This window comes from Oreochromis aureus, linkage group 7, assembly GCF_013358895.1.
Source record: "Oreochromis aureus strain Israel breed Guangdong linkage group 7, ZZ_aureus, whole genome shotgun sequence".
Lineage (NCBI taxonomy): Eukaryota > Metazoa > Chordata > Actinopteri > Cichliformes > Cichlidae > Oreochromis > Oreochromis aureus.
Genome location: NC_052948.1, coordinates 49,486,942 through 49,559,030, shown reverse-complemented (window position 1 = coordinate 49,559,030; position 72,089 = coordinate 49,486,942). Strand labels below are relative to the sequence as shown.

The 72,089-nt window shown below is 40.8% G+C and overlaps 1 long non-coding RNA gene across 2 annotated transcripts; it reads left to right on the top strand.

Moving 5' to 3' along the window:
• Positions 1-39,163: 39,163 nt before the first annotated feature.
• LOC120440959 lies at positions 39,164-55,452 on the top strand. 2 transcript variants are annotated; one of them, XR_005613667.1, is made up of 4 exons: positions 39,164-39,186; positions 39,764-39,885; positions 40,112-40,258; positions 55,372-55,452. It is a non-coding gene; the product is annotated as an uncharacterized LOC120440959 (long non-coding RNA). The 2 variants fall into 2 exon arrangements; XR_005613666.1 differs by lacking the exon at positions 55,372-55,452 and adding an exon at positions 41,084-41,456.
• Positions 55,453-72,089: the final 16,637 nt, after the last annotated feature.

Here is a 72,089-nt window from a genome sequence, read left to right as displayed (position 1 = left end):
ATTTAGGTTTTCCACCACTTCTTCAGACAAAGTTGGGGAAAGGCTTGAGCCGTTTGGGTTTTCGGTTCTTTGGTAATTGTTAAAAGAAAGCAAAAGTGACAGACACAGGAAACTATTAAGTGCATTCCTGCATTGAAGGTGATCGCTTCGTTGACCCATCAACCACCCTGACCTCCTCCCGCTGTGGACTCTAAGAGCAACATCACAAACTTTCTCATTTTCTTCTAATGAAAAAGCATTCACCATATCATGAGCCTGTATGACTTTTTGAAGTACTTGTCTTAATTATTACCGATGTTTTACCGGTTTACCGATGTAGCACATGGCACACTAATAGCTGGAACATTGTGCATTCACTGCTAATGACGGCTTGTCTATAACCAGTCAGTAACCCATAGCTAACACTCTAACGTGGCTGTTGTGATAATTAACATGTGTAAATGTTGTTTATAGCTGACATTTTTGTCAGAATTGAGACAGTGTCAGCGACATTGTGTGTTTCTTTTTTTATGATTGAAAGCCAGTGGACACTGAACAGGATGTCGGGCACCGTAACCTTTTACTGCAGTGGTGTTTTGTTTCCATCACTCAATCAGTGGTGGTCTTTGTTTATTTCTGTCCTTCCTCGGGGGTAAATAAGACCCCGCTCTGCCAGAGAGGAGTCTGGGTAATGAGGCTTGCGTCTTTGGAAGCTCTACATCTAACAGGTCATTGGGTCAGCAGTGGAGATCCAAGGGAAATGGATATGAGGCTGGAGGAAACTATTTATGCTATATTTCTATATGTATTTATGGACTTTCCCACTATGTCCTGCACTGCTACCCACAACCTTTGTCATATTAATCAATGCATCGAAAAAACAAAACATTACAAATCAAGAGGCTCAAAAGAGTTAAGACACAACAAGTAAAAAAAAAAAAAAACAGCCAAACCGATCATGAAAAAAATTAAAATACATGAAAAAAGTAAAGCAAAGGAAAAGTTTTTGCTCGATATTTCCTAAATGCAAGGATCATTTAGAAGTATATAAAAGAGGATGAAAAGACCACCTTTTCTCTCAGGAAAAAGTCTGAGTAAACAATAATAATAAAATTATATTTAAGATATTTTGGTAAACAATTTCTCAAAGTTGTTGTTGCCTAAAACGAGAACAATTCAATTAAGAAGAAAAATAGAAACGGCAACAAAAAAGAGGAAAAATTAGAGGAAAAGCAAGCATAATCAATCCCTCAGTCAAAACAGGATGTAAACAACTCTTCATCTTACTGCAGCTTTACTCTCCAAGCAGCTCATCTAATGTTCTCATTTCAGCAGAAACTTTCATGAAAAACTTTGCTGAATTTCCCAACTTTGATGGCTTTGGTTTCCGTTTCAGTGAATTTTAATGTGGCTTATTTTGCTGCTTGCTTATTGGACCTTCTTAGCATATTGCAAACACCACACCAAATGGTACCATATACAATATATCAATCACTCCATGTAGTTACTGCACTGCAGAATATATTTTTTTCCTCTGTACATCACTCAGGGCCTCCCAGTGCTGTTTGGGTTCTGGGTTGGAAGACCAGCTAATTACCAGTGGATTAAATTAGTGTGTAATGTGAAATGTGTCACTCGCAGGGAGAAATGCAGTGAAACTTACCACCCAAACTCCGGAGCTCCTCTCGCCTTTAAAGAGCATCGACAAGTCTTTCAAGTCAGTGTGTGGAGCCTGTGATTTTACTGAGTTGGTGTGCTTTAACACAGCAAAGTGTTTAGTCATTAAAGAGTCAGATATTTCACACACAAATTATTGCTCCTCCATGCCTGCTGCATGGCTAAGCATATGATCATTAGCTTGCATGTTAACCCAATAAGCTTTAAAATATCACAGCTGAACATCCATTAAGTCTACCAGAATTCCTTTTAAGCCCATTAAAACCAGTAAGGCCCTGTTTGGTGATTTTTGGACATATGAAACATCTGACTGATCAGATCATTTAGTTGGAAGCTGTGTTTTCACTAACTGGTAACCACGCATCAAACCTCTGACCATTTTTTTTTTTTTTTTTGGAACTTGTTGCCTTTTCTTTTCCTGCATCAAAAGCCCTTCATGTGAGCTACAGCTCATCAGGACCCAGTGCCATTGGATGGAAACTCTGTTAATTACCGTCAGATCCAGCGCCCCACAGTAGCTGCACGCTGCGGGGGTTCAATGTATGCCTTCACTGCAACCTAAGGTTTTCAGGATTTAAAAGCATTTCTTCCCTCACTCCCTGATGTTTCCCTTATTAGACCGAGACAAAGAACATTGATTCTCGTGCAATTATTTTTTCCGCTCCACCACAACTGGATGATTTCCTTCATGCTTTTAAGCCTGTCTGCTTGGGTCACAGTTTACCAGACTATGTGCTGTAATTTACCTGTGCTTGAACGAGCATGTGTGCAGCGCTTCTCCTACTGTTCTTCTCATGAGCATGGACTCTTTTTTTTCATTCACCTTTCTGTTCTGTCTCTGTGTACGTGTAGCATGTGCTTGCATGTACAGTACTGCATGCATGTATTTATCTTTTTCCCACAGCATGCAGATGTGGGGTGATGGTGTTTGTTGGTGTACCTTTCCTGTCCACTTAGTATGGGAATAAAGCAGACGGTGGGTGGAGGTCTGGCCATAAGATTAGCCCTCCTCGACTGCAGCAAAGGCAGGGCCGGCCTCTCCTCTGCTGCTCCCCACGTAGCCATTAATGTAAACACGATCAATATGTTTGTTGTGAGACCTGCACAGCTAAAAGGAGAGAGTGAAACCACAGAACCATGAGGTCGGAGTCTTCCCTCATTCTCACCATCTTTCTGTAAGCCATCATATCTAAATGTCCTTGTTCTCTTGACTGCACTTGAATGTACTGTGTGTGTCTGAAGTTATTCTCCTCATGCACTTTCAAGCATTCGTCTCAGTTGCAAGGAGAAGCTACAGCTGAATTTTGAAATATAATAAAATAATAATAAGCCTTGCTAATTTTAGCCTTGCTAGTTTTAGCTGGCTAAAAGTAGTTTTAGCCAGAGCCCTCGAGTAAGTCAGAGTCCTGTCAGGGTTTGGACTTTGCTGGAACCTGCCAGCGGGCAGTTGGATTGTGTGCTGATAACATACAGACTTCTTTTTTAACATCTTACCTTTTAAAAATGCATCTCAAACTTCTTTACTGCTAAATCTCTATGGCACAGCTATATTGCTAACTTTCTGAATGTTTGTGAGGCTCCATTGCTGTAGAGTGAATGGCAATGATGTGACTCTTGCATTCAAAGGCTCTGGTTTTAACTTGCAAAAAGTAGCAAAGAGAACTTTGAAATTCTTTTGGAAACTAATAAGTCAGTAACAGAAGTTCAGTCTTCACATTTACCCTAGAGTTACAGTGATGTATGGAATAGTGAAGTAGTTCATGCAAAAGGTTTTCAAAAAGTTAAAAAGTAAAGCTGTCCACTTAAACACTTGTGCTGCTTTGTGTGGTAGAACAAACACACCATTATCGTTTTTCCTCTAAAATCTCCGTGAATCAACAGAATGATGATGCCAAGCGGTCGGTGAACTGTTTGGTGGCAGCTATATACTTTGGCCTTGAGAGGTCAAATGAACTGCAACTTCAGAAAGAGCAAACATGTATCTATGAATTATGCACCTAAAACACGCATTACCTTGTATCTTTTTCCCTCTTACAACACCAGTGAATCCTCTGCTGTCTCTTCGACAGCTCTACAGTCATGTTATTGGCTCAACTTCCTTTGTGTTTTATCCACAGAAACAACAACAGACAAGACGGACTTTTTGCAAAGGTTCTCAATCCAAATGTTGGAGCAAAGCATTGTATACTCTACCACATTTTGTATTGGCTGCAAGTGGTTTCATATTCCAACCGTCCTGGCAACACTACTGAGAACAGGAATATGTTGCTCTCCTTCTTCGTTATTCAGCTTTGTTAGTGTTTAGTCTCCACACTGACTCCATGTAATCCGTAACTCCAAGAGCTGAAAAATTTAATCGCACATTCAATACCAAACCTGTGGAATACTAGTGTTACAGATGTGCCGATGTTTTGTGCAGTCACAGTGTGGTCCGTACCAGTTTTGATGTCATATTTATGATGTTCTTCATCCTTCTGTCTGGCTTACTTACAGACACTCTCTAACAGACTTGGTTCTCCCATTAACATTTAATGTGATATTTTAGGACTTCTGGGAAAACAAACAAACAAGCAAACAAAAATTTCACATTGGTCTAGAGACTTATACATAACATGAGATTTAACTGGTTGGGTCATTTTATCTCGCTCAGTTATGCTATTAGTGTGAAGTCTGTGATCGAGCCAAGATCTGTAGGTAGCAGCAGGCTGGCTGTTTCACAGCCACATCACACCATTCTGAAGCGTACAGCCAATTGCAACGTTTGTAGTCACTTCAAAGTATATTGACTTTTTTGTGTGTGTGCAAAGCTCAGGACAAGACTCTACCATGGAGTAAACCTGTCAGAAGTCTGAGAATACACACACACACACACACACACACACACACACACACACACACACACACACACACACACTCGTGCATGTACTTTTCTGCCTTACAGCTTGTGAGTGTTTGCAGGAACAGAACTGAAAGCACAGACAGTGACCTGAATGCTCAGACTTATAAAATCAATCCATCAAGCACAGTTGCATATACACACGACTGTTATGCAGGATTTCACTGTGCAAAACTCAAATTCAAGCACACCTTCATCAATAATATAGTATTCCATATCAGTGTGGGAATTGTTAAAATGGGAGTCTGTTTGACTGATAGGCATCTTCACCTATATCACTCAGGTTGCATTCTTTTTTTCATCTTTTTTGCCCCAGTCTGTCTTTATACTGTTTTACTATCTCCAAAATCCTGAATAGATGGCTGCAGGTTGTTGTTCAACCTCCAGGATTTAGATAACTCCCTTCAGAAACCTGTAAGTGATTTTAATGATGTTATCCTCACCATTTTACAGCTCGTCTGTACATCTGTTCAAATCTCCACTGTATTTCTGACATGTTATAGCATTTCTTTATTCTTTCAGGATGTGAAAAACTATTTTAAGTGCAGTTATATAAATATCCTTTAAACGTTTCCTAGTTTATGAAATATTTTATTGTATTAATTATGTGCTATTATTTATTACAGGTTTAGTTATTTAACCTTCCACCGTTGAGTTTGGTCGTCAACGGAGACTGCAGTTGATATTTCATAAGCATTTAAATTTTGTGTCACTCTGTGCTCTGTGTTCAAGTTCACAGTTTGTTTGTTCTTTTTTTTTTTTAATCCGGGGAAGGTTTTTGAAGGTTAGGAGCCTCTGCAATGTTAGGTTTGGTATTAGTCAGGAAGTTTCTGTATGAGTCTTAATATTCTCTCTCCTTTCAGTGTCAAAAAAAGCAAAAGGATTTTCTGATAAATCTATTCTGGTTTTGTTGACTTTTGACAGCTTTTGAGCATAGTCATTGTTTTTTGAAGAGCACGCTGGTAGGTTGAAGCAATTTGCTTTTAAAAATAGAAACTTTCTGACTGAACTGTACCAAAGTAAAATCATTTAGTCATCATGATTCTGGCTTTACTGGTTGTTTTTTTCTGTCTCTGCTGTTCCTCACCTGTCCACCACTTGTCATTCACATCCATAATCAGTTCATCTGCTTTTTTTCCCCAAACATTAACCTTTTTTTTCAATGTTTATCTTTAATCATACCTGGAAAGACTTTGTGTTTGCACATCTAAAATGATAGCTACTTTTTGAATGATGTGTTGTCTCATCTGCTGTCACTAGAAAAAAAACTACAGACTCAATACAGTAGTATAGAACCAAGTATGGATGAATACTGCAGCTCACAGGCTGTTGTACTAAAGATATAGAAAATATAGATAAAGATTGCTCTGTTGTAGGGTCCACCTCTTGAACCTAAACTGAAGACACAGTATGATATAATAAAGACATTTTCAGATCAATTTTAACTGTCTATGAGCAAGCATTTGGCGAGAGTGGAAAGGAAAAACTCCCTTTAAACAGGAAGTTTATATACATGCGTGCATTCATGGTTTTTTGTGTTTAATAGAAAATGTCCTACTTTTCAGCATCTTAGACCATCAGATCTTCTTCATGTTAGACATTTTGGGTTTGTACATCTGGGTTTAAAATAGAATTATCAACATATTGTTATTTTTATCATTAGTATTATTATTATTGCTTTTTTAAAGAGTAGTAAAGAAGAAAATGACAGACCTTTTCCAGACATTTTAAGGTATCAGTCATAAGTAAAAAATGCATGTAGCTGTTCAGGTATAGTTCAGGTATCCTGATCTTGGTTCGTTGACTATGAAACTGAGTCACCACAACCACAGTCCAACTTAATATTACTTATTATCTATTATTATCAGATGATGCTGGACTTGGTGGCTTCATCTATCCACTGATATAAAAGAATGGATACTCAATAGCGACATTATTTATATAAACAAAGGGTCAGTAAGCATTATTAAAAGCTTTACATGATTTAATTTAAAATAAGTCAGTATAGTAATTATTCGTGAATAATAGCAGAGTGCTGAAGCTGAATTCTTAAATGGATTACAGCTATTGTTAATATAAGATTGGCGTGTGGTTTCTCTGCTTTGTCAGAATCTCCGTGGTGAAAACACCTTGTTGATTAACTTTGTAGTCAGAAAACTTGTGTGGGAGACAAACGATAGGCAAACATGAATTATTTGAAAGTTAACTTTAGCTAACACTTAAATCTCAGGAGAATTTTTGAATGCACCTACGGGGAGAATTTTTAAAGGGCTGTGTGGGTGTGTAAATTGTTCACATCCACACAGTTCTTTGCAGATTGTGCTTTATTGACGTCTCTGTAACTAATTTGCCAAATTCTTCTGTAACTCTTAACTCTCTTTACCAGCCTAAATTAATGTTCTTTAGTGATCTCGTATAATCCTGGGTATCAATGAGCAGGACTCTATTCAGTCACTCTAAGTGAGAATAATTCTCATATTTCAAAGGATGATCAATTATAATGATTTAATGATGGGCTACCTTTTGACTGACGTGTTGCTAAGACGGGTGTTTGAAGTGGCATTATTCTATAGTTCTAACTAAATTATTACCACCTTATCACTACTGCAGTTACAGTTACTCTAAAAGTTATGCCCGGTGGCTCAACATTTGGTATCTAGCTAATGTGAACTAATTAGTACACGTTGGCAATACTTAGCCTTCCAAACAGCAGCTTTAGTGACCCATCCAAATCAGGAATACATTAAAATTTATTTTTATTTATTTATTTTTTTTGTTTTGTTTTGTTTTTATTCTAGTATTGGTGCAAGGAAGAATTCTCCACATGATATTTGGAATACAAAGGGATTTCTGGCAGGGACTTTGCTGTTTTGAGTTTACAAGTTCAGCTGCCTTTGGTGTTTTTCTTTTAAGATATTACCAGATAGAATTACATCGGGGATCGGCTCTGAGCCCCTTCGTGTTAGCAGTGGTGATAGACAGGCTGACAGACGAGGTCAGGCAGGAGTCTCTGTGGACTATGTTGTTTGCAGATGACACTGTGATCTGTAGTGAGAATAGGGAGCAGGTAGATGAGAGTCTGGAGAGACTGAGGTATGCTCTGGAGAGAAGAGGAATAAAAGTCATGAGAAGCAAGACTGAATACATGTGAGACAGGTTGTCTCACTCCCACAAGGTGATGGTAGATGAGTTTAAATACCTGGGGTCAACAGACAATTCACAAAAAAATTACAAATGAGAACATCAGAGGTACAGCTCGGGCTGATTGTTTTGAAGACAACATTAGAGCAAGGCTGAGGAGTGCAGATGAGACATAGTGGATATATTGGACAAAAGATTTTGAAAGAAGGAAAAAAGGAGAAGACCATAGAGAAGATTCATGGATGTAGGGGAGAAGGGCATGCAGAGAGTTGCCATGACAGAATCGGATCCTAGGCATAGCATCCTCTTCTGTGGCGAACCCTAAAAGAAAGGAACAGCCACAGGAAGAAGAAAAAGATGATCAAATAGACATCACAGGCCTGTGCTGCCTTTCTTTGGTGCATTTGGTGTTAGCCCTGATGCAACAGCGCCTTTCCCTCTGATCTCTGTGTCAGTCTTGGACCGAAAACTATGAATAGTTTGTTGAAGTTTATGCATTATGTTCTTTTGCAGAGAACAATACTGTTCTGTGTCTTACTCTGCATGATTGCATGCGGAACTTGAGTTGCCGACCTATAAAAAAATCATGCACTATGACGTCATGGAGCATTACCAAGTGGAAATAATGCAACTGACACATATTGAAGGACTTAACGTGTTATACTGATCTTTGGTAAGTTTTCACAGTGACTTTAAGAGGCTTATCTTTTCTTTAGTTTCCTCATTTAAGTGTAGAACCAGTGAGCTCATTGCATGAGGAGGCATCCATCCATCCAGCGACCTCTCAGAATTTGCAAGAATTGCTACTCCTCCTATAGCATTGATCAGACTTTAGTCAAACTTAGACACTGATATCATAATGGTTCATCATCCAATTTTAGGTGAAGGTCAAGGTTATATCCGTTATTTTACAGGCACTTACCTATGAATTGTGACAAATCACAAGCCAATGAGCTACCATTATGTCTCTGACATTCTGATTGCTCAAAGGGCTGCATGAACAACTATGCCTTAAGTTTGTTCAGAACTGCTAGCAAAGCAGTAGAGTGTGCCACTGCATGTGAACATACTTATCCATGAATCATAGACATAATATTTCATAGATATGGAGTTAAGAGCTATTAATCCACATAATTACACAAGAAAGATGGAGAACGGCTCCACTGTTGCTCCAGTTTTGGACAGAGACATGCTTATAGCTCTAGTTTTTGTTTGCGTCCTTGAAACATCACTCTTGTTTTAGCCGTTTTCAGTGTGTTCAGTATTCAGTGTAATATTTGTTGGCTAAAAACTGTTTTTGTTTGGTTTAAAAAACAATCTAAGTTCATTATCATCAAAAAGTATAGAATATTGTTTTAGTTTAAGGTTTCCATGTCTGGCTTGTCACAACATTCTCATATTTATTCACTTTACACAAGTTGTAAAATCCACATAATATTTTAATACTATCAGATATAGTTAATTCAAATTCTTAACCTTTTTTTTTCAGATGGCTCAATGTTCTTGAGCTGCAGGTCCTCTTCTTGGGTACCCATATCTTTTTAATCTAACCATAAGCCCATTTTCCTCAAATGTACCATGTTTAAAGCTTTGTTTTTATGTGAAAACATTAAAAATGTGTCTGAAAACAGATGAAGATACAATTAATGTTACCGCTCACTGGAACATCTCCAGTTATTCTAATAACTTCCACCTGTTCTTCTCCTTCTGAGCCATGTGAAAATATATTCTGCCTGTAGATTTCTGGAGTTTCTCACACTGTACCTTCTAAATGTTGAGTGGCTTATTCGTGATCGTTCTCCTCAGGATCCTGTGGGAATTGTGCTCTAACAATAGAAGCTCAGAGGGATCCGATGGAGCAGTGGCACGGTCCGATCTTTGTTATGTGACATGTGGGCCCCAGAACATTTGTTCTCCTTCATCCCTCGATATGTGTGGGATGAACAGATCCTTCCCAGGAGAGTCCAAACTGTTTGCTTGCTTCAGCTCTCTCCACATATCTGCTTCATTCTTATTGCCATCTTTTTCTCTTTCTTGCCAGCATTCTTATTGTTTTATATCTGGTTGATCTCTATAATCTTTTGTCTATTTCTATTTTGTTTGAGTTTGCTTTTTTCCCCCTGTTACCCGACTCTCTTTTCACTTCCTGTGATTACAGTAATGTTTGCCAGTAATGCGAGCCGTCTATGTACAGAAACACACGCACGCACAAAATAGACATACACAGAAGTTGCTGCTTTTATGAAGGAGTGTTGAAATCTGTTGAAATCTTCCTTTTTGATCCAGACTGAAATATTAAACTGTTGAATGAATCGATTTTATACACACATTCATTGTCTCAGATAGATGAATCCCTGATTGTGATGGTCCCCTGGCTGTTCCTGTTCATTGTAGTCATTTATGTCATCACTTTGACTAGATTCATTTAAGGTCCCTAGAATATAAACTACCACTGACAGATCAAAGTTGCTACTTGATAAGGTGAAATACCTTGATATCTTCTGGATCCACCCAGCTTTTTGTGCAAATATTCATGGTTCCCAGATGATATATCAAAATTGCTTTCATGATTCACTAACTTAATTTATCCCCATCATCAGTTTGGACTGGTTTTTATATAGTGCTTTTCTACTCTCACTGAGCACTCAAAGTGCTCAGTGAGATACAACTTGTGCATTCACCCATTAACTTTATCTAAGGTTTTTAGTGCTTCTATCTAGCATTCATTCGCATTCACACTCTGATGGATGCATCGGAGGGCAACATAGGGTCAGTATCTTGCCCAAGGATATTTGGCATGTAGACTGGAGAAGCTCGAACCACCAACCTTCCGGTGAGTAGGTGACCCGCTCTACCACCTGAGCTACAGCCACCCAGTTTAGAGTTAAGATTTTAGTAAATAATAGCATCAAACTAATGGCATTATCCAGCAGCTTTAATTTATAAGTAGTCCTGATGAGCTACCCATGAGTTTATGTATAAGATGAACTGACTGCCTAATTACAAAACCAGTTGATTTGAATGAGGTGCTTATATGATAAATGTGCCAATAAAATCATTCTTGAGGTTTATTTTCACAAATGGGGTGATCACATCTCAAATATTACTATTTCCCCCAGGTTATATGTTACACTGATAAGAAGTTGGGAAGAATACATTTTCCTAAGTCCCTAAGAGATACCTACTTAGACCTCATCTTTGGGATTGTTTACTACAGGTTTAAATCCTCAAGTTTGAGAATTTGGAAGTTTATTTCTTCTATAAAAAGGAGAATTTTCATATGACTTTACAGAGATTGCTTTTGGAGCAAGCTTCAAGTGACCATTAAAGGAACTTCGGTTATAGACAGTTGTGCACTGGTTTCCTGTTTCACCCACCAATCCTGCTGTTTCTTGGGATTTACAAAATGTCTCCCTCCATGGATTAAACATTCAGTCATTTTGCTTAGAGTATGATGCAAAAGTCTTGGGTCACCCATCAATTATTTATATTTTGCTGTCAAGTTCTGCAGGCTTTCTGAAGGTCTTTCGATGTTCTTCTTTGGACATTAGCTGCTTTTTCATTTATTTTCAATCCAGTCTTTGTATTGATTCTTGTTAAAACAACAACAACAACAACAAAAAAACATTTCCACAGCATTTTTTAGTTTGTTTGTTTGTTAATCCACTTAACACTGCCCTACAGTATGAATCATTAAAGTATGAAAACCACAAAAGATCAGTAAAAGATCAGTTACTGTTTTCTCTACAGATAGCAAACAGCAAACATTTTATCTCCAAGCACTTTGTTACTTGTCACAAAAACCAAAATTTCTTCGTAAAAATCCAAAGATAACGCAGTTTGACAGAAAAAATAAACATTTTTACGTCAATGATTTAGAGAACTATTAGATGAAAACTTGGCAATTCTCAGCATGGTGTGCAGTGCATCCTTAAAAACACTGTGAAACCTGGAAAAGTGGAGGACAACAGAAGAAGTGGCAGAACTACGTTCCCTGAAAGCTTTATAAGAAATAGTCTCAGTGGAAAGGGTGTCTGTTCAGGAAGGCTGAAGTATGCCAAATTACAAGAACTGGCCTGAAAATCAGTGACTCTTGTGGATGATGAATCCAAATTTGAAACTGGGTTGAAATCATCATTAGTTTGTATGCGGAGAGGTCAGAAGGCAGGTACCATGTCTACAGCCATCTGTAAAACACGGCCGAGGCTCTGTCATGGTTTGGGGCTGCATTACAGCAAAGAATCTTGTGATAATTGGTGGATTTATGAATAATTCCTAAATGCAACACCATCTGGAAATCATTTGTTTGGCAGAAAAACACAGAATGAAACACTATCAGTCATTGATTGGCCTCCCCAGAGCCCAAACCTCAACATTATAGAAGGAGTGTGAGATTGTCTTAATATAGATTGAAACAAAAGGCAACAAAAATCCAAAGAAGAGCTTTGAATGTTCTTCATGAAGCCTGGAGAACTGCTCCCAAAGACTACTTCAAGAAACTGGCAAGAAAACTTGCCTAAGAGAGTTCAGGCTCTGTTGAAGAAGAGAGGTTGACTTTCAAGCTTGAAATGATAAAACTTGTTGTATTGCCAGGTGTGACCACCGGGAAAAAGCTAGCATTGCTATACTGTAAACTTTTGTTAGTTAACATACGTTTGATTTATCCTCTTTTTAAATCATTCAAACCCAGTGCATAATTACTTACCATCCATACCACAATCCCAGCAGCAATGCAAAACTAAAGCTGTCCCCAGTCAAAGGTTCCAAGTCCACGTCTTGTCCCCAGTTGCCGTCTAAAACAGAAACACACATACACACTCCTCAGCCCTAAGCCAGCAACTTTCCTGTGTGCAAGAGGTTTCTCTCCAGAGTCACTAGATCACTGTCGGATTAGCCCCCGATTTCCCTGCAGGCTACTGGGGTGCCCCAAGTGTGTCTGTATTTTTCATTGTGTGTGCGTGTGCGAGAGCAGGCATGCTTGCAAGTGAAATGGCAGGGAACATGGTGATTAACACTGGATGTGTGGTTGCTCCCGGTGCTGGCACGGTTGTGGGGAAGTGCTGAGCCGTGTAAGCACCTGCTTTACCCCCCCCCCCCCCCACGTCACACAACATAATAAAGACATCAAGTGCACCATTGCACTCCCCTACACATCCGCCCCTCCCCCTTCTCTCTCTCACACAGTCCCATACTACATATAAAAAAATATACGCAGGCAAATTTAGTGCCACATATCTATGTGTAGATATATGTATGGCTGCTGTGTATTTTGGCCTAATCGCTTTCAACATAGAAAACCACACTAAACTCATGCCTCCACCATCTTTCCAAGCGTGACCTCCACAAGTTGGCCAGTTAATCCTGGAACGGAACTGTTGTACCACCTTTAAATGCTCCATCACTCAGATCTGTGGTCAGCTTTGTTCCGGCTCTGTCTTCCACTGGTCCTTGGACTCAGCCACCAGACTTCAGATCACAGTGTCCGAGTCTTTGGCTTGTCTTGTAGAGTCTGGCAGTGTGTTTTAAGAAATAAGAGCAAACAAACAAAACAGGCTGAGAGGAAAGCACAGAAATCCTGTAGGGATGCCTCATACCAAGTATAAAGAAAGAGGTGGAGGAAGAAGAAGGGAGAGCTAGGGGAGAGGAGAGCAGGGGGTGCAGCTGCAGCGTATTCAGTGCCAGTGTTGGTCCTAACCAGCAGCTTGTCTTTATTTTTGCAGAATGTACAACATGGTAATAATTATACTCTCAGATCATTTCCTGTCATGTTTGTTTATTCCCATTATACATACAGTATTGCCATCTTAGCTAAAGGGCCCTTTGTCTCTTTCTTATAGCTGGGACAGAGAGGAGGACTCTGGTTCCAGGTGGGGCTTACTTCAGGGTATCAAGGAAGGAGACTATGGGGAATTTGACTGTCTTGGATAATTAGCTTTTTATGTAGTTTCCCTTCAGCTGGGCAGGAGGCCGTTCTGTCTAGAGCAAAAACCAAAGCAAAGAGGGGCTCTGAACCAGAGGTCTGTGTAGCATACCCATACTTTGCCTAGGAAGGTATCTGTAAAGCCTCAAGTTGTTAACCCCTCCCCATCCCCAAAATATAGTATGACATACGTTTAACCACATGCTGCTACATACTATCAGCAAAGCAGACATTACTGATACACAGTTGTTGTTAACACAAAAGTCACAATGTTTTCTGACCTTAAAAAATGCTTTATCCAACTAAAGTCATCATTTTCTTAACCGCTCCTCAAATTCACTGTCTATCCAAGCCGATCCCAAAAGGCAACTCAGTGGTCTTTTACTATACTAGACCAAATCTTAGCCAAAGCTTTAAAAAAATTGAAAAACTGGTAATTATTCATTTATTTGAAATAATGATTGTAGCTGTTTTGGAAAGTAAATTCTGCAGAAAGTGTCACCAAATAAAAAAAACAAAAACAAAACTCTCATGTGTGTCGTTCTAGGACTTTCATGGACAAACAAATTATTTTTGGTTTGTATAATTCATTGGACTTGCAAAATGTGCTGAGGAGATTGAATCATATCTGTGTCTTTTTTATCAGCTCTCTCTGGGAAAGATAAATATCTTTGTCACACTGTTGTGTATGGATCACAGTTCCTCTGTTTGAAGTCTGATGCTTCCTTTGCTGCTGCATTTCCTCGTAATGGCTGATGACAGGGGTGTGTTTCAAAGCCGACGTGGTGCTGCAGCAACTGTTTCTTTCTTCTTCTTCTTTTCTTTTTCTTTTTTTTCACTTTTGGCTCGGCCAGACTGTGAACAGTTTAAACTGGTGTAGAGTTTCACAGAGCCACACAAAGGATGGTGAGGACTACACGAGCACAGCTTCCACCTATCACCCACCGCCCCTGATGCTGTTTCAATAATGATACAAAGCATAATGTGGGACACAGCGCTCACTGGTTCCCAGCTACGCCTTCTAGCAGGTGTCTTGATGCTCAGTGCACTGTAGATTAGTAATGTCGTTTGACTTTAAATTGATCATCTCACTGATTATGCAATATAAACATTTTTAAAAGGCTACAGTTTTACCTTTTTTGTATCCATGCTTATGTTTTTGATCTTAAATTGAATACCTTCAGGATTCATTTTGAAATTCAGGTCATATAGTAATTTATAAATGCTATTCCCCCCATTCAGTCAGCTTGAGTTTGGGCCTCATTGTCTTGCAAGGCCAGTAATACTGTAGTAGCATCTGGTGCCCAACATTCAAGGTATAAAGGTTTTTTAAGGTTTATACCTGTGGTACAAACAGTAGTATAGACTACATATTATTAAATCTATCAATCTATCTGCCTGTCTTTCTATCAATCATATCAAGCACCATCATCATCAGTCCTTTTTTTAATGTGAGACTGGATTGCCACAGGTGCGCAAAATGAAGCACCTAGGCATGCAGACTGCTTCTACAAACATTTGTGAAAGAATGGGTTCCTCTCAGGAGCTCAGTGAATTCCAGCGTGATAGGATGCCAGCTGTCCAGCAAAACCAATCGTAAGATTTTCTCACTACCAAATATTCCACTGTCAGCTGTTAGTGGTATTATATCAAAGTGGTAGAAATTGGGAACAACAGCAACTCAGTGACAAAGTAGTAAGCCACGTAAAATCACAGTGGGGCATATTGAGCAAAGCTCGCCAACTTTCTGCAGAGACCTTCAGATTAGCACAAGAACAGTGCGTAGAGAGCTTCATGGGATGGGTTTCCATGGCAGAGCAGCCACATCCAAGCCTTACATTACCAAGCACAATGCAAAGTGTTGGATGTATTGGTTTAAAGCATACTACCGCTGGACTCTAGAGCAGTAGAGACTTGTTCTCAGAAGTGACAAACCACAGTTCTCCATCTGGTAATCTGATGGATGAGTCTGGGTTTGGCACTTGCCAAGAAAATGGTACTTGTCTGACAGTACTGTGCCAAGTGTTTGGTGGTGCTGGGATTATTGTGTGGGGTTGTTTTTCAGGAGTTGGACTCGGCCCCTTGGTTCCAGTGAAAGGAAATCTTAATGCTTAAGCATACCAAGATATTTTGGAAAATTTCACGCTCCCAGCGTTGTGGAAGCACTTTGATGATGGCCTTTTCCTCTTGCAATATGACTCCACACTAGTGCATGAAAGAAGGTCCATAAAGACATGGATGAGCGAGTTTGGGGTGGAAGAACTTGACTGGTCCTGACCTCAACCCGACAGAACATCTCCAGGATAAATTAGAGCAGAGACTGCAAGCTAGGCTTTCTCATTCAACATCAGTGTCCGACCTCACAAACGCACTCTTCCCATAAAAGCTGAAGCAGTTACAGCTACAAAGGGTGGGCTGACATTATGTTAAACTGTATGGTTTAAGAATGTCACTATAGTTCATATTCGTGTGAAGGCAGATGAGTGAATACTTTTGGCAATATATTCTTATCTGTCTATCTATCTACGTGAGCATGCAGAAAAACAAATAAATGGTGAACTGCAGGTTATGTGACATGCTGAGCAGTGCTCTATGCAGAAGCGCTGACTGTGACAGGGTCGGGCGGTAATGCCGGGGCACTGGAGGTCTCTCAAGTGTCGCCCAAAGCTATGGCCACAAAATTTGATATAGCTGCAGTGGTGATTATGAAGAAAAAGACAAAGGCAAACTTTCAATTATGCTTCCCTGGGTACTTCTCAAAGGATTGTGTCTCTGGGTAACATTTCTTTGGAGAGCTTTCAAGACCTTCAAGAGTATGTTTATCAGGTTAATTCTACGAGGAACTAGCAGCTCATTTTTTTGATCAACCCTATCCTTTGTGTAGCCCCCTCTTCTTTAATCAAACGCAAGACATTTCTCCACCTCAGATCTTCCTTCGTGACATTTCTTCAAGGGGTTAATTTGCTAGCAGCCATCAGCAGGCTTGTCAGTCTGTAGTCAAATGATCTCCTCTCGCATAGGAACTACGCTTAAAATTCACTCCATCTCCCCCGTCAATCACCGGTGGCTGCATCAGATCAGAGTTTTGTCTGAGGCGAGGCTGAGCTTGCTGGAGATCAGTGGTGTCAGAAAATTCCCCTGGCCTCCCTCCATCCCCAGAAGGTCACTTTGCCGCAGGCTCTATTTTCTTTCTTTGGCTCGAAGGGTAGCAGGAAAGCTAATGTACCCAACTAATGAGGGCGAGGCAGAGAGGGGGGAAGCAGCCTGCAGATTAGCTTCAGGTTTTGACTTAATATGTTAATCTATTGTCTAAAGTTGAACTCTGTTTTTTATTTAACAGTTTATGAGCAGTCCACCCATAATCTTCTCCTGAACGTGCCGCGCCACTGTCACAGTTTGTCGCTTTTTGAGGATTTTTTGTTTCTGGGTCGGCTTTTTTTTCTCCCTGAAAGCTGATCAAAAGTTGTTTATTTGCCTTTGTATGTTGCAGCATCACTGCTGTGCAGATTTCCTCTTCATGTCTGCGTGTGAGCGCGCTCACTCATATGTTTGTTTTACGCATTTGCCTGCGCATGCACGCTTGTTTCTCTCTGTCACCACTGGCTTTAATCATCTGTGGAGCGAGGCCACGGGCTGAAGTCAGTGGTGACCCACCCACGCTCATCCTCTGTGTGTGCGAGCGTGTGTGTGTATTTGTGCGTTTTTGTGGGTGTGTACATGTTTCTTTCCTCCTTGTGCTGCAGTCCTGCTCAACTGCTAATGACCCAGCAAAGCACCTTAATGACAAGGAACACATACTCCCTGCTGTTCTGTGAGCCACAGCTAATAAGTTGGTCAGTCAAACACTGAAAGTAGTGTAACCCCTAACACACACACACACAGACAAAAAAAAAAAATCAATGAGAAAACAGCAAAGCATGAGCTCCAATGAGCCAGTAAGATTTTACAGCTTTGGCACTGACCAAAAAAACCACAAAAAACCCCCAAAACAAACAAACAAAAAATCTCCCATCACTCAGATCTGCTTAGGTCTTTGATGGGCGAGAGAACGATGGAGCACTGTAAGACGCGAGTGAATAGTAAAATCAGAATTTGTTTATTTATCTTTTACTGCTAATCCCTCATTAAAACCAGTCAGAGGCAGCAGGAGCTCTTTGATAAGAAGCAGCACAGTGTTTGCTTTACTTCTCTAAGCGCTGTCATCTGGTAAGGCCCACTGTGTGAGTTGGCTGCCGACACCAGGAGATTGTGTTGATTTATCTTATTTAAAATGTAGCATTTTCATAACTCCTTCATTATATCTTTTTTTTTTCGCGTGCGGCTGTTTACTCAGTTGTAATCTGTTAAATCAGAGCGCTCGTCGCCGCTCGGGCTTTGTCTCGAGCAAAGACTTCGTTATGAAACGGCACCCTGTCCGCTTCCATCTCTTACATGAAACACGGATCACATAATTGCTCCGATGCTTGGCATGCGCATGTATACGCGTAGGATTGCAAAAGCATGTGTGAGTGTGTGTGTGTGTGCGTGCAGCCCACACTCTAACTCTACATGTGTGTAGCGAGGGCTGAGACGAGGCTGCATTTCATAGGTCATTTCCCTCCGCTCCCCCCCTCAGAGCACACAACCCCGACTGCGTCCGTCTAAAGCCGAGATTGAGTTCAGCTCATTTTTCAACTCTGCCTCATGTCCAGGTTTTAATAAAGCCAGTCGAAGGGTTGGGAGAATTAAGGGGCTGTTGGGTGGAGGGGGAAGAGGAGGAGGAGGAGGAGGAGGAGGAGGTGTGAAAGGCACTAATTCCAGCATTGCTTGGTGCTGGTTTGGGATCTCATTAGTGCCGTGTTGTACTGTCACACATACACCTCCACTTGCTCAATCATAGCAAGCAAAGACGTGTTTAAATCCAAAATGAGTTTCGGGCTACAAAAACCCTCATGTCCACATATCCAGAGGAGTCTGATTTATGGAGGTCCCAACTAGGAAATACCACAGACCTCCATCTCAGAGCCAACATTTGTTATGCTTGTTTCTTTTCTGGTTTGTTGTTATTCCATTATTCTGGACTTCATTGCCTTTCTCTGTCTCTGTGCTGCTTCTTCTCCCTCTGCTCCTTTTAGGGTTGATCGTAATTGCTCCCCTTCCCTGCCTGGCAAGTTACTATCTTGCAGCAAATGAGTGAGTAAAAGCAGAAAAAAATAGAATTGCAAGCAATTATAATAGGGTCCAAGCAGCCCCACGCAATTTAGACCCAAGACAAGTACCCCAGGGTATGATAGGGAGGTTGCAGGTAGTTTGACTAGACATCGTTTGCAAAAAAAATAAAATACAAGTGAAAAAGGCATGGCCTACATCAGCAAAAGGTACTCCATTTGAGGTGAATATAAAGCATGTAATTATGGGGTTTATCGTTCAAGTAGCTCATTCTGATTCAGTCTTGTCAATTATTGTCGCAATGTCAAAGCTGCTGGCACGTCTCGGTAACACGCAAGGTGTCCTTCAGCGCCTGTTACGGCTTCAGAGAGACTGGGTCACTCTCAGCTTGTTTTCGTTGCTGTGGTGAAGGGGCAGATTATAATCCGACCCCACACAAGCACCTTTTATTGCCTGAACCTAAAGAGTTCAAAAACCTTGTGTAAACGTTCTGGAATAAGAAAAATTTCCTTGAATTTCTGGTCAGTTGAAAGACCATTTAATCGCAAGAACAAACTATCAGATGTTCAAAAACATCCAATAAAAGCAGCCGATGCTGCTAATCGATATCAGTGGTTCCCAAGATGCAAGGCTGAACCACGTGATGGGTTGTGAGATCAGTCCTCTTACAAAGAAGAACTTTTTTAAATGTAAAAATGACCTTTCGTTTTTTTTACTTTCCAAGTAAAGTCTCTTTTTAACCATTCAGGCCTCTAAATATCCCTCAAATCAGTTCTGTTGGTTGTTTTTTTTACTAGGTCATTACTCATTGTAATCATTATTAACATCGAGGCCTAAGACCAGAGTAACTGCATCTCTGTTTATGTTTTTTCATTATGAATGACAAATAGAGAATCCTTGAAGAAAGTTTATAACCTGTGATGATATGTCAATATCTCTTTTAAAAAAAAAAGCTCTCTAAGAAAATAATTGATGATACACATAATCAAAAGTGCTCCATTAGGCTACTTTTTCCCTCAGAATATATAACAAATTACAAATTTTTTATGATCCAAACTGATTAGAAAGGCAGTTTCTTTCTAATACTTGGAGTGCTACAAATAAAATTACATTAACCTCCAGTTTTGCTGCCTGTGCAGAAAAAGGTACTAAAGACAGCGATCTCAAAATCTGGGAAAAATATTTTTCTAAAATTGTGAACCTGATGAGCTTACTGAACTACAGTAGCAGCATTCAGTAGTCATTTTGAAAGACTACTACTTACCACTGGAAATGCTTACGCATCACATACAGTGTCTTAAAAACAGAAAGCTGTAAGATGCTCTTGAAATTCAACTTCAAGCTCGTCAGTTTGATTTTTAACAAGACAGGGTGGGCTTTTCCTCTCTCACTCCAAACACGATCAGCAGTTCACGCCATGAAAGAGCCTCTTATTTGGCACTCCCTACTGTAACACCGTGTACCTTACAGTATCTCATTTCCCTGTACACCGGTATCCTCCGCACTCTCATTAAGGGGCCTGACTATCCACTAAATCCACCAGGGTTTGATCATTAGGACGTACGGGAGGAATCAATCCGGCAAGTGAATTCACATCACATACACCTCTCGCTCTCATCAAATGACCTTGACTGCTGCCGCCGCTTGGTTTTAAAGGAGAGGCTAAGTATGACGGCAAGATGTGTGATGTGGAGATGAAGTGTGCTGTTGCACTTTAGTGGGTTAGAGGAGCTAAATTCGGGCAAGCTAATGAATATGCCACGCTGACTAATTTAAAGTTCAGCTCCTAAGTAAAGGTAATGAGAGCCTCTGCACTAACAACAGCATCTCGCTAAGAGGCCAGGGTTGCTGATTTGAGGTCGGACATCTGCAGTGTGCTCGAGTGGACACCTGCAGTGTGCTCGAGTGGACACGAGGGTGGTGCGGGTTGCCTCGGAGCTTGTTAGCTCGCTCGCTAAGGCCCTGATGACGATTACCTCATTAGGGTGATGTCGCCCTAATCCCCCGTGCCAGCTACTAGAATTCAGCGGCCTCGCCAGTACAAACATGCTATCTCCTCACTAGACACACACACATAACACACTGTCACAGTGCGAACTCAGTAGGACAGTTAACATCTGTGTCCGAGCCTACTGTGCTACTCTTGTTACTCCATTCATGTGTACCAGATGTAGGTAAAACAACGTGTGAGCAAGGTTTTTTTTTTTTCTTTTAGTGGTTTGGGTTAAGATGTGATAGCCAGCAGTTCTGAGAATGCAGGTGGTTCGGAGGTAGAGATGAATGTGCTCCAGACTGGGGGCAAATGTCGCCGTTACACAACTGAAGAGTAATAACCACGTTGAGGGCCAACTTGTTTTTTTCTTTTTTCCCTCCTCTGCTGCGCTGTACAGGAGACTGGGCACAGTTTCAAAGCCTACTCTTTTCTCACTCTGACTCAGTCGGAAGAAAAAAGTGTCCTTCTCCTACATTCATGCTAGAAATTTATCATTCTGGTGTCTGAGTGTAGAGTATAAACAAGAGGCCATTGTCTCGTCTTCAGTACGCTGTACCTACCTGCATATCACGGTCACGGTAGGCCACACGTCCCTGCATGTAGCGTTCAGGTGCAGATGAGAACTTTGACTCTCTCTGAGGCTTACTATGTATCGTCCCCCGGTGAGGCAGTTTTTGCGCACGGTACTCAAAGTTCTTGCTTATCTAGGCATGTACTGTTTCTTAAGTATTCACCTTGTAATTTATGTATCCACACATTTTTCTTTTTGAGTACATGGTCCTGGTTCTAGATTCGAGGAACGTGCATGCTGCAGCAAGATGTCGGATTCGTTTTAACTAGGCTCATTAGCTGCAGAAGGCGGCACCAGTTAATTAAAATAATTCCCTGTTATCGCGGCTGCTTTGGTCAGCCAAACGATACTGGGGGACTGCTATGCAGCACAGGCTGCTCCTGCTCAGTGTACGGCGCTTCTCGACCACAGCTAGCACCTAATTAGCGCTGGAGGAGGAATATTTTACTGCGAATTAACATGCCGCGCTTTGGCCTGTGCTCTAATTGACGAAGCTCATCTGAGGGCCGGAGGAAGACTGCGGTTGTACGGAGGCTTAACTTAAGCGCAGCAGAGAAACACGCATAGAATGTTTAACCATTTCACAATTAGTGAGAATCAAAAAAGCTGCTTGTTTAGTGGCTGATCTGAGTCCATTTTTATGGGCGTTGCGTACTCACTCAGAGTAGGGCCTTCCTGTGTTCCTCCCTGACCCCCATTGCACTCACTCCAGCATGAAAGCAGGTGGGGGATGTGACCCGGGTCAAGAGGGCAAAACTGGCAAATATCCTATAATCCGTGTTCAGATCAAAACTCAAAAGGTCCACGCTAATGAAAGTATTTGGCCGAGCCATAATCCAGAGTAATAGGAAGGGATCCAACAAACATTCCTCTAATCAAGTCACCCTGTTGAATAACATTAAAACCCAAACAACCTTCAAAATACATATTTAAAACCCTGGAGTAAGCTTTAGCACGTGGCTATGCCGACAGGCAGCATTTTAAAAAGAAAATTTAATCACACTAATATTTGATTGGAGTTTCTTGCTGGGCAGTGGGATATTTACAGGCACTTGGTATGACTGCGTAAACACCACTAAAGGACAGGTTTATATCTTTTCAGTTTCTTCCCATACAGTGCCCCCTCCCAGCATCTGCAGTATATTAATATATGTCTGATACATCGTTGGCTTAAGTTATTTGTTTTCTCAGGGTGGCTCTGAAAAAGTTTCTTTCTGATGCAATTCTAGCGTAAAAAATGTATAACAAAATCGACACAACCCATGTTCTGTGAAAACTTCTTAACCCTTTAAGACCTACCATAGAACCAAGTCCGCCAGAGCTTATATTATATTTTTACATGCTGTAGTGCCAATTTTGGGAGCATTTCAAGTTGCTATACATCAATACAACCATTATAGCCCAAATTTTAATAATATGTATGCATTAAGTGCATAGTAATTACTTAAATTGCAAAAAAGTGCAATAAACTACAAAAAAATTGAAAATCGTTTTTGTCTTTTTAACATATATTTCTAGTTAGAGAAATTTAAGAGGCTTATCCCTCAAAACTGTAAATACAAAAAAGTTGCACAAACTAGTTTCCCACCACAGGAAATTTATTTGAAGTGTCTTCATAGTTTTACTTTTGAAATACACCAATTTTTATATACTGCAGGAAAAACGAAAATAAATATTATAGTGCAAATTTGCAAAAAAGCAGCATATGTATCAAAATAAACTATTTCCAGCAGTGCAATATGAGTTCTAAGCATCCCAGAAACGACACAGAAAGTCATAAAGTCAAAGATAACTTTTAAAAACACCAGTATAGGCTCTGAGGCCCTGATAGCAAAAAAAAACTACATCTCCGCGAAAATGACGTCACTTCCGGTTTCGGGCAGGTAATGGCGGACATGCGAAAGTTCGTGCTGAGGTCTATTCCAACCTAGGAAGTGTTATGAACAGCTGATCGGATCGGCAAAACGTGTTTCTGGAATATTATGTTTTTGTTGCTGCAAGCGCTTTTTATGCAGTTTTTGCAAAGCTATATGTGGAAGGAAACTGTGACCTAGGACAAGCTGATGGCATAAGATGTAAGTACAACTCCTCCGGTTTCATATGTAAAAAAAATTATTGCTCTAGCTTATGTGGTTGCAGAGCTACCGGGATTTAAAAATAGTTACGCAAAACGGAGCGTACCCGCTCCGACCGGGCTGCTGCTGATGCTGAGGGCTTCCCATCATGCACCGAGTGTTTCTTCTTCACTCACCTCTTCTCACGCTCTGTGTGTTTACACATCACTCTGCATTTAATAATAAAAAACAAAACTGGAGCTCACAACAGAAATTTCAGTGGGACTTTTCCCCCACCTGCCAAAATCACACCTTAACCCTTTATCACACCACTAGTGAATACTGTTACAGTACGGTTGATGGGAAAAAATGTCAACCTGTTCTGTCTTTCCAAGGAGTTTATCATACAAAAGGTTCCTGTGCTTGGTAATAGTAAATAGAGAAAGGGAATATAGAAATGGAGATAATTTAAGTTGACATAAATGGACAGGCTGGCTTCCTGTCCAAAGGGTACTCCGCCTTTCATCCTATGACCCATTGGTTAAAAAACTTGATAGATGGATTGTGCAAATTGTACATCAAATGTTTGCCGATCGTTAAGTGTTTTTAGCATCCTCTTCAAAGTTTGCCATATTATAGGTCGCTTTTTAAAAAAAACAAAAAACAGAAAGCTTTCTCATATTACACTGACTTCAAAAGTGAAAGCAAAATTTGGTAAAAATCAAAGCTGCACAAAGCTGAAGACCATCTCTAATATCACTCATGGACAACCTGGGTAGAGCTGCAGGAAATCATGGCCCCAAATCCTCTTGTTAATAGGTTTATACAGCTGAAGGTAAAATGCTTTATCAGAATGAGTTACTATTAACAGGTCATAGTTTTTTATCATTTGCTTCATGTAAGCATTGAAAACAAGGTATTTTTGTGCTACTCTGTAACTATAATGAATCCTGTTTGGCAGATCTTTGGTTATTACACTGACTGAGTTATTTATTTAGTTTATTTACAGACACAGGGCTCAGCACTGATCAGTAAAATGAGGAGTTTTACTGATGAGGGTTTGACCTTTGATGTGGTGATGGGGCTACTGCTGAGACTAATATTGTTTTTCTGCATTTTTTATTAAAATAACTATGAAAAATACATATGTACATGTCATGAATATGTGAAGAAGTATATTTAGTTGTTTAAAGACAGAGTTTGACTTAATTCATTTACTAAAATATAAATTTTTTTGGTTTGCTGCCTCGGGCCAACTTTATGCTTTTATTACACTTTTCCTTGGGCAATAATGGTAAAGCCATGCTTGGTCCTTGGGGCTGCTTGCTTTAGGTTTTTAGGTGCTTACCTGGTTCAAAACACTTGATTCAAATGATCACCGTGACATCAGGCAGAATCAACATTTAACACTGAGTAAGTCATTCGATTTGTTGGAGCAGGGACCAGGATCACGAGGCGAACCAACAACTGACACGAAGTTGTACCCTTATGGCACATTGTTGCCCTGAGGCAGCAAACCAATTTCTGGTTAAGGGGGAAGGTGGGGTCACAATTGTTTTCCCCCCAAGCTCTCAAAAAGTAAAGTGATTTTTTTTTTTTTTAAAGAAAAAGAAAGTTCACGCTACAGTGCAGGGGTGTCAAACTCATTTTTAAATAATGGGACATAAACAGTGGAAATGAAAGTATTTAATAAATGCATAAATATGAAAAATTACAGAAAAAGTTCTGGTAGTTCAATGCCCAGACTGTCCTGTACATATAAAGTATATAAAGTTTTTTTGTTTTTTGTTTTTTCATTTAAACATTTAATCATTAGTAAAGCCTAATTTATCACATTTGATATTTTGAGGTTCAATAAAGATTCCATTTTTTAAAAATTATAATTTCTGGCAATTATTTCATGGTTCAGGCTTTAAAGGGGTTTTACCTGTTAATGTGTTAGTTGATAAGTCTGATGTAATATGATGGTGATTGGGTGAAGGTCTTTGTCAGTAGGAAAAGCTATGAAACTTCAAATCCTATACACTCCTTCACATTTTCTAAAGCGGTAAACTGGGCCAGATTTGAGTCTTTGCAGGGCCAATTCTGGCCCCCCGGCTTTATGTTTGACACCCCTGTAATAGATGGTTAATTTATAGCACATTTCAGTACCTGTGTATCACATACAGATGAGAAAACTCCTAACATGTCTCCATGATCCCTGTGATGACATCTGTAATATATCCGAGTTAACTGCTGTGACTAATACTTTGCTCTTCTGAAAACAAAAGATGTCTCTCTTGCTCACCCTCTGCTCTCCCTTTTGTTTCCTTGTTGCAGAGCTGTAACAACATTGTCACATTTTAACATATTGGTTGTGAGGAGAGTGGGTGGGAGCGCTGACTCTTCTTAAGAACTTTGTTTTTTTCTACCCATTTGTACGGTGATGTTTCTTCTCAGCGTGCTAATCTAGCAGTCAACAGTGGTAAAGCTTGAGCCGTGTATTTCACAGACCCGGGGATCTTTTGATCAGACCAGCGCTGCCTGCTGAGCCCCCCCTTCGCAACCCTACCGAGACTGGTTTGCAGCTGCACGCAGTGTGTGCACAGGCCGCTGCCTCAGTAGATGCTCGCACACAAGGTTTCTCACTGTGTGCTTCTCACACACTCGCAAACCTGTGTATTGATATTTCTCACGCACACAAAAAGGAAAACTTCCATATTCTGATTATAAAATATGCCCGGCACGTGCTAAACATACCGCAGTTTAGCTTTACTGTGCTCTCTTTGTAGGGTTGACACACAGCTGTGAACACATACACACACATGCGCATACACACACATTAGGGCCCACTCACTGACACATGAAAGCAGACACAGAGACGAGCAGCCTCCGTGGGCCTCAGAGAGCTCTAATGGCCTTGTAGAGTGCAGTCAGGGAGAGTGAGGGTGAAGAGCAGAGCAAGGTGAAGACACACACATCCACTTCCAGATTACACACACATGCACGTGAACATCTGTGTGCTTAGATGCACTGCACACAAGCGCGGTGGAAAAAGTACAGCGATGAGAGAAAGCGCACAACTAACAAACATGCCACTACAAGCAGAATCGGCGCATCACATACTCTCTTTCTCTCACACACACACACATGCGCACACACACTGCATTGCTACAGTGAATCAGCCCTGTCCTGATGAAGCTGCTGTTTCTAAAAGGAGCAGAACATGAATTATGCAGGTTCGCCTTCACATGAGGGGGTTTTTCTCCTTCTCCGCCGCATTCCTCTAAGCCAGCTGTTTTCTGTTTCTCCTCCACTCTCTCTTTCACTGTTTTTAACTCGTCCTCTCATCTGAAATGCTTCTATCTTCTTCCCCCCCCCCACTTTATATCATGTCTCCTGAAGAAAACTGTAAGTCTCCCCCTCTCTTCTCCTGCGTGCTGCCCCACCACCGCTAACATCACCCCAGCCCCCTCCCTCCCTCCTCGGGCTCCCCACGCTTCTCCTGTTCTGCTCTCTGCTGCACCCACTAACCCTTTTTCCATCTCTTTATCTTTGTCTTGATGTTACACACACGCACACAGACACACACTTCTCTCACTCTTTCTCTGTGTTTGTGCTCACTTTTCCCAGTGGATGGAGTGCTGAGCAGAGGAATGGGGAAGAAAAAAAAAGGGGGCCGGTGCTGCTCCAGTGGTATTGGATTCACATAAGTGTGTGAAATAAGAGATGCGGAAGTATTGCTGTTTGTCATCTGCCCCCGCTACTCAAGTTTCCCCCATTAAAGAAGCCTATGACAAATGTCCAGAATAAGCCGTAACAATAAAACTGTGATTTGTGAGGGAGATGGTAGGATAGGATAGATTTTGTGTGTGTTGGTTAAGCCTCTTGGAACATTGAAAAATACATAAAAAATTCACTGTCATTAAAACTACTTTGTGTGAAGAAACTTTTCACGATCATTTGCTGGGATTTTTAGACTAGCTGCAATACTTTTTTCTCCCACTTTGTGTTTAAGACATAAGAAAACATCATCTGCAATAACAATAATGGACATAACCAAAAATAATGAGTGACTTTAAAAAAATCCAATAATTTTTATGCTTTATTTTTGCTTTTGCAGCCTTTAATGGAGATAGTTTCCAAGTCGACTGTAGTTAAGTATTCCGCAGGCTTGAAAAGCTGGCATTTAGGGAGAGTGTTGATGAATATGAAGGATCAAGGGGGGAAAAAATAGTGGTTATGATGACGTGGGAGCTGTAGTTTTTCACACTGACAAATTAATCATTGCTTATCTTGTTAAATTTTACAACTTGCTGTTATGGTTTACCAAAATAAGAATTCAAATGCGGAATTCAGGACCAAAAGGGACTTAACAGAAAGCATACGGAGTAATAAAGAGAGGGCAAACTTTATAGGGAAGTATTCAATCAAAACAAGTCCCGGAAAGGTAGGGATGAGGAACATGGAACAGACAGAATGGAAAGGAAAGGAAAGGAAAGGAAAGTGTTTCCTCTCTTCCAAACCTGTGACTGAAGATAACTCACATATAAACAGTGTTGGGAAGGTTACTTTTAAAATGTATTCCACTACAGAATACTGAATACATGCCCTAAAATGTATTCTGTAACGTATTCCGTTACGTTACTCAATGAGAGTAACGTATTCTGAATACTTTGGAATACTTAATATATTATCATGCTGTTTACAACTACATGAATGTCCTATTGCTGTAATTTATTACTGTTACTGAAGGTACGTAGTACGAAACGTAGTAAAGGGACCTCTGGCTAATACGTCCGGTTCCCTGTCGGGCTGGTAGCCGAAAACTAGCTTTACTTTGTTGTCTGGGTCAACTTTGCTTGCGGGAGACAGAGAGAGGCGTTGAAAGGCTGCTCCAACGGAACTTATTTTTTCCGGAGGAAAACACGAACACAGTGTACAGTTGAGTCTTAATAGCTTACTTACAAATGGGCTCCTCAGGCACTCTTCTTGGCTGCAGTGGTTATTATTATATTTACATGCTTCCAGCTCCCGTTTTTGCTCCGTGACAGCTCGGACTTTTCCTTTCTCTCCCTCCCTCGCTCACAGAGACACATAATGGGTATGGCAGTCCATTCTCCCTGCAGCACGGACTACACTGCCCATCAGGCTACATGCTTTAGAGCTATGCCTGTAGCATTCTGCCTTTTAGCTTAGCACAACAACAACAACAAAAAAGCGCTCTCTCACCCAGGAAACACGCAGAGAGAGAGAGCGCGTCACCCTGTAACCATGGCAACCGTAACGCTGCCGCCTGGAACAACAGAATGTAGCTGTCAAACAAACCCAAACAATCCTGACCCGCGACAATGTGAAACAGGAAAGTACCGCCGTGTATTCCATTTATTTCAACAAAGTAACTGTATTCTGAATACCACCTTTTTAAACGGTAACTGTAACGGAATACAGTTACTCATATTTTGTATTCTGAATACGTAACGGCGGTACATGTATTCCGTTACTCCCCAACACTGCATATAAATAGTCTATTTTTTATATTTTCATCTGTGAATTATTAACAACGTGGTGCTCTATTGCGTTACACTACATTGGGTCAACATAATCCACAGTGCCACACTAAAAGGACAAAACTATCGGGTCTTCTGAACTATACATACAGATGTTTTTATGACATCCTCTTTAAATGCACAGGCATGAGTATGGAGTTGGTCCCCTCTTTGCAGCTATGACAGTTTCCACTCTTCTCGGAAGGCTTTCTACAAGATTTTAAAGTGTGTCTGTGGGATTTTTTTGCCCATTCATGCAGAACAACACTTGTGAGGTCAGACACTGATGTTGGATGGGAGGTGCCTGACTCGCAGTCACCTTTCTAGTTCATCCCAAAGGTTTTGGATGGGGGTTGAGGTCAGGGCTCTGTGTTGGCCATTCAAGTTCTTCTGTTCCAGCTCGGCTAACTCTGGCTTTATGGACCTTGCATTGTGCGCTGGGATAGAAAAGTGCCCTGCTAAACTGTTCTCACAAAGTTAGAGCTGTCCAAAGTGGGAGGAACTATGGTGCCCAGGACAAAGCCCAGAAAAATGTTATCCCACCTGCACCGATGTGCCCTGTTCCCTACAGGTGACAGTCATTGCCACTGCTGCAGAGCGGCATTGTGTAAACTACTCTGTCCAATGCACTTGGTGATATAAAGCTTACATAAAGCTGTGTGTCCATGGAAACCCATGCCACGACGCTCTTGGCGCACAGCTTTTGCACTGATGTTAATCCCAGAAGAGGTTTGGAGTTCTGCTGTCACTGAGTCAGCAGAGTGCTGGCGACTTGTATGCACTATGTGCCTCAGCCCTTGATGACCACGCTCGGTAATTCGCTTTGCTGCTTTGTTGCTGAGCTGCTGTGGTTCCTAAATGCTTCCACTTTGCATTAATACTAGTTGATCTGGGGGGGGAACACTTCTCTCCATATAAGGAAACATGTCACCAGAGGAACACTGTGGTAGTCCTTGTTATCTTTGCTGGCTTTTGTTCTGTGTTGCACTTCCAGCCTACCTGTGTCTCATTCCCTAATCAGCCCTCTGTGTGTATTTAGTCTTTCTTTTTGTCTCTGTCAGATAATCTGTTTAACAGCCTCTATTTCCTCTGCTCCTGTTATTCCTAGTTTTCCCAGTGCTCCTCATTGTTTTTGGGACTCTTTACATTTCTGGGCTAATCCTGCAATCCTATTAAGTGTGTTTTGCCTGCATTAGGGTCCTCATTTTTTGAACTGCTAACCATACCTATAAGGCGATATTTATATCACTACTTTTTAGACCACACTGGGTGTCTATGGAGGTAACATCTGTGAGTAGTGGAAATTAATTGTACTACTCTTATTCCTTAATTGCTGTAAGCAGTACAAAACAATGCCCCTTAACTTGACTGTAAAGAGTTAGAAATCTCAGAAGCTGCTATCCAGAGACAAACAAGGTCACCTCCCTCTCCTGTAGTGTGGTGGGAAGTCACCTGCAGGCCAGTAACCAAGGCCATTTTCATCTCTCTCTTAAAGCGTCTGCTTTGTCCTTGCGGGATCGATCCAGAGTGGCATTGTTCGCTGTGCCACTGTCAGCCGGGAATCCAGACGTTCCTAACAGCAGAACATTTCCCCAGCTTCTGTTTAGGGTCCCTCTCCAGGACGCATGTGATCCGGCCCAACTGCCACATCTTCAGCAACAGCAGCACACACGACGGCAGCAGCGAAGTCCCATTGGGTGACGGTGTGGGGATTCACGCAGCCAGGGTTTATGACCTCGTTTGTTCCTCTGGGATGACAGAAGGCTCGTGCACTGGGGAGCTTTTTCATCACCGCTTGCAGCGAATAAGTTTACCCCTTTCGTTCTTCAAGGGCAATATTTGAGTTTAGCTAAGATTGTCATTCTGCCTGTGTCGCTCGCGTTGTTGTTTTTACAACACGGAGGTCTTTTGTACGCAGAATGACAACGATGTTGAACAGAGAGCATCGTGATGATCTGATTTTTGTGCAGCTTTCTTAAGCAGGGAGGGGGTTAAAAGGACAAAGAGATGAAAGACAAGTTAGAGACTGTGAAGATCTCTGCATTGTTAACCACACAGCGCTGTAGACGTGCTGCCTTACATTGATTCCCAAAATCTTACCAGACCCACTGGTGCCCCAAGAATGCTCAAGCTCATACATTTCTCTAATGTGTTTACACACAGGTTTGCAAAGTTATGTGCAAGGGTGTAGTGTGGGGTCTGTTTAGCTTTAAGTTTTCAATGTCACCGACATGGCTCTGTTTAAACCTGGCTTATGCTGCATACTTAACCTGCTCTGGAGAAGGTTATGATCAGATCTTTGGATTACAGTGGACGGTATACAGCACCGGCGTTAAGCCTTCCTTGATGATATTGTGTTTGAGTGATACAGATTCTTGGCTGCAGTAAGAAGTGTCCACATTAGCAGTGCTATAAAATGAAGCTGTACACGTAAACAAGATGAATAATGTCTGCCAGCGTTCTTTCTCAAACACACCCTTTTGTTAGAATTAGAAATCCTGGCTTAACAATAAAAGTTGATGTTGAACCTTCTTCACAGGACACCCCCTCTAATTTACTGCTATAACCCTGTTTCACTCATCTTTTCCTCTCATTCTCACCCTCTGCTCTCCTCCCGGAGCAAAGCTTGTTGCGCAATGGACCGTAATTTTTTTTTTTCCAGCTCGTGTTTGGACATCTTTTTGTGTTTAATCGTGGGAGATTGAAAGGATTAAGCAGGAGATTACGTATGGCGGGATTACACTGACCCCGATATCATGTGGCCTCTGGGACGGGATGAGGGGGAAGGAGTGCAGAAAGGGAATCAGAGCAGCCATGGGACCTGTTGGGTTGGATGAAGGTGGATGAAAGATAAGAACAAGAGAGAGAGATGGGAGGGGAAAAAACGAGAGGTTGAGATTTGGAACATAATGACTGAGAGATGTGTGAGGAATGGAAAAGATGGTGGGTTGACGGAGGGAAAGACTTGTAAGGGTTGGGTTCATGTGAAAGGAAAGGGAGGAAGGCAATACTGCTTTTTGGAGGGGTTTGACACATGGAGACGGTTAAAGGATAATTTTGGATTATGCTTTTACTTATATCTTTGGAGTTCTGGTCATTAATACTGTCGGGAATATTTTAACCAGTACAAATGCAGACATCTGTGAAGTATGAACAGTATCTCTGCAGGGCATGTTCAAAGGTAAAACCCCAGCAGTAGAGAGAGATCCCTGAATAGATTTTTTTCTTAATATGATCATTAGTTAATAGAAAATGGAAATTATAGCTCCTTTACCTTCAGTGATTTGTTCATAAGAGTCAAATGGAAAACGTGGACTGTCTTTTTCTTTTAATTAGCCCTTTACATAAGTCATAGATGGAAACCTGCTTATGGTTTGATGGATGGATTCAGTTTTTTGTAAGTCAATGTTTTTTTAATCATTAGCCCCAACCGTCATAAGTAGATCTTTTTTGTGAAACATGACAAAGTTGTTTGTTTGTTTTTTAAGTTTTGTTTGCTTGTTTTTTGTCCAAACCGAATAAAATGATACCCATATTACTTTAAGAGAACTAAATTATATTTTTGAAACAGCGATGTGTGACAGTTGTGGCAGGTGCTGAAAAATGTTGCAGTTCTGCCAATACAAAACTGATGTTGTTCAATGCCTGATGTTCTTGTTCTATTTTATAATATTTGGCATTTGAGAAAACAGTCACCTTGCGACAGACCTGTCCAGAGTGTACCCCACCTCTCGCCCTACGGCAGCTGGGATAGGCTCCAATCCCTCACAGTAATCCCGAGTTGAACTTCTGTAGTAGATTTACTTTATATTTTAGAATCATCAAGTCTAAGGCTATAGTGATGCAGTCTCTGTAAGATATGATAAGGTAACTCTTTATTGTCACTGCATATTCATACTTAGTAGAATAGTACAACAAAATTGGAAACTGTCCCACTAAACACAACACAAAACATAACACAGTCAAACTTTAAAGTGGATAAAACATGCAAAAAAGGTATGAATAATAAATTAAAGAATGAATGTTCATTGCATATTATTATGTAGTCAGACTGGATGACTCCAGTCATACAGGCTTAGAGATAGAGTTTTTCAGAGGACACTATGCAGTCCTTTGAAAAATTGAGTACATCCTTATTTATGTCACAGCCAGGTGTTGCTAATCAAATGTCCTTGATTAACTGCTCATCAGCAAGAGTGAGCACTCCAATAAAGGGAGTTTGCTAGTCTGGAGCATTCAAGTGTGTTAATACAATGTCACAATATTCCTCAGAGTGAACGTCCAAGCAAATTCACCCCAAGGTGTGACCGCACGATGCTTGGAGCAACAGCAAAAAACCCAAGAGCTACATCTCTGACTCTGCTCGCCTCAGTTAGAATGTTAAATGTTAAAGTTCATGACAGAACAGTTAGAAAAAGACAAAGACAAGTGTGGATGTTTGGAAGGGCTGCCAGGAGAACACCTCTCTTTGTAAAAAGGACACGGCAGCGTGGTTTAGTTATGCAAAGCTGCATCTGAACAAGCCACAAGACTTCTGGAACAACCTTCATTGGACAGACTGAAACGGAGATGTTTGGTCATAATGCACAGCGTCATGCTTGAAAATCAAAACATAACAGATCAGCACAAACACCTCATACCAACTGTCTCCACAGGGATGGAGGGGTGATGATTTAGGCTGGTTTTGCAACCACAGGACCCTGGCATCTTGCAGTCAGTGAGCTGACCATGAGGTCATCTGTATACAAGAGTATTCTAGAGTCAAGTGTGAGGCCATCTGTCTGACAGCTAAAGCTTGGCTCAGCCTGAGGCATGAATAGGACAATAATCCCAAGCATCGCGGCAAATCTACAACTGGATGGCTGAAAAAGAAAAGAACCAAGGTGTTTCAATGGTCCAGTCAAAGTTCGGACTCAACCTGACTGAAATGTTGTGGTAGGACCTCAAGAGAGCAGTGCATAAAACGAACCTCAATGAACTGAAGCAATATTACAAAGAAGAGTGGGCATAATTCCTCCAGAAAGCTTTGAAAGACTGATAAAGTCACACAGAAAACAATTACTTCAAGTTATTGCTGCTAAAGGGGTTCTACAAGCTACTGAATCATAAGGTGTACTTCAAGTCCTGTGATGATCTTTCATTTTCACCTAACTGTACTTAGACTACTAATATTCTTTCTACATTTGCTAGTGCTTCTCATATCTTCATTTCTTCCATCACATTTTCCCATTAGTCATAATTACATCACACCAAAACACACATTAGAATTAGCAAAATGCTTTAAGTCATCACATTTCACATTAAAAGTTACACTACAGTCGGCGAACTTTTGCATGCTAACACTTTCCGCTTCTCACATGCACAGACACTTGCACATGCACACACGAACACATATGCCCATACAGAGTGGTTCATTACAAATTCCCATATTGAGGGATTTATTCATCAGATTCTGTGTCATCTCTGCTTATCCATGTTTCATTCATTTAGAGCTGCCAGTTTTGGTTTAACTGGAAGTCAGAACAGATTTATCAGCGTGTCATTATAATGTGTCTGAGTACAGAGGGAGAAAGTGAGAGAACAGAAGCAAATGGGTAGACACTACAGTGGTAGTGGATGGAGACCTTGAGCCATCACCATCATTCACTCACATCAACAGTCACTGACGATGACTAAGAGCATATTCATAAAAGTGGCACTTAAACTATCTATTGTTTCTCTTGTAGGTGGTAGATTGATAACACTTCATGTTAAAGTTTAGTCTTTCATGCAGAAAATAAAACATTTCTTCTGCAATCATCTGTCATGTGAAATATGTCGCAGTTATGGAAATGTGAATAAAGAATACAGAAATCCATATGGGCAGGAGTGACAGGCACATCCTTTCCTACTTGTTTACTCTGAAGGCTCTCTTTCGCATTGGCTACAATACCTTGATGTCACCCATCGATTGTCAGCAGTTGGAAAGACGGCGCAGTGCCCTGATTAGCATACAATTAGGACTGACCTGCTGCCCCTGGGACTGGACGGAGCGAGGGATAGATGGAGGTCTTTAGAGGGAGGGAGGGACAGAGGCAAGAGCAGCCTGACACAGTGACTTCTGTTTCTGCTGACACACACAGGACAGTCGTGGGGTCTCAGAGGGCACCGCGGGCCAAGGTGTGTCAAACCTGTATTGACGTCTGGGAGAGTTGTCTCGGCCTCGCTGACAGACGCGACTATGAGGGCTTAATGACTGTCCCACCCAAGGATGTATAAATGTATGTGTGCCTTTAGCACTCTGCTGTGTGACTCTTAGAGAGAAGAAAAGAAGGAGAAATCCAGCATCACTTTTGGAAACTGTTATTTGGATGTAAAGGTAAATGCGATGTAGGAATGCCAATCAGTTGGTACATCACACTGACACACAGACGTCAAGTCAATAGTCTTGCTGATTTTTAAATCTCTCAAGTAAAAATACATCAAATGTTTTCTTTGTTCTGTTCCTTGGATTATCTATAAGTGAATAGAAATAGTAAATAAAAATGACATAGAAATAAAAGTAATTCATGTCAGTCTAAACTCTGTTTGGGGCTTATCAGAGTTTAGCTTAGCTTGTTAGCGTCTTTCCAAACTGAGATTGGAAGCTGTCTGCAGGCCCCAGTCACACAGGTCTGGAGACAAGTTGATGACTGCCTGTCAATTGCTGGTTACAAGGGAAAAATGTGTATTCCCCAACCACTTGCAAGTGGTTACGATCAGCCACTGTGAAATGGATTGCTAAAGTCCCATTCACACCAGAAAACCTCCTTGCAATTGCTTTGGTTGCTGCCAGATTGCCACAGTGTCTCCAAATACTTGCCAGTGACTCACTAGCTGGTAGTAAAACTATAAAAGCCCTTTTGAAATATGTTGGTTTCAGCAGCAAGGCACAATTTCCATTTAAGAGGCAACATTCTCTGTTTCTGGTTTGCACTTTTCTTAGTTTCACTGCCACTGTGGTTATTTAGACCATTTTTTCCATGCAAGCTAAAGGTTACAGCAGACACAGCACACTCTTTATTTCAGTGACAGACAACAAATGTTGTTAACCAGTCAAAGAATACACATTTTTACATTTGTTGAATGGTATCTAGGTCTGTGTGACTGAATTCCAAGAAGGACCACAGGGGGGTCAGAAGAGGATTTTCTCAGAGTAATTTGACATGTGACAAGGGCAGCACTTCACAAGGAGATGACCTTGGATGTACTATAGCCAAATTTAAATGAGGCAGTTTGTAGCAGAATATTTTAACCACACCTTGTATATATTATATGATGTGTTAGGTGACATTTTTATTATTAGTCCTTGATTTATCCAGGTGAAAATCTCATTTCCAAGAGAGACCTGGCATCATGGCAACAAAAGTCAAAATACAGTCTTGTTGTTGTGTTCAAATCAGCACATTTAAAAGTAACAAACCGGATTTGTTACAATCCTGTGTTTGGATTCTCTCACCCAAAGAGGTTTTACAAATCTCTTTATTTCTGCTTTCACAAAAGAAAAAAATCGGCTGGGAGTATTTATAGCCCCCATGCCATTAATTAACCACCTGTACCTGTAGAACACCATAACTCGAATTTCTAATATGTGTCATAATTGTTAAATGGCAAAAAGATAGCCAGTGATTAATCAACAGAGCTCTTACTGAAGTGTACTTTACAGCAATTCTGCATTAAATGAAAAGTTCATTAACAGAGAAGTTATGGCTTGAATGTAAATTAAAGGAATGATAAGCTGTATTGCTTATAAATAATTTAAAATGCAGCTTATAAATGTAAGTTACATTTTACAGAATCGTGTAGACTGTAAATTAATGACACAATCTGTAAAATTGGAAAACAACTCCAGTTCAACTCAACTTTATTTATTTGGCAACTTTCCTGTATGCATGCAGTCCCAAATGCTTCACAGACAAAAAAATAATACAGAAAAATGAAAAATGATTCAATAGCAGTTAAAAATAAATAGATTATGCCAAACAATAAACAACAATAGACAACAATAAAAGGGTAAGTAGTTAAAAATGTTAGCAAACACAAACAAGGGATAACTGGACAGTTATATCGCTCACCTTATATTTGCACATTAATGATGGCTACTCTGTTTAGTCTAGAGGGCATACAGAGTGGGGAATGATCATTAGATCCTTTGCTGGATTTAGAAGTTTGCTAACTTCCAAAAAATGAACAGTCTTTAATTACTCTGTAGAGAAACATATCAACCAAAAAATCTAGGGGAAAAAAATGCATTACATAAAATTGACCAGGTGCCACTGATTGGCTGTATGCCCATGTGGCACACAGGTTACGATCACTAAATCAATTAGAGGTCCTCCTGATTTCAACTCAATTTGTATATAAAGCACACCTGTCCATAGAAACAATTTCTTCCATTCCAACCTCTCCATGTGCAAGACCAAAGATCTCTCAAAGAATGTCAGGGATAAGATTGTAGACCTGCACAAAGCTGGAACGGGCTACAAGACCATCACCAAGAGGTTTGGTGAGAACGTGACAACTGTTGGTGTGGTTATTTAGAAATGAAAGAAGGATAAAATGGCAATCAGTTGCCCTTGAACTGGAGCTCCATGCAAGATTTTGCCACACAGGGTGAGGAGGCTCATGGGAAAGGTGGTCGATATGCCCAAAACTCCAGAACACCATCCCCACAGTCAAGCATGGAAGTGGAAACATTATGCTTTGGGGCTGTTTTTCTGCTAAGGATACAGAATGACTTCGGTGTACTGAGTAGCCAGAGGATGGACCATAAAATCTTGGATGATAGCCTCCTTCCCTCTGTCAGAACACTGAAGATAGGTCATTAATGGGTCGTCTGGCTTGCCAGTGACCAAAAACAAACCACCAAGGCAAAAAAGCGTGGTTAAAGAACAAGCACATTGAGGTCAGGGAGTAGCCTAACCAGTCTCCAGACCTCAGTCTGATAGAAAATATGTGGTGGGAGCCAAAGCTTTAAGTTGCAAAGCAGCAGCCAAGAAACCTAAAGGATTTAAAGAGTTTCTGTAAAGAGCAGTGGGCCATAATCCTTCTTGAGATGTGTGAAACCTGGTGACCAACTGCAACCGCTGTGCTTACCAACAAGGGTTTCTCCACCAAGTACTAAGTCATGTTTTGAGGATCAAATACTTATTTTACTCAGTGACATGCAAATAAATTTATGAAATTCATGTAATGTGTTTTTTCTGGATGTTTATTTGATATTCTGTCTCTCTCTATTAAAATGAAACCGCCATAAAAATGAGAGACTGTTCATTTCTTTGTAAATGAGCAAACAAACTCAGCAGGGAATCAAATAATTATTTCCCCCTACTGTATGTGTAGGCTTACCTTTAACATTCAGCTGTATCACTCTGCACTGCCTGTTGGTATCAAAATTAATATTAAAATAAATTAAATTTGCTGACAGCATACTGCGTGTATCTGAGTCACCTCACACAGTCCACTGACATGTATGTTGTAGGTTAATTGTTAATTTAACCTACAACATTTCTCTCTTTGTTAGCTCTCAGATCGACTGGTGGCCTGTCTATATCTATATCCATCCATCTTCTGGTACTATATCTAATCGAGGGTCATATGGGGTATCCATACCCATCGTGACCTTAATGGATAAAAGGTTAAATGATGTTTTCCATTATTTGTCTGCATTCCCAACCAAAGTCAAATAAAGTAAACTATTGTCCCGTCACCTGGACAAAAGACTTTTGTGCCTATGCAAGTAAAAGGAGAGATATTTGTCCAAATAACCTGTGTTTTAAAAAGTTAATGTGGAGCCCTGTAGTGCAGCATGACTTTATCCACTCAGTGCGATGAAAAACACTCAGATTATCTAATATATACGGCTGAAATTGAATTCTTGACCATTAGCTTTCAAAGTAGGTGCTCTATGATCGAAGCTTGCTCCTGTTTTTGCGAGTGCATGTTTAGTGAGTCACTGCAGTGAGGATATGCAGCACTGATTTTGGTTAACTGTCCATGAATTCGTATGAGCAGAGCTTACTAAAATATAAAAAAATTTCCACTGAAAAGAAGAATTGCCTTGGAAAACTTTTGTAAATCTCTCAGTAGCATCTTAATAACTTCAAAGAACATGCCCGTGCTCGTCCGTTTGAAGATTTAACCTGCCATGCGTTGTCATCACCCTCTTTCCATCTCTCCTCTCTTTTCCTTGTCCTCACCTGACACACCCACAGCCAGGGACGGCTGCTCGGTAGCTGCAATACAGAAGCCCTAATCAGAGGTGAGTATCAATACTATTGAACCCAGAAATCTCTGTGTCCCATGGCGTTTGTTCTGATGCATTGATGTGCTATTGATAGAAACAGGATGGCTAGCAGTGACAAATTAAAATGTCAGTGATGGCAAAGGTGAGCCTTGCCTCTCCTCGCCGCGTCCTTAAGGTGGGGGGGGGGGGGGACAAGCCACTCGCTGAACGATTACTGATAAAATGCTGACACCTCACTCGTGCACACATGCACACACCAACAAGGACATCGGTGACAAGGGGAGCCGCATATTGAAAGGAAATGAGTCAGGTGAGAGGACAAGTAAGGGGATAGACTGTGACATAATGGTTTAATGATAAAAATTCCCGCCGAGTGCTTTTTAGCCATCATCGAGCTAAAACTCTCAGAGTGCCCATTTTATAAAAGGGGCTCCAGATTCAGTCATTACAGCATGAGCTACAGTATCAGTTATTTAGCCACTTCTTTGCATCTCAATAAAATATGATTAAAGGCTGCTGATGAATGCTGTAATTACACAAATGAGAGCGTTTTCCAAGAATCAGACAAATTGTGCTGCTGGTTTGTCATTAGGCACGAGTAGGCCTTATGCGCATCGATTTCATGCAGTGTGTTTGGAGGAGTGAGCTGAAATGAAGACAGAGTGACGGAGGACACGAGCACTAGGCATGCTGTCAACATTTAAATATCATCAGGTCTGTGCGTTCACTCCCACATCTACCCACACACACACGACACACAGAGTATGATAAATGCAAAGGGGAAAAAAAAAATCTCTGATCAAGCTCTGAAAAAACTTAAGCCTCCGTGTCCTTACTGGCTCTCTGACTATTTCGACACTCTGTCTGGATGTAATTGTGGCTACTTATGATGTAAGTGCGGGTGCATTAATCTGTCAGTGTCATTCTCCTGATGTTCCAGCTGTTCTTTGTTTGTAATGCTGCCCCACGGTTGATGAGCACAGTTCTGACAGCCAACTGTCCAACTAGCCCAGGACGGCCACCGCGGCCTGGCCTCTGGAGAAACCTCGTCAACCAACTAGGGTCAAGGACCGTCACTGATTGACAGGTCAGTTTGAGTAAGATGTAGTACGTTCAGTCATTGTGTTTACATGACATGCATGCTAACGTTGAGGCACTAACGAGTGCCTCAATTCGTGAGGGTTTCTGGTTGCCCAGGCCTGAAGATTACTCTAATGTCTTACTGCTGTAAGTAATGGATGGAGGGAGTGGTGCTGTCGGTATCAGATTTGTTTTATTCATGTTCTCTGTTGCAATATTAAGCCTGCTATCGAGCCATCCTTGACTGACCCGTACTGGCGGGAGCCTCTGCAGTATGAGCACACCATCTCCTTGCCTCGCTCCTGTGTGTAGCCCAGATTCTGTCTGATCAACTTGTGCTGTAGTCTAATTTATGCACCAGCATGCGTCTTACACAACAACCATTAGCATAGCATCTGTCAAAACAGTACTGTACATCATGGGTAAAATGTTTGTCCTATAAGTATAAATCTGTTTCCTCTTGAATATAACTTGTGGTCTCAAATTCAAAAATGCAGCAAAAGACAAACAGGTTAGCTCTTTCACCCCCGAACCATCTTCAGTCTCCCTCACTCAGTCTTTGATAGGCACACGTCTTTGTTGTTTGTCATCTCCTAAAAGAGAATAATCAGTCTGACTCAGGCATGCTCTAAACAAATCAATATCTTACTATTATAATTTAGTTAATAGGCTGTAGCATATACAATCTGCGTTATCAGCATGTAAAGAAGAGTTCATTTTCTTTTCATTCAGTCTGGTTGCATCAACTTTGGCTGAAACAAATGGTGACTGTTTAATGATTCAGTTTAAAGTGACTCATCCATTCATCCATTTGTGATATGCCACTTATCAGGTCCTGGTTGTGAGAACAGCAGTCTAAGTGGAGACGCCCAGACCTTCCCCTGTTCTCAGCCACCCACCTTTAAGGACGACATTCAGGCACATAATCTCTCGAATGTGTGCTGGGTCTACCCTGGGGCCTCCTCCCACTTGGACATGCCTCAAATATTGTATAATGTGGATTGGGTAGTGGTCGGTGGTAGAGTCCTTGGCGGTCCAGCCGCTGCTTGCTGAAGTGACTTGTATTTGTGATCAAGGCAAATCATTTTGATTGAATTGTTGTAATTTCTTCTCAGAGTGAAGTAACTCAAGGTCACACTTTTTTAGGATTTCTACTGATTTTGACCAGTGGAGACTTTTAAAGCAGCAGGAAACTCAATTTTTAATAAAACCAGGTATTGTAGCTCATCAGTCCTTTTTTTTAATGTGATACTGGATTGCCACAGGTGTGCCAAATGAAGCACCTAGGCATGCGGCATGACTGATTCAACAAACATTTTTCAAAAAACGGCTCGCTCTCAGGAGCTCAGTGAATTCCATGGTGGTGCCATGATCAGGTGCCAGCTGTGCAGTCCAGTCGTGACATTTCCTCACTACTAAATATTCCACAGTCAGCTGTTAGTGGTATTATAACAAAGAAGACGTCGTGAAGCAGTAGGCCAGTCAATATCTGCAGACCTCCAAACTTCCGATCATCTCAAGAGTACATAGAGAGTTTCACGAGATGGGTTTCCATGGCTCAGCAGCTGTATCCAAGCCTAACGCTATGCAAAGCTTTAGATGCAATGGTTTAAAGCATGCCACCACTCGCAGTTTTCAGGAGAACGATACTTGTCTGATTTCAATATGCCAAGTGTAAAGCTTGGTGGAGGGGGGATTATGATATGGTTGTTCTTCAGAAGTTGGACTCCCTTAGTTCCAGTCAAAGGAACACTTAATGATTTAGCATACCAAGATATTTTAGATAATTTAATGCTCACAACTTTGAGGGAACCATTTGAGGATGGCACCTTCCTGTTCCAGCATGACTGCGCACCAGTGCACAAAGCAAGGTCTATAAAGACATGGATGAGCGAGTTTGGTGTGGAAGAACTTGACTGGCCTGCACAGAGTCTTGACCTCAAATGTGAACACCTTTGGGATAAATTAGAGCGGAGACTGCAAGCCAGAGCTTCTTGTCTAACATCGCTGTCTGACTTCACAAATACACTTCTGGAAGAATGGTCAAAAATTTCACTAACACACTCCTAAACCTTGTGGAAAGCCTTCCCAGAAGACTTTTTATAGCTCCAATAAGTGGGCCGATATAATATTAAAGGATCTGTGTGTCTGCGTGTCATATCTCAGATAAGTGAATACTTTTGACAGTTCAATGTATATATTAGACCTGGGATAGACTGTCAACCTGTCTAGAGAAGTGAGGTGTACACCACTTCTTGTGTACACCACCCCTGAACCATCATAACCCTCAGTTAGATAAGAGGCAGAAAATGGGTGGAAGGATGGATGGATATCCATAGATTTCTCTTAGTGGCTTGTGTAACATAAATTTAAACATGCAACCTAATATGAGCAAGATTTATAAGACTGGTGGAGTGTGAAATGTTGGTCAGATTAAGTTTCAGGTCATGTTAAAAAGTTCTCCATCTCAGTTTCTTGAGTTTCTCCTCTTTTGACAAAAAAACAAAACAAATCAGTAAATTAGTGCTCACACTGAACAAGAAGCAAGTGAGTCATTGTTTTCCAAAAGCTCCATTCGCCACAGCCAAAAATCCGACCACACACATTTTTATCTGGATATGTTTGAGAAATGCTAGCATAGTGCGGCCAAAACAGAGAAACAATCAGGCTCATTGTACCAAACTGGAGGTACACAGGTGCCACTGATACATTCACATGCCCGTTTCTTTTACACTTGCACAAACATATTCAGGCTTCTGTTTTTAGTAAATGTGTGTTTAGCTTGTAACTTATCAAAACAGGACATCATTCACTAAGGTTATTACATCTCCAACAGATTCACATATTCATTGGTTTCAGCCACCTGTAATTTTCAGTCCAGTATTTAACTTCATTTGGCTCTTTTTTGATCTCTAGTAACTCAGCGAAAAATGTCTGACTTGTGAGCTACTCGAGGAGCCACTTCTAATGTTTTATGCTGCAAAGGAAAGGTACAGTGGGTTTTAGAGCATTTTAGCTGAAAAAGTGGCCTATTGTTGTTGAAGCTAGTGGGAGCCTCAGAGGCTATAAAAATGAAGAGAGTCTGTCCCCACAGACTGATGTTAAAATGCTGAACTTTAAAGTGGAATTAAACTCTATATTATACTACTGTTAGCTAACTTCACTGTAGCCAGTTGTGATAACTGTATAGGGGTGACTTTTGGAGAAAACAAATCAAAGATGCTTTGTTAATACCAGATTGGCTTTGAGCTGATTGGAAAGTAAAAGTAACTCAAATAACCATCAAAGTATGCAGAAGAGCATCTCTGAGCACACATCAAACCTTAAAGCCTATGGCAGCAGAAGACCACTTTGGGTACCGCTGTGGTATAAGAGTTTGCACATGCTCACCAAAATTAGGCAATAGGAAATTGTAGAAAAAAATAGAAAATAGAAAAATGTCACCTTGTCTGATGAATCTCAATTTCTGCTTCCACATTAGGATTGTAGGGTCAGAATTTGGTGTAAACAACATGAAAGCATGGTTCCATCCTGCTTTGTTTCAACAATTGAGGCTGCTGGTGTAGGGGATATTTTCTTGCCACACTGCGGACTTCTTTGTACCAACTGACCATTGTGTAATGTCATAGCTTACCTGAGTATTGTTGCAGACCATGTTCATCCCTTTACAACTGCAGTGTACCATCTTCTCATAGCTTCTTCGAATAATATAATGTGGCATGTCACATGAGTTCATCATACTCAAATCTGGTGACTTCGACAGTCACCAGATCTCAATCCAACAGAACACCTGGGGGATGCGGTTGAATGACAGGCATGGATGGATTCATATGTGTGCGGTGGATGCTATGATATCAATTTGGACCAAAACTCTCTGAGGAATGGTTTTAGCACTTTGTTGAATCTGCGTAATGAATAATTAAGGCAGTACTGAAGGCAAAAGGTGGTTGAACCCTATATTAGGAAGTTTTAACTAATAAAGTATGCAGTGAATCTGCAGTGAAATCTGTGTAATATTCGGGTTACCAACTTTAAAAGACATATCATTCACCAGTCCTAGTGACCAATAAAATAAATGAGTCAGCAAGCATATAATTCTGTTGACTTATGTTACATGCTATGTGTGACCTGTCTTCTAAATACTTCTGTGCTGTACACATGAAGTTTACCACTACACCTAAATCGTGAGTTAGATAGAATTACACTCACATTCACACTACATAATTTGCAGTGAAGCCTTTCATCGGCGCTTAGTCTGAGACCATCTCCTCGGTGTCACAACAAAGTCTGCTCTCAGCCTTGTTACAGAAAGTAATTCCTGGCTTATTCCCCTTCATCTCCATCATCTCTCATCTTTACCATCTTTCTCTCTTGCTTTTCTCCCTGCCTCGTCTTCATTAGCCCCTCCCTCCTTTGCAGATTCTCTCTCTCTCTCTCATCTAAATCTTTAGCTCTCCACCTGCCTTCTTCGCTGTCTTCCTGGTGGTTGGAGGTACGGCCCAGACCAAGCAGTCACAGGGTTCCAGATGGTCCGACTGGCAGAAGGTTCGGAACTGACACCTCGGCAGCTGATCCCATCCTACCTGTAAACCCCGGGGGGTCTGGGAGGGAACATGTGTATCAAGAAACATGAGAGGGGAAAGGACAGGAGAGGGACTGGGGGGGTGAGGGGAGGGGCATTACATAACAGCCGAACCTGTCATTTACTGCAACTCATCCTCAAACAGTGCAAGGCTGTTTCTTTGAAAGTGCCTGCACTTCGGAGTTGTTTGAAGCACAGGCATACACACTTTGCTATCACTCAAGTGCTGCGCAACGAAAAAAAAAACTGACTTGAATAGTTGAGGGAGGCAGACGGGGAGGAAAAATAACAGACAGATCATATTACAGATAGAAATGTGAGGAAGAATTCAAGACAATGAGGGAGGGAGAATGGAAAGGAAGACTCAGCGAGGCATGGATGACAGCTTGTGACGCCGCATTAGTCACTGTGCAAGAAGACAGAGGTGTCTACACGGCCTCTTTAGCACTGTCTCCTCTAATGGCTGTGTGTGTGTGTGCGCCGTGTGAGGAGGTGCAGTGCCCACAGTCTACATGGCACGTCCCGCCAATGCTGCGTGTGTTTAGACAGCGGCTGCAGCAGTGTTGATGGAAACACACAGGGGAGGGGGGGGCGCTGACGGGGAGGAGAGCAGGACAGTGCTAATTGGGACAGAAGATCGGGGTCAGGAAGAAAGGAGGAGGAGAAGGGAAGAGGAGCAGAGGAGAGACGGGGAGTCCTCAAGCCCTCCGGTGGCCCACTCTGCTTAATGATGCGTCTCTCTCGTAATTAGCAGACGGTAATTAACGCTCGGATCACCTGGGTCTCCGTGGGTCACTTTCTCCCTCTCCGCCACTCCACGCTCCACTCCTCACTTACAAACTCTCACCAGCCGCACTCCCTGAGGTCCAAGCCCCCGAGATCTCCCAGCAGTAACCCTCCCCAGCAGCTCAGACGGAGCCAATAAAAGCACTCTTTCCATATGGGACGCGCACTTTATGGGTAAATCTATGGCTTCCTCTGTCTAAACCAGCTTGTGTTTATTCTTGATTGTACGTGTTTGTCTGTCTCCGCTTTCAGCACTGCTGCTGCTGGCGTGTGCGCGTGCGTGCACGCTAAGCGAGTTTGTATGGGAGGCAGCCAGTGTTTTGTACACACGGTCTGTCAGGCTGCGTTAAAGCGGGCCTCACCTCCAGGCTGGTTTAAATATTAAGACCGAGTGGTGGCTCAACATGCATATTTTAATGCGGGGCCCTTGTGTGGAAGCACGAAGTGGCACATGACCAGTTTTTGGGCACCACAAAACTTTGCGCTCCAACTTTGTGATTGAGCCGAAGCAGCCACTTACCTGACCTCAATGAGCCGAGCGTGGCGAACGACGGAAACAGGCGCACGTACACACACATACACACTCACACACACACACACAAACACATGCAAATAAAAGATGCACACAGATGGTGGCGCAAGACACAATATGCTTTTGCTGGCTCGCTCCGAGACAGTTAATAAAACATGGAGTTGGTAAGAAATTCATCCCAGCCAAACCCGTCTCCAAACAAATGTGGTTAATAATACAGATATGAATTTATCCGTTTCTTTTCATTCCCATCCCCAGGGATCGGACCACGTTGACTTTAGCCCAGCACACACCCACCAGCCGTCCACGGGTGGTGACAGCTCATGGGATGTTCGCTTTGTTATTAATTGAATTTTAAAGTAACCTTGCCATGATATTGATCTGCATTCGATGAAACCCCACACAGTCACTCACACGGGAAGCGTGGTGCACGCGCATCCATTGCGCCTCGTGCATCCTTTGCAAGCTCAAGGTTAGTGCGGCGGCGAAAAGTAAGCAGCAAGCGAGAGTGCTTCGTTGTGTGGAATATTTGTCAGAGTTTGGTGATGGCTGAAGTTTGGGAGTTGTGCTGAGGCATGCAATAAAGGCGGGGAGGGGCCTTCTAAAGAGATGAGAGAGGAGAAGAAGGTGGAAGAAGGGGGCGAAATGGTGTGTGAGGAGGAGAGGAAGAAGGGGCAGGAAGGGGGTGGTGGGTGGGGAGCAGGACGTGGCCTGTACAAAGAAACGGCAGTGTGAAGTTGGCAGGGCAAAAAATGGCGAAGAGGGAGAAGAGAAAGCAAACAGTGTTACTGTTTTACTGGATTTACAGGACAAGAGGAAGCAAGCCAGGTGTGTGAGGGAGAAAGATTTCACTGACCTATTTTACAGAGTTTGGATGCTGCTTGGCCCCAGCTTCCCCCACTAGCAGCTCCCTCTTCTGGTCCAAAACCGGAAATACCACCAGAAACTAGCTCTATTAAGTGTTTTCATTCCTCATTAGCTGCAATGAAAGTCAGTTTTTTTTTACAAATTGCTTGCTTCTGAACACACTCATCCATCACTTTGCCCGTTAACAGCAGCTGTCAGGCTGAATTTAACTTTTCAGACTGAAGCCCACGGAAGCTGCTGATGACTCTGATTGCAGGAAATGGTTGAGAGATGCTCTCATTCGTGACAAAGATCAGATTTTTTTTCTGTTTTTTTTCCCACCTTTTTAACGCCACGATTCTGTTGGATCACATCCTAAAACATCACTTGTTGCATGTAGCAGTGTCACACCTGCCAATGTGAGAATGATCCAGCAACTGTGTGTGTGGGTGTGTGTGGCCGTGTGTGGGTGTGTGCTCGCCTGTCTGTATGGGCAATGCAAGGGTGTTAATGCTGGAACGCTCCAGCTTCGTATCTAATTTGACTTCCACTCCTTTCCTTTATGTTTGCCTCCTGTTTCGAGAATCATCAGAAATCGAATACTTCTTGGGGGGAGTTTTGCTCAATGCAATCAAGTTTTGCTTTTTGCTTTTTTAAAATGCCATAATGTGCTATTAGTCAGGCCAGACATGGGAGTCAGGTTAAACACATTGAATCACAGATCTAAGCTTGGTGACATTTCAGAGACAGAAGGTAGTTAAAAAGCCTCCAGTAATTTCTAGCATTCATCACACAAACTGTCGCTGATGCTTAACTGGTACACGCAGGGGTTAATGGCAATTGATTGCTCGCCGTTAATCACCGTGGTTTTGTGATTACCTGGCAGGGTCGTATCGATTGCTCATTGATCAGCGCATCTCTGCCGCTTTCCCCACTCTGTCTGTGAGCTCACTGTCATTTAGCGCTTTGCCGGTGCAATATTGTCATTATGACACCCCAGGCGTCGGTGCTGCTCAATGACTCCCCGGTGGCAAATGTCTGCTGAGTTACAGAAGAGACCAGCCGGTCAGCCAAACTTTGATTTACGCGGATGTGGCACGGAAAAGTGACAAACTTAGAGATAATGTATCTGAGGTACAGGCGACGTGTTCGCCCCGCGGCCTCCGGGCGCTCACCTCTGGCTCATCCCAGTTAAACGAGTTGTTTTTAAACTCCCTCATACGAATCAGGGCTGTGGTCAATTCAAGCGAGGGCGCTGTGTGAATGAAGAATAAAAGTTTACACCTCTCTCTTGCCTCTGCCTCTTTGTCCCCCATCTCGTTCATTTCTGTACCTTAGTGTGTCTGGCTCTTGCCTCCATTAAAAGCCTTGTCCAAAGTAATGAGTTTAAAGTCAGAGTGCCTGTGTCAGGGAGGCAATAGAAACAGTGATTGTGTGTATGTGTGTGTGTGTGTGTGTGTGTTGCTGCACACCAAGGATTTTGAGAATAATTGCATGTGTTTGTGTGTATGGGTGTGTATATATGCTCACGAAGGCTTTGAGGTACGCTTTGACAGCTGCGGATTTAATAAGCAAATGTTAAAGGTAGGAGGTGAGGGGTGTGGGGTGGGTGTGGGGGGGTATGGATGGGGCTTTGCTTATAAAATATGAATGACTGTTTCTGCATCTTCTTCAGCAGGCTTCATATCTCCGGTTTGCATTTCCCCGCGCTCCACTCAGAACAGAAATGCACAGTCCGGCAGAGCTCTGAGAGGAGATGTTGAGATATCGTCCCTCAGCCTGACAAAGTGAGCTGTGCAGTTTTAATAGGCTGTGTCATGTGTTAAGCTGAAGCGGTATCTCTCTTTGGTGGAGGACTTTTACCTTTAAGCATGCGTGCCCCGGTGTGGCTGTGTGCTGAGTAAGTCACCAATCAAATCGATGCCACACACTTTGTCCCGTCATGAAAGTCTGCATTAAGACGAGAAGTCAGCTAAAAGCGAGACGACGAGGACGAGCTTTGTCCTGCGCGACAGCTATTACAACAGGAAGGTGTTTCTGTCACGTAAAACAAACGTGGCATCAATTGTTTCCTATTAGAGGAAGTAGCAAATTCAAAATTCTTCAGTGAATACCTTAGAGATCGCGTGTTACACTGTGGCATTGTGGTGGGATTAAGTATAAGATTTGTAGAAAAGAGAAAAAAAGTTTTACAAAAATCTTTTGGAAACTGTCTGAACAGATGGTGTCTAGCATCCAGGGACTGTGATGGTGTCAGCTGCATCACTTTTATGACTTTTTATGGAAAAGAGAATAACAGAGGGTGCAGCATGGTTGAAATTTGTAATCATTGGGCTATTCTAGCAATCCATTTCTGGAAAGTGAGGAATCATAAAAGGATGGATACAATTTGTTTGACAGTTCCTGGTAATGATTTTGATATTGATATTATCCATTTTCTTCTGTTGTTGACTGCAGGTTTTGGACACTTGTGAGTCGTTACCAATTTGCGTCATCAGTGACGCGGTGTAGTGTCAACATAGTGATAATTATGTGGTAATAACTTTGCTCTCTAAAGGCCTTTTTGTCATGTCACTCGTGTAATTAATAAGATTCATTATAGCCCTGCTACATGTAGATTAGGAAGGAGTCTGATCACCAGCGTAACAACTCTGTGATCGTCACGTCACACCTGAGCAAACACACTATCGCAGATTCTCTCTCTCTGTCTCTCTCTGGCCGACAAACTACTGTGTAAGACGCCAAAAAACAAATCGTCACATAGTCATCATCAACACGCTGGCATTCATTTTTCTACAAATGACAGAGAGCAAGGTCAGGAAGTACAAATGATATCAGAATAAGCAGCGGGGTGTAAAATCATTGAGTAAATGTTTGCAGTTGGAATTCAGCTGACAAGAAAAATGGGTATTGCATTAATACAGATGGGTTTTGTTTCACTGTGACTTTAATATATAGTGAAACTCTCTCCAACTTTAACTAAATGTAGTGAACACATGCATGCTGTTTAATGCATTTAATGCAGGTGATTTTATAAGTTAGATTTGTCTTTGTTGTGGTATGTCAGTGTGGCTGCTGTGAACATAAATTTACATTTCAAACACTGAAGTGAAAGTGGGGAAAATGAAGCTCCCAGATTTAATGAAATCGACAAAATATATTGTAAAATGTACAATTTATAGTGACAAAAATGACCCACAAAATGAGGAAAATGGAAGCTGTATATGTAAAGGTATGCTACTGAAAGATAGGAAATAGTAGTTTTCCAACAGTTGGAGTTAATAGAGTATACCGTTGGTCATCTTATATGTCTTCTTATGGAATATTAATGTAATTAGACCTACACATACATGAGTTCACATTTGAACAAATATGCATGGGTAAATGCACTTTCAGCGAAAGTGAAGCCTAGCAGATATGTCTTGTGTTTTTATTTATTTATTTATTTTTAGTGTTAGTGTTTGCTTTCTTTCATGTATGTTTGTTGTTTTTTCATCTTTCTTTTTCAAAAAGATTATTTTGATATTTTTCCCTATGAAGCATAAATGTGAATGCAATGCGCGTATGAGAGTAGCTTTGATAAAAACAAAAACTGCAGGTGGGTAAATTTAGCTCATATTCCAAGTGTATAGTATTTCCAGATACAATCTTAGTGGCTTTAAGGTCCAACAGCACTTAATCCTACATTTCCCATAATGCCAGTCACTGTGGCTTTTATTTTTAGGGCTTCACTGCCTAGTATATGAATTTCTTCCAAACTTGACAACATTATAACAACATGATTTAATTACATATATTAATTAATTCATTAATTAATAACAATAGTAATAGTACTAGTGGATGGCCTGAAATGCCCCTTAATTCCTTTATTTTCTAAGACTTGACACCTGCAGCATGAAAGAAATCTTTATACAAATGTTTTTACAGGCTAAGTATTCCTCCATATTACTAATAAAATGACAGTAATGTAGAAAACAGCAATAATTAATGACAAATGGATGTGCTGATTCAAGTGTTACTCATGTAGTGTGCAAAATAAAATAAAAAATACAAGAAAAGCTACAGTATATATAAGATCGGCCTTTAAAAAGTACCTTTAGATGCAGAATACATTAATATAATCTGCTGACTTTTGTATCACATGATAATCAAGTTTGTAGTTTAAAAAGAAACTTTAATGACTTGTTTTTTTTCCTGAATGTTTTTGAAATGGAGTTTTATCTAATATGGATAAAGTTTTAGATTGCAAAACTGCAAGATTACACCTACTTTTCTACACCTAAATGTAATAACTTAATGGTACCCCCCCTCTCTTTTTTCTTTCGTGCCTTTAACTGCACCCCGGCTCTTTCTGCGAGAGTTCGGTTTCTTATAATATCTTTAGAAAATAAGCTTATAGAGTATGCACAAACAAACCTGCATAATTTCTGGCTGTCCTGTTAACAGCTCGGTTCTGTTCAGTAAACTCGCACTCACTGGATATTTATTCAAAAGCACAGAAATACACCAAAGGAAGCTTCTCTTTTTGGTGGCGCTGGGAGACTACAAAGAGCAGGGAAATTTTAATACAAGGAAACATTTGTTGAAAATACTTTCAGGGTGTTCTGCAGATCACGCTAAGAGTGCAAATTACAAAGGTAAAACATTCCTTCACAGCTCAGAATACATTTCAGGAACCGAAGCATGACCCAACTCTCTGAATCATATTCAGTGAGCAGGAAGACATCAGATCAACAATGGTCGTACTGAGACCAGCACCAAAATTATTAATATGATATTGTTTAGCTGGTGAGCTGATAAAACATATCTGCTTCTTGAAGCCTGATGAATCTCGGCCCACTAGCTTGTGAGCTTGCAGCGTTGTAAAGATTTTGTCGGACACATGCTGTGTCAGCACAAAAGATGAGACAAAGGTTGAGGGCTGAGGAGCTTTCTCTAAACAAGTGAAACCACTTATTCTCATTCTTTGGACTTCAAACACTGCCTTTTTATAATAAATAAGTCGCTGAGTTTATGGAACACAATTCATTATTTTTGGATGCTTTTAAAAAAAATTTAAAAAATGTTGCATTGCTTTTAAACCCAGTTGGTTAGCTTACATTTTTGTGTGTTTAATGTTGTGAATGTGTGTCTTTGAATCAGTTGGTTTTTAAACTGTTTTTGTTGCGTACCTCACAAACAAAGTGCAAAATGCAAACCAAACAGTGTCAGTCTGCTAGCTTACAAAGAATTCAGCTACACTGGACAGTTGCTTTTAATGTGAGGTTTCACTTTACTACAAAGAAGTCATTCCAGAACTTGCTAGTTAGCCACTGTCCTCCACAGCAGGGGCTAGCTAAGGGAGCGCTAACACAAACATACGGTGGCCCTGAAAGATCAAACACACTTCGACTTAAGAAAACTCCAGCAAATAGAACAATGCTGCAAAAGAACACAAAACACAACAAAAGTTGAATAAAACGCAACAGAAGTAGAAAAGACAGTGCAAAAGCTAAAACAAAACACAACAGAAGTGTTTTTGGGGAGACGTTCAGTTGCAGAAGTGACAAGCTAAAGGCTAATAGCAACCATAAAAAAACTAAAGACAGTATTGAATCATGTGATTAGAACACACATTACCTTACATTTTTTCTCTCTCACAAAACCAAAGTGCGAGCTCACATTTTGTTCCGTCATGTTAATGTGTCCCCCAGAAAATACTTCCGGTGTGTTTTGTGAGATTTTTTTTCTACTTCCGTAGTGTTTTAACCATTTTTCATTGTGTCTTGTGCGCTTTTGCAATATTTTTCTATTTGCTGGCATGTTCTTGCATTGCAGAGTGTTTGATATCCTTTACCTGTTTTTCCACATAGTTTTGATAGTGCCTCCCGGTGACAGTAAATAGGTAGTTTGTAGGAACAGTGTACAACCATGCCAGTCCCTTTACTCTCCTAATCTGGAGTCTTCCAATGAGGTCCTGTACGGCCAGTGCGTCAAGGCAGAGCCAACAAAGGACAGCTTGTGTGTATCGCACACAGTCAGCTCCTGACAGAACAGCAGTTTGACACCTTGGGACGAAGAGGTGTTGCTTACACTGTGAAACTGTACAATAGCCTTATCAATGTATTGTGAGGGCTGTGTCAGACATTTACAGTCTCAGTAACACAGGAGGCGGGACTGAGGTTTCAAAGTAGAGTTCATCTTTAAGCACTTTCTCTGTACAAGTGAAGTAAAGACAAACAAGGTCATGGGACAATTAACTTCCTGTTATTTCCATTTCTATTCCCCCCATTTCCAATGCATATTCATTCCACCCCCTCATCTTTAAGATGAGATGCCTTTTGTCCCAGCAGAGGGGTCCTCTCCACCCTCTGTGCACTATGGCTCTAAAAAGGTGATGAAATGGGAAATAAAGGGGCAAAGAATAAGAGCCAAGTCTCTGTTTCTGTGCATGACTGTGCAGAGAGAAAAGCCTTCCCTCATCCTTTCTCCCAGATGTCATGGTTCTCCATAGTGTTTAGTTTAACCCCACTATCCCTCTTCCTCAACACTAATTACACACACACACACACACACACTTTGATAACTCCCACAGTTGCAGAGAACTGGCTCTGTGCTCACAAGGCTCAATAGGCTGAAAGTGATGGTGTTATAAGCACATACAACTGCTCTCATTAGTAATCTCACTGATAATGTGGAGATGAAAAGATCCTGCACCCTTGTGTGTCCTGTTCTGTTTTGTACTGGCTGAGAATATGTATCACTGAAGCTTTGGGAGACACACATCAGTGATTATGCAATTGTTTTAAACTGCAGTCCATCCGGGAGAGAACACTTTGGTTTCCTTTAGGACAGTGTATGACTGGAATGAACAGCCTTGTCTTTGTCTCGTTAGTGTATTTGAATTATCACACTACTGCACCAACCAATATATAGTTATATCAAATTTTGTATTTTACTGTAGTTTAATTTATAAGTAGTAGTAGTGATAGTAGTAGTAGCAGAAAATCTGAATTTATTTTTGTCCTCATATTATACAACAAAATACTACACAACATGAATGTTTGGGGGTTTTTTTTAAAACTTTTTTATAAAAATAAAAATCAGTCTCAGTGACTTTTCTTCTGCTGTGTAAAGGGCAAGTAGCACTTACAGCATTCCAGTCACATGTGTGACTTCAATGAAGCCTCTAGAGAGGCAGAGAGGCAGCTGACAGCGTTGAATATCCCATCACATGCGCGTCAGCCGCTTTAAACAAAATACACAACTTCTATAAAACACACAGACACAGTATATGGACAGCTTTCAAATGGACCAGGCATTCAACTGTTTACACAAACCGTGTTATTAGTTTAAGACTCCCTATCTCATAAGATTTGTGGTAAATACAACAATGAATAAGGCTAGATATTCTTTCTTCAATTTTTAAAAGCTGCAAAGAAATTATTATCATTAGTGTGTGGCACGCTAACAACGATCATTTCTTTTTTGCTAGTGCAAACAAGCAAATTAAACAGCCATCTACAGAAAATGGCACTGAATAACTAATTATAAGTAAACGAGTTTAAGCAGACTAACAAAGAAACTCTTCACATCGCAGCCATCAAGAAGATCTTCCAAAAGTGACAGAAAAATCACAACTCTGGAAAAAAAAGCCTAAATGCTGACGTTGCTGTTTATGATATTTTGGTGACAATACGTTTCATTTTTACTTTTCTTGTTGGATGGATAAAGGATGTATTGTAGCTTTTCAAAATACATTTACGTGATGTGAGAAATGGCAATTTACAGTGATCCACTGATTAAAAGAAATCAAATGGGATGCTAATGAGTCAAACAATCTGAGAAACATCATCTAAAAAATGTCACGTCCATGTCCATGTCACATTTCTAGTGTCTTCTTATGTTTCCCTTAACATGAACTATTTGGCACAAGAAATTAAGAGCCTGACAGATGTCGACATTTTTATGACTGATGCCAATATTTGTGAGTTTTAAAAATTTTATACTCCGATACTGGCCAATAATTTCTGTCTTTGAGACACACAAGACCTAACATTTGCTGTATGTATTTATTTATGTACTCATTTACTCTTTAACTGACTCTTCTCAGATTAAATGGTTGTTCTGTTTTGGTGGTGTCCCAAACAGGTGAGTTACAAACAGAGAAGTTGCACTGCTCCCTCTGGTGGTTGGACCTTGCTACAACTACACTCGTAACATGATGGAAGGGTGTTTCTCGGGTCTAGTCTTTAATTTTTTTCAACTCATTTATCAGATATTACAGATGTCAATACAGATAGATCAGCAAATAGCTAATATTTGTAAGTAATGCATTTAAGTAGGAAATATGTTTTGTTTCCGAAGTACTTACATTAGTTGTGTCTAAATTCAGAGGCTGCATCCTGCACTCGGCCCACGTAGACTGCGAAGGACGGGTCCTCCAAAGACCGAGAAGGCCGGAAGTGGGAGGCTGTGAAACTGGACGGTCTAACCTTCAGATTTGCATCACCAACTGTCTTGGTGGAGTTTAATAAACTCAGCCGTCTGCTCCTTGCTATCTGAAATATAACAGGACATTGACGTAAATTCTTGATCATCTCACACTTATGTTTAGTCAGTTTTCTGTTTGATGTTTATTCAGCTGTAATCTCAGCCAAACAAATAAAGCACTGAAAAAAGTCAAACAATAACATTTTTAAGTTATCTAAGTGACCTATATATCATGTTTAACCTGAGTAGTGAAAGACTGTGGGGGGTTTGAAAACAATGTGCCAGGAGTTCGCTGTTCTCGCCAGATCTAGTGGGCCCTGACCTCCCGGTTAGCTACCGAGCTGGTGGGTAACAGACATCTCTGAAAATGTCGGAGCACTTTTGCAAATATGTGATGTCTTGATAAACCGAGCAGATATTTGAAGTTTACACAGCTACATTCTCGCCTGAAAATGTTAAAAGTTTATTTTGTGGCTGCTGCCACTGTTGGAAACTGGAATTGGCTGGGCCGCGCTCTGAATTCGGGGATAAGTTGGGCCATGAAGGATACACCGGACACATCCTTAAAATCTGGGGAAAAGGAGGACGCATTTGTCACCGCATTTAGAGGAGTCTTCGAATTTGGACAGCCTTCGTTGCGTCGCTGTGACGTAATCAGCCTACAAATGCAGCCTCAGGAGGATGCAGCCTCAGAATTTGGACACAGCTTTTGTTGTACAGAATAGGAGATATCACTATGGCAACCAGGAAAATACATTTTTAAAAGAGTAGCAATCATGTCAAACCACTATCTTTTTCTAAACCTGATAATAATAATTAACAATGTGCTTAACAGCCACACAAATTATATGTATGACTCAAATTTGGGTCATGAAAGTCTGATGTAGAACTGCGTTCAGGGGCATAAAATAATGTTGTGAAACTCAAGTTCACTATATCCACTATATCCACTCATATCCAGCAACATGAATCAATAAATTAAAGGTTGTGATTATATCACAAAATGCCTGTGAGACCAGGCTGTAATATTGGCCCCACCAATAAATCATTGTGACTGAACAAGTAAACATCATGCTGTGTATAGGCAATACAACGCAGCTGGAGCAGTTTCATGGCTTAGATCAGTTAAATCATATAACAAAAATTAAATGGTTACACTGTAAAGTAGGAGGTTCTTGGAACAGGCCAACATGCAACAATTCATGTTTGGATTCTTGATCCAATTTGGAAGTGTTGCACTGTATTGTATTGAGAAATTTAAAATTAAATTCAACACCATTTTGGATTGAGTCCCTGACCAGCATTTATTCAGAGGTTTATGAATTTTTACCTGTCCACCATGCCAAAATGACAGAAGGAATATGATTTCTGTATAGTTTTCCTTCCTGAAGATCTTTCTTACATTCATTTTATTTTCTTTTGGATATTTTAAAAACCCACCGTGGTGCTGATGTGCTGCACTTCCTCTTTGGTAGAGAGTTACCCTTCATAATCACCAGCTGCTGAGGATCTTGGTATGCAGATTTTTTAGATGTGGGTAGGATTGTGTGTATGTGTATTTGAATACATTGATCTATTTTTATACGTATATGTGTGGGGGTGTGCAATTCATACAGGAACAGCACTGTGCAGGCAGGCATTTATTTAATACAGTATTGTAATTTTGCACAGTTTACTAAATTAAAAAAATAACCCAATGGACAAATGGACTGAGGGGGGAAAAAAAGTACAAATCCCTTAAAGTCCTAATCTTGAACATTTTTAAGTAATGCAGTGCTGAATGGCACATTCGGGTATGTTTTATATTTTTGGTCCCTTTCAAAGCCTTCCCTGGATGTGGGTGGAAAGCGCTTGATCTTCCCTTGTTCATATTAAATAAGTCAGATTCCAGCCCCCACCTCAAAAACCTATACTCACATTTACACTTGGGCTTATTAGATGTGAATATGAGCCTGTGTGTAGCTTTCCTTTTAGCTCAGGCCAGAGAGTTTGAGTCCTTTTGAACAGGCAGTAACATGAGGCAACTATGACAGGCAGGACGACCCTTGATCACTGTTAATTATCTAAGTGGACGTGAAGCTCCCAAACCACCAGAGCGATGCAGCTATAGCACTCTACATCAGGGAGGTTCTGCATATTTGCTTTCAGATCAGTGTGGGCGTACTTGTGTATTCATGTGCATCTGTGCCTTACCATCATCGATACCATGTGACATGTTGCCCTTCAAGTGCACGTCATGGTCGCATGAAGGCGAGCGTGTTCTTCATCGTCCTTCAAAAGCAAAGCTGAGTTCGTCAAACCTGTCAAACACAAGAGCGCACCAAGGAACTCTTGAATAGCATGTCTTTAATGAACCAGGGGCTATTTAAGATTTATGAAAGAGTTTTAAAAATCCAACTACAATGGACTGTCATTACACTTGAATTCAAAATAGTTGCATCATTTCTTAGGAAGTGATCTGTACTTGCATTATGAAGCTGATGCACTGAATTCCCCGGTGATTAAAAGTAAAGAACAGGGGTGGTGTGATATCAGTTTTATTCATGCTCAGAACTATTACTACGTTTTTAGATCTTGTGACATGAAAAGAAAGGAAACATAACTAAGTTGACCTAAAAAAAAGTTCCTCACACCAACTTTAAAAGTGTCCTAAGTCCATTAAATCATTTATATAATGAGTCAATATTATGTGTTAGTGAGCAATGATAGTCCAGTCTCTTCAAGCATGAGACTATTGTTCTCAAAATGACCTCAGAAATATTGACTGCATTAGCAACGTAGCACTGATACACTACATACAATTTTTTTTAATTGTTTGCCAATAAAATAAAAAAATTCACTGTGGGCAATTACTGTACATGTTTTATTGTTTTGCCAATACTACTACTCTATTTTCAATAGCTTCTTACTATATAAGTATAAAAAAAAGTTACTGTAAATCTAAATACACCATAGGAAAAATTAGAGAAATAAAACCAACCACTGACCAAGGGTTCAGGCCACAACCGGTCCTCCTTCCTACCCATGCAAAAGAATAGGCGTCACATGTATTTGATCATTTATTAGCACACAGCAGTGTCTCATTGTACAACTGTATAGTGACAATAAAGCCATTCTATTCTATTCTATTCTATTCTAACAACGCAGCATTTATTTGTGCTTACTTGTGTTATTTTAATATGTTAAATCCACACAGCAATATATTATAAGCTACATCTTAAGCAGACAAACACAATTTAATCTAAATAAAACCCTAGAGAAAATGTCCTCCTTAAAGTATCAGCTTCCTTTTTGGCTTCCTTTGGCAAAAAGTCATTGATCAAGTCTTCAAAGTACAACTGCCAAATATTACTGCTTCAGTGTCCATAAGTGACAGCCTGTTCAAGGGACTCGGTGTTATCCTTAGTTTATTTCCAACATCCTGGACACTTATTTAAAAAAGTGACAGACATTAACATGAAGCATAAAAACCTTTCTATAATCCTCAAGCAGTCATTGTTTTCCTCCACACAAAATGTCAACTGGGACAGTCAATTGTCTAAACTATCAAAGTTCAAACAGTTATTTAAAAAAAAAATGGAAATAGCTGCTTAACATATTTGGGCCTCATAATAAAGTTGCTGTGTCCTATTAAATATAAATTAGTCTCTTAACATTCCCAATAGGTGTAAATCATTAAGATCTAAAGATGTGACTAGTCCGCAGTGGGCTATTTGTGATGGTTATGTACTTTTAACTTATAATTCCATGTCTCTGCTGCATTTATGAATTCATAGAATTAAAATAATGAAAATACTTTATGCTAATACGAACAATACAGAATACAATTATCATGTGGACGAAGAAAATATCGTCTTAGCATGTTTGTGCCTACATTCAAACAGTAGCCTCCTTGAGTCAACCCGTGTTTGTGCAAATTAATCAAACTTAAATGTAGCAATTAGACAATAAGCTATACATGTTTACAATTAGATAAAATTAACAACCCATATGGCAATGATATGTTGAAGCATAAACTTTGTTTGCTTGTATGTTCATATTGAAGACAGGGGGCGATCCTGGAGATATGCAAAAGAGCCACAAATTCAACTTATTCTGAAAACTTTTCAGAGAACTTAATGATCAAATAGTAGATTATTTTAAAATCTGCCATCATCATGTGCCAACTTTACCTATATGATATTTATCTATAGAATATTTCTATGTCAGAAACTTTTATCAAGAAAGTATGACAGGAAAGGATTTTTTTTTTATGCTATCAGCGTTAATCTCGTTAAAATGACATTAACACCATAACCGCATTAACGCAGCAAATCTGTTAGCGAGTTAGCGTGGTTAGCTAGTTAATGCGTTAGCGCAGTGCAGCCCAACACACGGGGCGATCCGCGCTAACTCGCTAACTGAGATTTGCCAAGTTAATGCGGTTATGGCTTTAACATCATTTTAACAAGATTAACCCTGACAGCACTAATTTTTTCACAGCTGGCTGCTAGCCTGGCACCTGCTACCTCATTTGCTGCTGATATGGTCTGTCTGTAGCTTTTTATACGAAAACATTTTTTAATGTTGTATAAGAATAATTGCTGTGTTTTTGATTTTCTGCAACATTGTCAATAAATGAGCCACAGTTCATGTTACCTAGTTAACTTACCTAGCTAACATTAGCATAGCGTAGCAAAGCTGTTACTTCAAATTAAGAACTGATCCTTTAAACAAAATATTTGACTTGTATATATGAATTCATAGCATAGACATAGACATTAGAAAACATAGACATTAGAAAACATCCAAACCCTATTGTTTAATAGGGTTTGGATGTTAGCATTTATTTTCTTTAAACAGTTATGTCGGTTCTATCTGCTGTTTTAAACACAAAGGGAGAGTTAGAGCATTTTCAAATTTCCATATGGTAGCAATAGTGGCACTAATATGATTCGATAAACTTTATCATTTAAATTTGCAAACTTATGCAAAAATATGTAAGTATAAAAGTGATTAGAAAAAGTAATCACTCGGCTATTTCAAATATGTATATTAATTAACAGGATTTCACAATACCATAATTCCCAATATACATTTTGAAATGTGAAAGACGTTTTAACACATACTGCAAGTTCTTTAGTCAGTTCTACACCCAAACAGTAGTTTAACAAGCGGGAATTTCCTGTCAGGTGCTTCCATGCATTATATGCCAGGCTGTCTGACTTGGAGATAAAAAGTCTGGATGTCTTTAGATCCCTTAAAAGATGTACTATGTCGAGACCAGAGTAAACAGAAGTGCTCTGTGACAACGACATCTGTGCAGACAATTCTGAGGCAACTTATGAAAACACTATGGCTAAGGGAAAATTACATCATGCCCATGGACTTGCATCTTTTCTTTTTTGCGGGAAAGAAAGAGCTTACTGTGCCAAAGGCCCAGAGCTCAGATTCTCACGCTGGCATGTGGTACAAAGGCTTCTGCCCCTTTAAAAAAAATTGTGTAATGCACAAATGTTATTGTAACATCAAATTTGTGGAGTTGATATGTATAATAAAGCTTTGTGTTTCATGTGAACCTCATTAGGTTTCCTTTCAAATGATACATTAAAGGTTTCTGTCCCTTCCTAGAAGGTCGTGCTTATTATTAAGCATTATAGTATACTTGTGTAATCGCACCATTGGCCAAATTTGTTTGTCAGTTACACTGTGTGTGGAAAGAAGGAAAAGGCAAGTGAGAGATAGAGGGAGAGAGATGCTCGGGGAGCGCAGAAAACAACACTATCAAAGGAGGGCTTCAAAGACTATCAGCTACGTCTCCTGGGTAATTTGCGATCCTGCATTCTTTCGACTTCAAAGGGCCGCTGTGTGTTGGAATACTGCAAGTGGGAGAGTGAAGGGGGGAGACGAGGGAACGGAGGAGGGGGAGAATCTGATTTCTCTAATAAATGCTGACACCAGGCCTGTTTGATATTAGATTCAGGGAACAGTTTGATTTGTTATCGCCTTTGAAACTCTTCGGATGTCCTTCAGAGAGGCGGGATGGCTACCACCGCACCCCGAGTGCGAAAGGGGAGAGCAGTGAGTGCCAGGCTGCGAGGACAATGGTCCTGCTATAAAGATGACCATTAAAGGGCTATTGATTAGGAGTCTCTCTGTCTGACTTTTTGTCTGTCTCTCTGCCAGGACTCATTCTGTATACACCTTAATACACTACAGCAACTCAATGCGCCTGAAAAAAAAAACATTAGAAGAAGACGATTAGTCTGACTTATACTAAAGCGGTGTGTTGGACAGTGCGGGGTGGTCACAGGTCACTCTCTTTTTTGAAACACTCACGGTATACTTTGAAAAATCCACTGAAAATAGGAAAAATAAATAAAATATTCAGAGCCCTCAAGAGATTTTTCTGACCATGCAGAGCTGTAAGTGAGCAGCAGGGTGGAATATTTTGATGCCCACCACTGACTGCAGGTGAAGAGTGGAAGAGGAACCTCCCAGGGGTAGCCTGGAAAGTACTTCTAATGGGTTAGTTCACAGCTGCAGTTTTTTGCATATCTGCAAACTTTAAGACATTTTCTGAAGTGATCTTACAGCGTGCCTGCAGATTTGGTGCAGTGTTAACCAACTGTCCATCATTAAAGTTTTTTTTTTGAATGGGCAAGTGCTGGAAAATAGCTGTTTTTATTCAATAATTTGTGGAAAGACATCTAAAGGGAGCCTGCTTATTATTGCCCTAGATCCCAAATCACACTGAAAGGGTTACAATAATAATTTTTTATCGGTTTTCAGAATAATCCTATGAAGAGAAGAGAGCCTGATGTTCTCACACATGGTGAGCCACATAGCGTAAAAGATGTCAGATTTGAATACCAGATTGCTTCTTTTTAGAAGAATAACGTCAAATGTCAGATGTGGATAAGCTGGAATAGAAAGGTTTTTTGTTTTTTTTAAGTCATTGAGCAAGCAGTTCTGATGGTATACTAGCCCACCTGCAGGAAGTGAGAAAATCCATACGACAGTCATACTTTAATAAACATTAGGCTTGACCCATTCTGACATTCAGACATTTCTCTCCTAGACTCGGCTGTTTTTCTTTTTTTCTTTCATAAAAGGCCCCGAAGTCACCCTTATTAGACTTCTCACATCATTTTCACTTTGACATTGGAACTGTAGACACAGATGGAGAGGGGCATGCGAGACACAGTGAACTTGGTCACCACGCCAAGTTCAGACAACTCCCAGAAGAGGTTATGAATAATATTTTCACTGCATGGAGCCTCTGTGTGATTTCTAACTTACTGGCGCTCACTGGTTCTAGTCGCATTGCATACTGGATGGGTGTCAGCACAGTTATCTACATCAGTTCTACAGATAACAGACACAGTGAATGAACGGGGAAGCTAAAATCAAGGCGATCTAGCAGAAAAATCCCAATTTTTACAAAACACTCCGGCAGTTTCAAAAGTTGTTTTCTTTCATTGAAACATTTGTGGTGTTTGATCTTTGCTATATTGTTATATCTCTGGCTTGTGACGATAAATCTGCTGGCACTCCCTCACTTATAAGGCCATCTTTAAGCAGCTTCCATTACATCTGTCCTCATATTTACTTCCACCCCCAGTGTCAGGCTACAGCCTGTGCTCTCGAAGCTCTCTGCTCTTATCTTTACCAAGGGTCCATTCAGAGCTTAGTGAAAGGGCTTTTATGTGGGCAGCTCCATCTGTTTGGACTGAACTACAAAAATTTGTTAATTTGTTAGACACAAAGTTACAAATATTTCAAGGAGTGAGATGGGGAAAGTGTTTATTTATAGTTTACGGTTCTTCATTGAGAACCGATGTGTTAAATGCCCTTTTGGCCTTCTTTCCTTAATCTTTGTCTAACTGTAAATTCTGGGTTTTTGTGTTGGTCTCTGTAACCTATTTATTTTTGTACAGAGAATCGCTTTTAAAAAAGACGTGCCATAGTGCCTCAGCGAAGGTTCATTTATCATGTCCAGTTTAAAAAAGTTATTTTTCTTCTCTTTCTTTATTTCTTCAGATATTTCTTTAAATTAGTTTATGTGTGGAGTGTGAAACGCAGACGCCCTAAAGGGTTGACCTCTGAGTAGGATTTTGGCACCGTTCTATCACCTCAGTCACAGAAGTCACATTTGTATATTGTTATCTTCAGACCTGTACAACACAGTCTTGACAAAGCCATTATTACCTGTGTTAAAGAGGCTTATAAGACTTTATTTGTTCAGGTCTGTTTGAAATCAAGATCTTATTTTAAGTATCAACATGAGAACATTCAGTTACACAAAACAGCCATCACATGTGAACTAAACCATCACGTCGCACAGTAAAACGCTAAAGTCTGACAGAGGAATGAGTTTGTCTTGCTTCAGCATGTTTTGAGCTTCATCCCAGTACCTTTGTCGACAGTTAAATACTGTGAACTATAATTTCGAAATGCCAGATATGAATGATAGATGATCAGTTGTTAAATTTAAAAGAAAAATTGGGGGTTTCACAAAACACTGGGTGTACATTTCCTATGTATTCAGATTCTGCGTACTTTATTTTTATGTGTTGTAAAGTCCCATCGTCATATAAAGTGTCTTGCCCATTAGAAAGGAAGTAGGAATCAGGTGATAACTGACTCATCAAAAATATTATCCTTCTGAAGTTTCTCATGTAACATCATGTGCATGCTTGAGGCTTATCTGCCATTTTGGATGTGATACAGTCACTGGTTGCGAGGAAGCAATGATTATCCCCAAACTGGTTGGTAAATGGTTGCTAGAGGTTGCCAGCTGCCACTGATTTGTTCACAAAAAGAGTGAAGCTCCAAGAACTTTCATGTGATTACTTTTGTCTTTAGCAGGCTGCCGTAGTCGCCCATAGTTTGCATGCAGGACATTGTCTTGCTAACTACTAGCCAAGTTGTAGTAAAAGTCTTAAACTGTGATGCAAACAGGAAATGGGAATGGTCAAAGTTGTGCATCAGGACTGTAGCTAACATGCTTTAAAAGGCAAAACTTTTGCTTTGAAGGTGAACGTTCCAGTGTACGTTTTACGTTTTTTTACCGTTTCACTACACAGAGAGCTTACAAGTGTTTGCAGACAAGTTGTTACATTTTCCCACACAACCAATGGATGCCAGGTGGACATGCACCAGCCTTTAGGCCAGTGCGTGACTGGGCCTTATGCACTTCACCCTACAATGTCACGCATCCAAAATGGCAGACAAGTTAACGTCATATGATTAGAGGTCATGTGACTGCTAACCTCAATAGCCTAAAATGTTTAAGATGGTTAATGTTATATAAATACTTAAGCTCATGTAGTGTAATAACGTTAGTAGAGTAACTGGCAACAGTCCTAACATTTCAGTCTGTGTCGTAATAACAAAATATATTGTCTAACTACAGACTTTATGTTTAGGTACTGTTATCATTTTGTTATGGTATCAACTTTGGTATCAAGAGTCACGTAATTCTATTGTTATCAGTTATCCAAATGCTGTATTTTTGGTATTCTGACATTCCTACTATACCCCTCAAAGTTCCATTATATGTTTATTAGTTACACATTTTTTTTTACTTGAAGAAGATTTAAGCAATAAAATTGACTGTATTTTCACTGTGTATATCCATATCATATCTCTGTAAATTAGAAAAGACAGCCATATAAGAAAGGAAGGAAGGGCTGTTTCATACCATCGACTCTTTCTCTCTTCCACAGAAGTGTCTCACATCTTAGTTTTTAACTCCAGTATCGTTCATCATTGACTATTTAGTAGGTTCACTCAAGGTCACTCTCAAGTCTTATATCTGAGTTCAAGCAAGGATTTTTTTGTCAGTTTTAACAAAAATATCTACAGTAAATATACATGCTGCATATTCACCCCACCCAAAGCACCTACACACACTCGCATACAGTAACTCATCAAAGTGGATGTAAGCAGAAAACACCTGCAGTGTCATCCACTTTCCCCACATCCACAGTATTCACTGACCCAGGGGAGAGCCATGCTGTTTGATTATTCTGCAGAGTGATTGATGTGTCGCACACCACTGTGGTTTGTATTCATAAGAAAGCACGCATCACCATTGATCTATTGATGCACGGCATTGTGTAATGAATATGCAAAACTGCACTGTACTGCTGTACATCCGAGCGATTGGCTGTCAGTGACATCATCTCCAAGTCGCAGGTCTTTGATTCGCACTGCCCAGATAGGATGCCGGAGAATTGTAAATGAGACGTAATCAGTACTAACAATCCTGAATCTGTGCCAGCTGAACCCCCCTCCAACCCAAAAAGAAATCCTCGCCCCTCCTTGTTGCCCCTGCCAGAGTCCCTCCTCTCCTTTTCCATCTCTCTATCTTCTCATTAGTGCTGGGTTTGGAACAAAGAGCCATCTGGGCATGGCTACCTGCCAGCTCAGGTGGGCCTTTACACATACAAGACAGCTTCTCTTCAACATCTGTCTGCCAAGATCAAAGACATTTCTGTTTACCCCCTAAACTCCCCCTCTTGTGTTTCTCTCTCTGCCTCTCTCTGCCTCTGCTTCCCTTCTCTACCTCTCATTTTCTAATTTCCGCAAAATCTTCACATACATTAGATAGGAAGTAGACTAAATGCGGCACCCTCCTCCCCCTTAATGTCTCTCTCCGCCTCTTTGTCACTTCGCAGCTCCTCTTTTTCGCCCTCAGGGTGTCATGCAGTCTCCCAGACTGCTTTGTTTTGTATTTTCAGCTTTTTTTAGGTAATTGTTTTCTTGTGTATATACTGTGGGAGACATAATTTTTGAAAATTCTCTGCGCTTTGCATCTCAGCAGTCACTTTACAAATATATCAAGCTTTTTTACATTTTTTTTCCCCTGTAATTTTCGACTCCCGGTAGCCTTGGGCTTTAGGTGCAAACATTCAGAAGGAGAAACAAGTACTTCTCAGCTCTCACAGAAACTTCTCACATTAGCAGCTAAAAGTAGAGCTGCCATTTTTATGGCCCTTTGTGCAAGGTATCACAATGTCCACCAAGATCGATAAACATGCTGAGCTATGTGTGCTGATAGTAAAAAAAAAAAAAAAAAGATTTACAGCTTGTAATCAGATGCAGATGGGTCCCTAGTCCTTCTGTGACTGCACTTTATATCATGGAAAGTATTGATCACAGGTTTCAAACATAAGGCCCAGGGGCCAGAATTGGCCTGGTAAATATTACAATCCGGCCCACTGTAAAACCCAAGACCTCCTGCTCGAATCGCCATTCTTTTTACTTATACTGAAATATCTCAGGGATTAAATGCCTAGTTAAACTTCTTTCCTTGGTATTGATGGTTGTTTTGTTTTTGTTTTTTCACTTTCAAAAAGACAACACTGACTGCTTTTGCTGTAGGTAACCCCCTCCGTGGTTATAAGATGGTGTATTCAGCTGCTCCGGCACGGTAGATACGGGGATCAGGGAAAGTGTTATCCTTTAAGCCAGGTGCTGCTGTTCAACACAGCTAGTTCCTGCTGACTGAAACACTTCCCCGCACGCTTCCGTCTGCTCGTCTGCTCGTCTGACTATTCTCTCACAGGCTCAATGTGCGTGTGAAGAGGTTACTCAGGCCCTCCGTGTCAGCTATGAGTGAGTGTGCACAGTATGAATGCGGTGACGGCATTTAAGCACTGATACAGCCTCATCGGTGCTGGGCTGGTGTTGCTGCTGTTTTTCTGTTGATTTTTTTTTTTTTGGTTTGGTTTGTTTGTTTTTTTTAAGCCCTTTGCTCAGAACTAATAAAGATTGATTAGTCTTCCGTTCAAGATCAATTGCAACGCTATTTTAGCTATGCCTGTTTGCCAGGATGCATTCTGATCAATGGCAAAGCTATTTTTTGTGTCAAGGACAGAGCCCAGTTTACTTCAGGCAGGACGAGAGAGAAAAGCTTGACTGATGGACCGTTCATGGACACAAAAGGTCCCTCCTCCTCCTTCTCCTCCTCCTCCTCTCCCCCTGAATAGCATCCTTTTCTGAAAGTGTTGATAGTGAATTCATTTTGAGAGATTTCACATGCTCTGTGTCGCCCGCATTACCAGCAGGGACAATTACATCACTGTCAGATTACAACTTGCCACCCACTGTTCTACCAGTTCATAAAAAAAGAAAAGAAAAAGAAAACACTTCTTGGAGCCCCAGGCTGGAATGTCACATGTACAACCCTCCACCCCCACCTTCACCTCCACTTCCACCTCCACCCCCTACCAACCTCCCTCCCTACCACTTCTCCAGCGGAGGTTTTTCTGCCACATTTGCTTGGATCTATGGGTCTAGGGGGTGGTGGTGGGGTCATTGTCCGTTTTTCCCCAGCACAATGTTCAGCAGGAGACAGCTAACTGGAGCGTAAAACAAGGCTGCAGTCTGCAGGTAGCCACCGGCTAAGCTCACCTGCTGCTAAATTCACTCTGACAGGTGAGATCACAGCCTCGTTGCGGGGCACCGGGCCCCAACAGGGAGGCGAGAAACATGTGGGTGTGGGAGCTCTGCCTTACAAGACCCTGCCTCTGCGCTACTGCTCGAAGGAGCAAGATAGTTAATAGAGAGAAACATGTCATGGATTACGAGGCTCTCTCTCTGCAGAATGAAAATAATAACGCCTCACCCCTGCTATCAGCGAGGTAGGTTATTGGCCAGATTGTCCACGGAGTTACTTTTGAAAAGGGAATCGCACTGCATCAATAAAAGATTATGAGTTTCATTAAAGGTAGCTCGCTCAACACAAGCGTGAAGCACACTGTAAAATTAGAAGGGAGGAACTTAATGAGTTTGACCCATCCTGGTTACATGGGATAATATGTCACGCAGAATATGACGGGCGTTAGAATTATAAAATTAGCCTGCCTGTTTTAAATGATGTCCCTCTGTGCGCTCTTAATTAACAACAAGGCATCGCACATGAGGTACAAGCTGTTTTTTTAGTGTAAATATGATTTTGTCAGAAGGGGTCTTTAATCTTTCATGACCCAGGGGAAGCTAAAGCCTTCTGGTCCGAATGAGATAAGAATTAAGGGTACACTAAAGATAGGCTGGATTTTAGGGTCATAGCTATTTGTTCGCCAGCAGGGGCATCACAGCACAGTGACCACACTTCATCTCATGGATAGAGCAGAAGTGCTAGTTTCATGTCAAACATCTTTTCCCCAGTGATAGCAGATTATTTTTATGTTGAGTATTTTATTTATTCATTTGTTTGTTTGTTGTTGGTCAGATGGATCTGAAGTGAAACAATTCAGGAGTTACTTTGGAAATGGCTTCCTCTTAAAGTTTGCAGGGCTTGAAACAATAGTGTTTTGCAGTACACTGGTGTGTGTGTGTGTGTGTGTGTGTGTGTGTGTGTGTGTGTGTGTGTGTGTGTGTGTGTGTGTCACATTTCTCTGTTGCCAGAGTGTTTTTATTTGTTTCATTCAGGTGCAAAACACACCACAAGGAAAGCACACCCCTACACACACACACACACAATTCTCTCGACTCGAACTTATCCCAGCTCCACAGCTGCAACTCAGCAAATGTGCCGGGCAGGGTTTAATTTTCTGGCCCCCCGCCTCATGCATTTTTCATCACGACCGTCCTGTTCCCACCCAGCCACTCCCGCTGCACAATGCTATTGATTGGCGATTAAGCCATCAAACTCTTATAAAGAGCTTAATATTTTAAAGCTGTTACACTTTTCCACCCTTCTTACATTAATGTGTACCCTGTACTACAGTTGCGAGTGAGGTTCTGTTTTTTTCAAGTTTCCGCTCTTATGCAATACCAGGTTATGAATGTTTGATGTAATGCAGACGACAGTAGTTTTTTTTCCCAGCACTCCCACACAATGCATGCTCCGGCACGGAAGCACTGTGTTCGATCAGCTGACTGCGCCAAAGGTCGAGAGGAGCAGCGTCAGTCAGCAGAGAGACTGGGTTGGGACATATTCTGCTACCCACACGTGGGATATGTCCTCTTGCTGACCAATTTGTTTATGGTAATTCTAATAGATCTCTTGAGGGGGGGCTGGTCTTGCTTAGCAATATTGAGGGTTCAGTGTTAGTTGTGACCACCAGGCAAAAGAATCTGCAGTTTCATCCTATTCTGGCAACTGATAAGCATCTTATGAGTTATTTTAAGGTGTCAACGAAGAATTACATGTATTCAAAATGCTTAACAATATCTGCCATTGTATTTCCACTTTTTCATATGTTTTAGACTTGTTATTTGGAGTTTTTAAACCAGACATACACGAACCCCCTCGTGCCATATGAACCCATCACTGTGTCATTGCCACCCGTCATGTTCCAATTATGCTGATTTTTAACAGACTGTCAACTGGATGTTACTTAACATGATGTTAATTTCATACAAATGGGTCGTCAGTTTTTCACCAATTTTAATTGACATCAAATTTGATAGGTTAATGTGCCAAAACACTTATCTGTTTTTAACAGCTGAATTTATTTTTTCTTTTACTTTTACTTCTTCTGTCTGTTTTCCCGAAGCTTTCAGTCACTTTTGAGTGAGCGCAGTCTTAATTATTTTAAATGGGAGAACAATAGAATGTATATAAAAGATGGGCACGCTGTAGCCTCACAGTTGAAGAGTGGTGAAGAGTGGTGTGGTGACAAAAAAATTAAATGAATTTTTAAAAAATCAGACTATATAGAAGTCTGTAACAAAACAACCCTGCTCACATAATATGTAAATATTTGTAGAAACTTTGAGTTTATGGTCTCAAACTGAATACAGCATGGTGTTTATTTTGTGAGTCATGGTTCCATTTAGGTAAAACACACAATAAAGCTGGACATGTTTTAGGGGTTGACTAACATGCAGCCAGTTTTGTGGTCATTACATAAAAAAGTGCAGGACAAAGTAGTTTGTTACACCACTGGTACTTTCTTGTTACAATGCAACGTGACCTGAATCACATTGTCACAAAATTATCAGTTAACAATATAAACCTGAGGCTACTGTTCCACACACCAGCATAAAACCCTATACTGATGACGACAAGCATAGAATCGTTGTTTTAGTATTTACGTATGAACACAAAGCCGACAACACAAAGCAAAGTTGAAAACCAGCTTAAAGAGACTTCAGTGCGATCACCACGGTGATTCTACTGTAGAAACACGAACAAGTAGAAATGGAGGCTGCAGCCTGACTGCTCATCGCTGCCTTTGTTACCTGTTAAGGTTCAGGCTCTGGCTGCTGGGGTCAGCATACACTTAGCTTTAACATAACTCTGGGCTCTTGGCTAGCTTTGTGTTAGCATACTATCTGTGCAGATGTTGCAGTATAATGCAGTCTTTCTGTCCTGGATGCAGTTCCCTTTTTACCATCATTCTCTTGTCCTTTTGTGCAGTAAAAATAAAAGTAATGTCCATGTCTGTGCCCCTGAAAGCTGCAGACATTTACCTACTCCTGCACAGTAACTGAAATCAGCTGACTGTAGCAGTGTGGTACTCATGATTGTTTGTGATTTGTTTGCTTTTTAGTCAACAAAACTAGTGTCCTTGAGAGAAAAGCGAGGTAGTGAAACAAGCACTGCCATGGGTGTTAGTCTAGTAGGTTCCACTCCAGTAGTATAGGTTTGGGGACTTCAGGGCAAGAATACAGGTGAGCACGGAGGGGAAAGCAGCATGCCACAGTTGCGCAAATGAAAGACTTTTGAGTGCAGTCTTTCACTTTGACTCGGGGCCAAGGTCAGGTTTCATGTGCAATGCCTCTAAACTGACACAACTACTTACCGTCCACTAGCCTAAATGCACTCATTTGATATGCGGCCTCTCAGCGTGTCAGTCATTTCTCGCTCCGCTTGACAGTGCAGACAAGTGACTCATATAATAAGAGTGGTACTCTCCATTAGTGCCAGTCAGTTTGTGCTGTTTAAGTCCTCATGGTGCTGTCCTCCGGGGCTGAGCTGGATAACACGCTTGAGCTGTGTCCCAATCACGGTGATCACCTGTGACAAACCGCACCAAGACCCAATCAATACATTAGTCTCCCGGGGGCGGGGGGCGGTCGAGGAATTAATGTAACTTGGCTGCCCCGCATGCATGTGTTTGAGGGTGTGCACGTGTCCCAAAACATCATCCTATGAACCAAAATATATATATGAAGATTATGAGATTTATCAGTAAAAAGAAACATTTCCCTTATTTAAGACATATTAGAACGATACAAGTAGACATAGCAAACAATGAATAAGAAAATAAAGATAAAAGCTTAAGAAATGAGTGAAAGAGACTCAAAGGAAAGCAGTGTGTGGGAGATTCAGCACAGGCGGAGGGGAAACACAGAGCTCAGTCAGTGGCTCCTCGGGGAGAGTATGTACGGCTATATCAGTACAACACGGGGGGGGGTAGTCAGAGAAGCTTTGTTTGTGTAGGGCGAAATTAACACGCCCTTACCATCATAACAGTCATGTCATTATAGAAGGAGGGTGAAGAGCCTGATGAGTGTTTATGTCAATGTTTTTTCTCCCACTTAATGAGCTGGGTTTCCCCCTGCAAATAAATTAGTTGATGAGACTTTAGAGTTGTTAGTGAGGTAGAGAGTTTGAGGGGGTTTTGTGTGTGTGTGTGCTCTTTCATTCCTTTGGTCTAAGAGTAAGTCTGACATACA